The sequence below is a fragment of the Impatiens glandulifera genome, chromosome 9 (assembly GCF_907164915.1).
Source record: "Impatiens glandulifera chromosome 9, dImpGla2.1, whole genome shotgun sequence".
In the NCBI taxonomy this organism is placed as follows: Eukaryota; Viridiplantae; Streptophyta; class Magnoliopsida; order Ericales; family Balsaminaceae; genus Impatiens; species Impatiens glandulifera.
In genome coordinates this window covers 26,254,452-26,326,540 of record NC_061870.1, presented here as the reverse complement: position 1 = coordinate 26,326,540, position 72,089 = coordinate 26,254,452, and the positions used below count along the sequence as shown (strand labels likewise).

The window sequence follows — 72,089 nt, the reverse complement described above, 5'->3', positions numbered from 1 at the left end:
AAAGCTACAACATTTATAAGAGATCCGATCCAATCCAACCCATATAAATTCACTTAAAGGAAATTTTGTTCATAAAAAAGTTCATATATTTTCTTACTAATTATTTAGAGTTTGTTTTATGAGTGGTTTTTAACCTTTCAAAATTTTCATTAAAACACATTTATATCAACATGTTAATGTCTTTTTAAACATTTTAAACGTTAATTCATTTAATTTAATTTATTAATTAAAATATAATATATTTTTTTAATTAAGTAGAACTATTATGACACTCCACTGTGACTATTGTTTTAACTCAAAACATTTTCAGAATTAAAATATAATATTCTTGCTTTAGTTTTAAAATTTTAAACATAAAAAGATATTTAATAATTTATCCTACAAAACGGGAAATTGGACTAAATGACCCTAAAGATAGGGTCATTTGCGTCCGTGATCACTGATAATTAAATTTGATCTGGTGATCACTTTATTTTTTTTGGACGAAATTACCCTTTTCGCGTAACGCGAAGTGAATTAGGTTAATATAAATACTTAAAATTTTCATTTCCTTCATTTTGTTTCTCTCTCTTCTCTTTCTTCTCTCTCTTCTCTCTCTTCTCTCTCTATTCTTGTTCGTCGGCGACAGCGAAAACTTTGGCGACGGCGACTACGATTATGCCCCATGAATCTACAAAGATAAGAAAACTTAACATGAATCGATGTTTATAATACAGATTTATGTTCTTATTTCCATACCTTCATTTCAAACCCTAACTCTAACCCAAATTGATTTATGTTCATGTTTCCAGCATCTCCATCTGAAAACTCTAAATCAATTAAATCTGTTCATATTGGTTCATACTGGTTCATACTGGTTCATATTGATTCATATTGGTTCATTTTTTTTTGTTCATCTTATTGTTCTTATGTCGATGATGATATTTGCAGATCATATGGGTTCTGTTTTGCGAAGGGCTTCTCGTTACGCGAAGGGCTTCTCGTTTCGCGAAGTGCTTCTCGTTACGCGAAGGGCTTCTCGTTTCGCGAAGGGCTTCTCGTTACGCGAAGGACTTCTCGTTTCGCGAAGGGTTTCTCGTTTCGTCATATGGGTCTGGATTCAGTGAAGAAGTACTTACAGCAAGACAGAAACCGGCTAAGTGTCGACGTTATAGATGAAAGATTTTCTCAATAGTCAATACAATTGAGTTGTTTTCATTTAGGTGTTCTATAATTATATGTTAAAGGGTTTATTTATAGAATTGCATTTTGAAAGGGGGGGAGACATAGAGAAATTGAGATTGGACTTGGATAAACTTCCTTTCATATTAAGGGACTTTAATCCAATTTGTATTATTAAACCTAATCCTAATGGACATTAAAATAAGCTTCATTTCCTCAAATTCTCTAATTAAAATGAAGCTTCATTTCCTTTGTCTGTTTTATTTTTTTAATCAGATATATATAAAGTTTTTCTAATTATTAATGTAATATTGTACTCTCATCCTGTCACCTAAAGAAATCAAATGATAAACATATTTTTGTTATTTACAATTTGGGATAGAAATTTAAGACAAAACTTACCAAAATGTAATGTTTTTATCATTCATACTCACCAAGAAGTTTCAAACTAGACTAGAGAGTTATCATATATAAAGTTATAAAAAACAAAAAATGGAGGACCAATCTAGTTATTATTTGAACAAATAAGATATATCTTTTCTTTGGATATTAGTGGTAGTCTATTATGGAAATGAAGAATTGTTCTCATTCACCTAATCATTCACCTAATATTTTCTTTGTCCTCGTCAATTTGTTCTAGTTGTTTATATTGCGCACCACCACGCCCATTATTATGATTGTCTGATTTTCTTTGTCCTCGTCGACGAAATTCATGTTCATACAATCCCTCCACTTCATCCTCCGGTTCATCACGATCCATTGGCTTCTCATAAGATCGCTCACGAGATTTCTCCCTATCACCTTCTCTATCTCTTCCCTTTTCACGGGATTTTTCCCTACACATGATGGGGTGAACATCAGAATCATTCATATCAAAATGCACAAACTGAATTTCAGATTAAAAAAACACTAACTGTGTTTGGGAGAGGTACAATTCCAATTCTTTTGTTTGTTTAACAATTTAAAACTAAAAATTCAAATGAAAGCACCAAGGGTGTATGTAGTATTACCGGTCTGCATGACGATCAGCCATTTAGTATTCGTAGTGCCTATGTAGTATGCCCTTCGCGAAACGAGAAGCCCTTCGCGAAACGAGAAGCCCTTCGCGTAACGAGAAGCACTTCGCGAAACGAGAAGCCCTTCGCGTAACGAGAAGCCCTTCGCGTAACGAGAAACACTTCGCGAAACAGAACCCATATGATCTGCAAATATCATCAACGACATAAGAACAATAAGATTAACAAAAAAAATGAACCAATATGAATCAATATGAACTAGTATGAACCAGTATGAACCAATATGAACCAATATGAAAAAATATGAACAAATATGAACCAATATAAACCAATATGAACAGATTTAATTGATTTAGAGTTAGAGTTTGATTAAGAACAACATAAATCGTTTGAAATGAAGATAATAGACAATAAAAACATAAATTGATTTAGGGTTTTCAGATGGAGATACTGGAAACATGAACATAAATCGATTTAGGTTAGGGTTAGGGTTTGAAATGAAAATATGGAAATAAGAACATAAATCTGTATTATAAACATCGATTCAGGTTAAGGTTTTCTTATCTTTGTAGATTAATGGGGAATAGTCGTAGTCGCCGTCGCCGAAGTTTTCGCCGCCGTCGCCGACGAACAAGAACAGAGAAAGAAGAGAGAAGAGAGAGAAGAAAGAGAAGAGAGAGAAACAAAATGAAGGAAATGAAAAATTTAAGTATTTATATTAACCTAATTCACTTCGCGTTACGCGAAAAGAGTAATTTCGTCTAAAAAAAATAAAGTGGTCACCAGATCAATTTTAATTATATGGTGACCACGGAGGTAAATGCCCCAGGGTCATTTCGTCCAATTTCCCACTACAAAACATCCTAAATAACTTATCTTTTTTATTAAATAAGATTTTTTCAAAAAATTCATAGCCATATCCAACTAGGGTTATTTGATGTTGATTATCTTAGGGTTTTTAATGAGTTTCTACAAACAAACAATTATTAATGAAAAATTAAGTAATTCAAATTTTTAGTTGGCTAAATTATTATTGCCCTTTTACATTTAAAATTTATAAAAATAAAACATAAATATTTTAATATTTTAGTTAATAAATTTAATGATTAAGAAAAAATATAATGTGATGATTAGGTTTTGAATGAAAATGCAACAAATGTAGTCGATGTTGAGGTCTTCAAAAGAATGGAGGAGTACGATGGGAGTGGAGTTGGGAAAAGAAGAGGTAGCTAGAAAATTAGTGTAAGGCATTGTTCTCTTTGGGTTTTTTAAAAAACCCATCTAAAATCAGTTTTCCAATCAATCACTCTTCAACAATCACATCACTCATTTCATTAACTAAAATACTAAAATATTTTATATTTTAAATTATTAATTTTTATTTTATTCATAATATATTAATACCCTTTAAATCTTTTTACCAAAATTAATCATCACTTTCTCAAAATCATCATCAATCATTACTTTTTTTCTTCTCTAGGTTTTTTTAAAAACTCCAATCCGAACAAGACCTAAAACTGTAATAAAAATTAGGCAAAACTACTACATAAATATTTAAAAGCAATTCCTTTTTTGAATTTAATCTTTAACAAAAAAAAAAAAAATTGAAAAAAATTCAATACAAACTTTGATATATGTAACGACATCATTATCAACTGTGGATGAAAGTTAAGTTTTGAATTATAAAATATCGAAAAAAAATATTTTGTAAATATAATATTTTTCAAAATATTTCATCTCCATATTAATTTAAATTAATAAGATAAAATTATAGAACAGTACTTAAATAAATATATATATATATATTTATAAATTTGTTAATATTTTCATATTATACTCTAATTTGGATCATGTGTTTATTGGGTAAATAATAATAATAATTAGGTAGAAGAGAAATTCCATTTGCAAACTTTATACAAGCTAACAATTTTATTACTTATAAAACGTACAGAAGTTGCTTCCAATTCCATAACCTTTATATATCGTATAATGAAAATATATAACTAAAATTTACTTAATAATTTAACTCAAATTTAATTAATCTAAGCTAAACATTAATGATGACTGAAAATTGAAAGGTGTTAGAATGTTTTTTTAATTAGTAAATTTTTTTAATGATCCATAAATTCGATGAAAATTACAAGTATTGTTGTTAGACAAACTTAACACAAAAGAAAAATCAATTAAATCTCAATCTTGACAATAATATAGCATCTAAAAACTTAAAAAAAGAAATTGTGTTCATATATATATATGTTGAATTTTGTTAAAGGGGTTGATAGTAAAAAATAAATAAATAAGATTCAATTAAGAAACACAAATATATTACAAGAAGAAAGATAATATTGAGTTCCATTTCTTTCTTTTCTCATGTGTTTTTCTTTTACAAGTCTTCCAAAATTTTGATTTTTTTTATTTTTCGTCATAAAAGTATTTTCCTTTTCCAATTTTTTATATTAAAAAAATATAGTAATTTAGTTATTTTTTTTCAATAAACTCAAATACTAACGCACCCATGTAAGTCACGGAATTTAGTATATTTAAAGCGAGATTTTAAACAATGTGTTGTTTAAATTGGTTGTTTGTATGTCTTGTTTGTGATGTTCATTTGTTTTGTTATTCTGTTTTTTAAAATTAGAGCAAATATTTTACTGAGAACTCATGTTGAATTTTATTTTTATTTTTTTGTTAATAAAAAGTGACCAACCCTATTACTTAAAATTGGGCCAGCCTCTATTGAGATCTTTTTCAATTGTCATGTCATTAGTTAAATCTATAAATAAAAGAAAAAATATATTAAATCAAAATTTTATTCTCAAAACTAAATTAAAATAATTTTAGAAACCAAAAAGGTTATTTGTCTTATAATCTTATTTAATTAAAAATAAAATAAAATAAAATATGAGATTTTTTATTTATTTAATCTATCTTATTGGGTTAAAAATGTAATAAAAAAATATGACCAAGTAAATTAGATTCAAATACAAAATGGAGTTGTATTTAATTAAGTTGTCTTATTATAGAATATTCATTAAATATGTAATTGTTATTAAAGTTTGAGGTACAAATTGTACACAAAATTAGTTGAGGTATTTAAATTAAACTTGCAAAGTGTAATATGGCTTCATTATTAGCTAGCATATAACTATTATTAATAGACATATTACCATTTATTATTTAAAGAATTATACAATTTACTAAAAATAATACTTCTTTTTCAAAGAATTATTAAACTTAAAATATCAAAAAACAAATAATAAAACTATAATAACCAAAAAAATGTTAATAAGATACTATAGAAATAAAAAAATATTATAATTTACTGTTTAGCTCAAATTATAAAATAAACTAATAATATTTTTAAATAAGATATAAAAAATAACTGAATGTAAAATATGTTAATATATTGTGTATCAACTAGTATAGTTGAAATTTGTCTTAAAATTGTTGAGTATTCAATTAAAATTAGGAAGGGATTGTATTTCATCAATTGCTTGTATTTTTAGTGTGTAATTACTTGATTATTGGATTTACATCTTATACTTATAATCAAATAAGAAGGGTATATTCATTACTTTAAACAACTTTATTTCATCTTATTCCATATTTGGATAAATAAATAAAAACATTATTCCCTAATAAAACATTCTTTATTGAACAATTAAGAACAAAAAAAAGAGAAATCAAATACCGAAATGAAGGAGTTGACAAGCTTGGAATGAGTCCATTTAAATATTTTCAAATGGGCAAAGATAGCTAGGTTGTTCAATCATTGTAGTTTGCTCATGCAATCCTGAATAAATTGATTTAGTGCTTTGTGGGAAGAACCTCCAACTTCTATAGCTTTCATTGCACTTTCTTGAATCTCTTTAGCTCTCTTTCTCATTGGATTGTTTTCCTCCATTACACTTCCCACCATGTTCTTTATCTCATCCCTCGTCTTCAAACCCAACAACTCCTTTGACCGCACAGCCACGCCCGCTTCATCAGTTAGAAATGCCGCGTTCATCCTTTGTTCAGCGTATAATGGCCACGCGATCATCGGCAAGCTTTTGGTTATTCCTTCTAAAATGGAGTTCCAACCGCAATGAGACATAAATCCTCCTATAGATGGATGGCTTAATATTTCTACCTGTTAGAGAATAAGCAATATCCATAATTATTTTTTAATAAATTTTCATTTGTGTTCTATTCAATTTAAGTGTGGTTACATAATGAGGTCTTTTTAATTTTATACAAAAAAAAACACTTAATGAATTAAGAAAAAGATAATTCATAGAATAATAGTAACTTTATAACAAATATTGTAAAAGATTTAACTCATGGAATAGTTTAAAATGGATGTATAGGTAAAACTTCGATTATCTCGTACACTGACTCATTAAGTAAAAGAAAACGGATAAGGGTTATTAACCCGTGAGTCAAAATGGTTGACTAACTTCCAAAATCAATTTAAAAAAAAATAAATACTTATAAGATTTGAACCTATGATTTAAATCTGACTAACGAATCATCTAAACTATATTACTAATTTTTAATAACACTTATATCTAAATCGAATAAGACTATATATTATATCATTTAGCTGTTTGATTTATCATTTTGTAAGTAGTTATGAAAAAATATATATAACTAATGAGACAAAAGTACACTATATCATTATTTAGACAATAATTTTGTATTCAAATGTAGCAATAAAATTGTACAATTACTTTTTATTATGATTCAAAAATAGTATGAATATTTTTTCAAACAATAAACTTAAATCAAATGAAAAATTACTCTTAAATAAGATTTCTAATTGAGATAAAAATTGTGAAAAAAATAAAAATAAATAGATATGGTTAAGCTTAAGTTATTTAAATAACTCAAATAACTTAATTAATATTTTATCACTCTTCTTTCCATTAATCACATTACTTAATTTATTAACTAAAATACTCTATATTTTAAATTATTATTTTATTTATATACATATAAATACTCTAAGTCTTTCTTAAAATAAAAAAAAAAAATAGCAAAATTTTCACCAATAATTATTTTTCTGTTTTATCTCATATTATTCAAATAACTCAAATCCAATAAAGCCTCAAATCAAAAAAAAATTATTTTACCAAAAACAAAACAAAATCCAAAAAAAAACTCAAATATCAAACAAGTCTTAAGAGTTACCTGCGGAACCCAGCGTGTAATCACCATGCCAACGTTGGATGTTCTTGTTAAGAACCCATGAGGGAGGAATTTCCCTAAGATGACATCGGCGGTATCCGCCTCGCCGCTTCCGCCGGTGAAAAACGCTGCATCTGCATGACCACTATCCACCGGAGTTCGCACCTTCCAGAGAAATCTCCGGCCAGACAGCTCCAATCCCCATGCCAGCTCAGTCACCTGGTCGGCCGACATTGTTCCGCCACTCCCAAACGATACATACAAAACCGACTCTCTAGGCTGCTTGTCGAGCCACGTCAGCGTGCTGTCTCTCGCACCCGTCAGCTCGACCGGAACCCTTGTCAACGGACCGACTGCATAAACCGGCGCCTTCATCAAAGAGGTCAACTCTTCGTTCTTTCTTAAAGCCTCCAACGTTTCATGCTCCAGATCCTCCCACGTGTTCAACAAAATCCCATCGGACTGACCAAATTCAATTCCCATCCTCACTAACTCCCTTTATATATAAACAATCCATTTGTTTCCGTTTTATTATAAAAATGTAAAGAAAGTTGTCAGTTTTAATAGTCATATATACCTATATTGTTGATCATGGCGGTCCAGCATGGGTTCGATCGTGTCCTCCGGTTTGAGGGGTTTGCAGCCGGGAATCCTTAACGGTTCAGTCCGGTCCCCAAACTGCCCCTCAACTTCCTTATCCAATACTTGACAATACGAGGCTAGAGAAAGAAACCAAGCTGTGGAGGGAACATAAACGTATTTAGGCATTTTGAACTCATCCGCTAAATCAAATGATTCCGACCCGAATAAGTCGGCAATAAAGAGTGTCCTGGTCCGGTCCATTTTAGATAGGGCTAACCGGATGTTGGACTTGGACTCACGCATTTGGACAGCAATCTGGGTCATGGCGGTTGCGTTTGGGTCTATAACGCCGGAGATGTCGACCGGAGGCAGAGTAACGATGTTGAGATCTTCGGGGGAATGGAGGAGTTGGAAGGCCGGTGGAGTTGTGGCGGTGAGAATAGTGACTTTTAAACCGTGATGAAGAATTAGGGTGTTAGTCAGCTCAAGGATTGGATTGAAATGGCCTATGCCTGGACTGCAAAGAATTACTGCATGAAGCTTTGAAGTTTCCATGGCTCACTCAAGAAAATGATATTTGAGAGAAAACTACTACAAGTATCATTATTTATAAGCACTTTTTTTTTCTTTCAATTTAATCTTTAAGAAAATAAAAGTAAAATTGAAATGGTTAGATTGAATCCATCCACAACCTATCTCGAGATAGATTGTACCAAAAACTACTCTCAACGTACGCCTATGGGAGCTGAGTTGAGACTGTGTGAGTCCAACTCCACATTAGCTGGGATTCAACCGTTTTCAAACAAACCAATATAATTATTACAATGACTGGTAGCTTAGAAAAGAGATTCGGTTGCAGCTTAGAAGAGAGATTCGGTTGCAAACACTTTAAAAATGCTAACAATATATTACTTATTATGAGATACTAATGTTGGCTCCAATTTCATAACATTAATTTACATATTCCCCGGTAAGACAATCTCTCATAATATTCTTCTCATGCAGAGCCTATTAAAAGGCTACGGGAAAAAGAAAATATCCCCGAGAGTGGATTTCAAAATAGATATCAAAAAAGCTTTCGACATTGTTAGATGAGAAGTCATTTCGAGACTTTCTGGTTGTTTATGTTTTTCCTATGATTTTTATTGATTGGATTATGCAATGCGTTTCATCATCCTGCTTTGTTGTTAGCGTCAATGGAGTCCACAGAGGCTATTTCAAGGGTGAAAACGGAGTAAGGCAAGGGGACCCCCTCTCTTCTTACCTTTTCGTAGTTATCATGACGATCTTTGAGAGCATCTTCGCGATGTTCCGAAAGAATCGTCCATACATCTTTCACCCATTCTGTGAGGTAGAGGAGGTAACACATTTATGCTTTGCTGACGATTTGTTCATTCTAGCGCACGCAGACGTTGATTCCATTAAAACTATTAGGACTGCACTAACGTTCTTTTCTGAGGTAACATGTTTAACTATTAATGAAAGCAAAAGTGTGGCATTTTATGGAGGCGTGAAGGACGAAACAAAGCAGGACATCTTCAACATCATGGGCATCAAGGAAGGCAGTTTTCCCATAAGGTACTTAGGAATTCCATTAACTGCGAAGCAGATCGAGATCTCACACTGCAAGTCGCTGATTGAAAAGGTAAAAAATACGATATCTGGCTGGGCAGCGAAAAAACTTTCTTATGTAGGGAGGATCGAACTTATCAAAACTGTGGTTATGGGCATAGTTGGTTATTAGGCACAGCAAATGGTCATTCCGAAGAAGGTAATGAAGGAACTCGACACGCTGATGAGAAACTTTATCTAGGGTAGTAGTGGAAGAGGAGGAAAAAAAGTCAAATGCACCGCTCTCTGCAAACCGAAGGACGAGAGAGGCATCGACTTGAAGACTGTATCGAGTGGAACAAGGCTCTAACCTTCAAGCATTTGTGGGCTTTGGAGCGCAATCATGAGTCACTATGGATCAAATGGGTGCATACGAGGTTTATGAAACACGAAACCAACATTTGGACCTGCAAAATTCACAAAGGTATGAGCTGGTCTCTAAAAAAGATTCTTAAACTAAGAAGCAATATTGCAGATCTTTATGACATCCGAATAGGGGACGGGAAAGACACTTTATTCTGGAACGACCCTTGGTTTGAAAACCAGTCTATCATCGACAAGAGGAGTTTCAAAATACTCGTATCAGAAGGGACTGCACAAAAGCGAAAATCAGAGACATCAAAGAAGGGAATTGGAACTTGCTCTTGAGAAGAATTCCAGAAGGAAAGAGGATACTTGATCATATAAGTAACATACAACTACACGACAGACCGGATATTCATGAATGGAAAGCTAAGGACAATGGGAAGCTGGTATTGAAGAAAATATGGGAGGTAATCCGAGAAAAAGCGCAGAAAGTAGAATGGGCTCCTCTTGTATGGTCAACGAAGATTATCCCTCGACACCAGTTCATCCTATGGCTCGCCTTCTGGGAAAGACTCAGCACTCGTGATCGTATCAGTAAGTATATGAGCATCCCAGACGTGAGCTGTTTTCTATACATAGGAAATGAAGAAACCATAGATCACCTATTCGGGAGCTGTTGTATTGCTTCGGAGCTTTGGGACAGATTCTATAAAAGCCAGGAGCTGATCAGGTTCCCGAGCGAATGGAATGAAATCAAAAAAGCAGCACTACTCAAAGCCAAGGGAAATAGATTTGCAACAAGCGTGTTCAAGTGTGGCTTTGGAGCAGTGATGTATAACATTTGGCAAGAACGGAATGCAAGGGTATATGACAGAACCCACAGGAGCATTGGCGAGTTATGGAAAGATATTGTATCGGATTGCAGTGCCCTCGCGGGAACGTGGAGAAGAATTCCAAGCACGGAGCAGAACTGGAATATCTGCAGGAACTGGAATTTACCATTTTTTAAACTCACTAGAATTGAAAGCATTGTAAACAAATAATTCATTTACATTTTTAGCTTTTTAGCTTTTATTCAGAATGTTACGACTTCAAAATCATTCTAGAATGATCTCTTAAACTCGTGGTTTTTTTCCCGTTTTGGAGAATTTTTAATGAAATGACGCTAAGTCGTTTTTCCAAAAAAAAAAATTACATATTCTATAATGAAAATATATATAACTAATATCTACTTCATAATTTAACTCAAATATCTCTATAATAATGTTTAATTTGAATTTATTTGGTTTGTCGTTCATAAACTTAAAACGGTTAAAAATAACTTATATTTCGAATTTGAAACATAATAAAACAAGTATAACTCTTTGACCAACTAGGCTAATTAGACTTTATATTTTAATTTCAACACAAAATATGATAAATGTGCGATATTTTTAATAATATAAGTTCAACTTTTTAACTAATCTATATATATAATAATTTGAATTTGCTTGGTTTGCTGGGTCAAAAGCCTTGGATCGGATCGTGGGTTGAGCCGCCCATAAAATTGAAACGATTAAAAGTAAAATTTAGAAATGATGTATGTTTTGAACTCGCAACATAATAAAACAAGTACAATTCTTTAACCAAGTGTGACTGAGATGTGTTTTGTCGAGAGATAGTGGTTACAAAATATTAATCAAATATTTGTTAGACCAACACGAGGTTAAATGTCGATTTAAATTGGTGGTTAGTTTGCCTAGGGATAAGAGAGATATGAAAGTGTGATTGAGATGTGTTTTGTCAAGGAATAAGTAACAAATGATAGTGGTTACAAAATATGAATCAAATATTTGTTTGACCAACACGAGGTTAAATGTCGATTTAAATTGGTGGTTGATTTGCCTATAGATAAAAGATATATGAAAGTGTGATTGAGATGTGGTTTGTCAAAGGATAAGAGACTGGTAACAAAAACTTGTGAGGTCACGAGATTAGAGGTCGATTGAGATTTGTTGGTTTATTGAGGGATAAGATGCATGTGAATGTGTGATTGAGATTGATGGTTGATTTACAGAATGATAAAAGGCGTGTGAAAATGTGATTAAGATTGTTCGTTGTTTGTCGAGGAATAAGAGGTGTGTGAAAATATGATTGGATTGGTTGTTAGTTTACCGAGGGATAAGATGCGTGTGAAAGTATGATTGAGATTAATGATTGATTTACTAAGGGATAAGAGGTTGGTAATATCGTTTTTCTGAGGGATAAGAGACTTGTGAAAGTGTGAATGAGATGTGGTTTGTGAAGAAATAAGAGGCCGGTAACAAAGGGTCACGAGGTGATGATATTAGAGGTCGATTGAAATTGGTAGTTGGTTTGCCGAGAGATAAGAGGCGTGTGAAAGTGTGATTTGGTTCGTGGTTAGTTTGTCGAGGAATAAGAGGTTGATAACATTATGAATGATGGTTGGATTACCAAGGGATAAAGAGGTTGGTAAAAAAGGATCGTAATATCACGAGATTAAAGATCAATTGGGATTGGTGATTGTTTTGTCGAGTGATTAAAGACATGTAAGTGTGAAAATGTGAGGTTACGAGATGAGAGGTCAATTGGGATTGGTAATTGGTTTACCGATGAATAAGAGGCTAATAACACTAGAACTGGTGGTTAGTTTACCGAAGGATAAGAGGTCGATTCAGGTTGGTGGTTGGTTTGCCGAGGGATAAGAGACTTGTGAAAGTGTGATATCACGAGATGGAGAGGTTCATTGGGATTGGTGGTTGATTTAGCGTGAGTTAAGAGACGTGTAAAAGTAATGTGATCACAAGATGAAAGGTCAATTAGAATTTTTGATTGGTTTGCCGAGAGATAAGAGACCAGTAACAATGGATCGTAAGGTCACAAGATTATATGTCAATTGTCGAGGGATTAGAAGCATGTGAAAGTAAGAGGTCGCAAGTTAGGAGATCAATGAGATTAGTGGTTAGTTTGACAAGGGATAGAAAGCCGATAAGATTGAGATTAGTGGTTGGTTTACTGAGGAATAAGAGACCGGTAAGAAAGGATCGTAAGATCGCGAAATTAGAGGTCGATTGTGGTTAACGGTTAAAAATATATGTGAATGAGAGATGTTGATGATCGAAGTGTGAGGTCATGATATTAGAGATCGATTGTGATTGATGGGTGATTTATCAAAGAATAAGAGACGTTTGAAAGTGTGAGGTCACGAGATGGAGAGGTCAATTGAGATTTTGGTGGTTCGTTTGACTAAAGATAAGAGACGTGTGAAAGTGTGTGAGGTCACAGTATTAGTAATGAGATTTGTCCATTGGAAAAGAATATTAGTGGTTAAATGTATGTTTGAGATGGTTGGTTGACCGAAGTGTGAAAGTGATGTCATGAGATGAGATGTCGATTGAATTGGTGGTTGGTTTGCTAAAGTGATGGTAAAGATGTCGTAATAATGATATGAGATAGTTGAGGTACAAAATACTAGAAATGAAGTCACTAGATTAGTAATGAGATTTTCAGTGGAGAACAAAAAATATTGGTGGTTAAATATATGAATGAATTTGTTGGTTTATCAAATAAATGAATGTAAAGAGGTTGGTGATATGATGAGATGATTGGCTTGCCAAAATTGATGGTAAAAGATGTTTGTACTATTGAGATGATTGAGTGTAGAACGGAGGTCACGCGATTAGTAATATGAGAGGTCTATTAAGTAAGAAATGATATTGTCGGTTAACTAAGTAATGAGAGTAAGAGGTCGAAGAGGAATAGGTCGGTGTTGATGGAAAAAAATTAAATGAATGTCTTTTTTTATCAAATTTGTTATTCTTTTTTATATGAATAACGAAAACAAAGATGAATGAGAGAAGTAAGACGATCATTATGTTGTACCAACCATTAAGGCGATGAAAAACGATGATAATGATGATAACGAGGACCAACACAAAACAAAGTTAGTATTGTTTAAATTTCAATTTTTTAAATGTGACTTTTTATTTATTCTTGCAACTCAATAGCATCCTACTAATTTATTTAATCTAAGTTAAACATTGATTATTTAATTTAAGTTAAACATTGATGGTTGAAATCATGTGTTAGAAATATTTTTTATTGATCCATGAATCTTGTAAAAATTACTATTGTTAGGAAATCTCAACCATTACATTAATTATTAAGAGTTAAACAAAATAAAACTAATAAAAAAATATAGTATCAAGAACTCAAAATATATATATATATATATATATATATATATATATTGAATTTAGTTGAAAGTGTTGATAGTAAAAAACCAAAGAAATAAGATTCAGTTAACAAAAAAAATTCATATTACAAAAATAAGATAAAAATGAAATTAATATATGTATATATTTATTTCCTTTTATTTCGTTACTATTATTTTTTGCAAAATATTTGTTTGTTTGTACAAAATCCAAAAAAAATGGGTCAAATAACCAAACATCAAACAAGCTCTTGTGTTTTTCTTTAACATGTCTTTTGATTTTATTTTTAAGGAGAGAAAAGGAGACAATGATGTCACTTTATTTGTTTGAGAAATGAATAGAAAAAGAAAAAAAAAAAAAAAAAGAGAAATTATTTAATTTTTTCAACTAATTTTTTTTTTAATTCTTTTTCTAATTATTTTTTTTTCTTATCACAAACATAATATATATAAACATTAGAGCTTAGTCTCTTAGAAAAACTACTGATTTTACCTGGGTTTAGAATAGATCTAGAAAAATATGACATAGTAAATTATATTAAAATGCAAAATGGATATCAATTGTATCTAGGTTGTCTTATTATAGAGTTAATAAATAATAAGATGAAACTGTATTGATTATTAAAGTTTGAGATTCAAATGCAAAATTGAGGAATTTAAATTTAAAGCAATGGCTTCATTATAAGCCAACATATAACTATTATTAATGGACATATTATCATTTATTTATATAATTCCCTTCAAATAAACCTTCTTTTCAAATAATTATTAAATAAACAAATATTATTAAAACACTGTACAAACCAAAACTATGTCATATTTAGTATATTCTAAAATTAATGTCAAACATGTTAATGCTGTATTATATATTATAATTTATAATTAAACTCAAATTATAAAATAAATTAATAATGTCTATAGATAAGATATAAAAAAAATTCACTTAACATAAAATATGTTTATGTATTTTTATCAACTAATTTTTTTTAAACTTAACCTAAAATTATGAGTATTCAATCAAAATGAGAAACATAGCACAAATGTCTCATTCAAGCGTGTTAGTTAAACATAACAAGATAGTCATCTCGTCGGAGACAAAGCTTAATCATTCCCGATAAAATCAATAATAATTTAGAAACAGATGAAATCACTTACAATTAAATTTGATTATTTTTAAGTAAGATTTCTGATTGGGATAGAAATTGTGAAAAAAAAATATATAATTTTTAAAATAGCTTATTAGATGTAACTAAATTATGTACAGATATTATTTTTATAACTAAAAGTCAATTTCAATGCCCTTCTATTATTACATTTGGTTGAATATATTGAATTTCAAAGTAGATAGATATCTATCGTTCCTTTGGTTGAATCTTCCATACTATTTAATTAGTTAGAAACAATAAAGACCAAAAAAAAATACAACATAATAGATCTAATCCAACCAATATAAATTCACTTAAAAAAAAATTAGTTCATAAAAAGTTCATATATTTTCTTACTAATTATTGTTTGATGCAGTGATTTTTAACCATTTTTTTTTCATAAATTTTTTTTTATCATCGTGTTACTGTCATTTTAAATGTCAACTCATTTAATTTAGTTTATCAACTAAAATATCAACATTCTTACTCTAACTTTATTTAATTTTAAACATAAAGAGATATTTAATAATTTATCTAACAAAAAAACACTAAATAACTTATCTTTTTAATCAAATAAGATTTTTTTAAAACAATTTCAATACCATATCCAACTAGGGTTATTTGATGTTGATTATTGTAAGATTTTTAGTAAGTTAAAAAAACTGTTTAATATAAAAAAGTTATTTAAGTTTTTAATGGTCTAATTTTTAATATCTTTTATACTTAAAATTTATAAAAATAAAATATGAATATTTTAATTGATAATTTTAGTGATTAAATGATTAAAATAAATACAATGAGATGATTAAATTTTGAATAAAAATCTAGAAAAAATAGTGATAATGTTAAGACTAAAATCTCGAGTTGAATTTTAAAATCTTATGATTTTACGATTTTACATTAGATTAATGAGTCTGGTTTTAAGTAACTCTTAAATATGTAAACTCTAACGATTTTAAATTTACGGTAATAAAATTTTACGATTTTACGAGTTTATAAATAATTTCGATTTTACGTTTAAAAAAACAAATATATATTTAAAAATTAAAAAATAAAGTTATTTTTTATTCAAATAAATTAATTGATATAATTAATTTTTTAAGTATAATTTTTAGTAATATTATTTACTTATTATTATTTTTTAATTAATTTTATATTTAAATATATAAATTTTTAAAATTGGTTAGGTATAAAATACTTAATTATATATAAATAATAATAATAATAATATATATTATTATTTTTTAAAATTAAAATCTTACTATTTTTACAATTTGATCTAAACTTTAAATTTTATAAATTTACAACTATATAACAATTTTACGTAAACACTCCATTTTAACCACCTCGGTTAATACTTTCAAAAGTAAAGTTAAAGTTAGAGCAACATTTAATCCATTTTGAAATGTAGTATGGGTCGCCCTTTTAATAGTTGGGCCCTTATACAATTTATTATATAACAAGGTTGATGATGGCATAGAGGGAGTACATTCTGAGTGGGCCTTATCTAAGCTAATAATAGAGAAAGATTTTTTTTTAAACGACTTCGGGTTTATAAAGATTAGTCATTATTTTTTTTTATGATAACTTGGTATTAGAGTAAAATAAATATTTACTCTCATTTTTTAACAGACAAGATAATAGGAATCAAACCACAATACAAGCACAAAAACAAACATAGACTTGCGTCTTAAACATTAAAATTTTCAATGACTTCTTCAAAGTTGATAGACCAAACCAAACAAACAAATATAAAAAGTCTAGAGCATCTTAAACAATGAAATTTTCGTGACTTTTTCAAAGTTGATGGATCAATTTTGACATAACTTTTATTTTTTCGGATGTGTGGGTACTTTCCTTCACGTGTGAATAAGGGCATGATCATTCATGAGAATTTCACGTCACATTTGTTCTTCACTTCTTCTTATTCTTAAAAATACCATTGCATTTCTTTTTGTCCACACTTATACTCAATCACACTAAAATAACATTTCATAATATTAACATAAAACGAGTTGTTTTTGGTCTTTCCAAGCACTTCCTTGGATGTGAAGTTCATCCATATAAAAATTATGCATTCTCGTGGCTTTAAGGGCATCTCCAACGGGCACGCAAATTTTATTATGCGTGCCCCTTCTTTCTTTAACCGGACGCCATTCACAAACGCATTTCGCGTTTGGACCATCTCTCTCCCGGCCAACGTAAACGTAAATATGCGTTGGCACCTTAATCTATTTTTTATATATATATAATCTTATATATCTATAATGTAAATTGATCCTTTAACTTATTTTTTTTACTTTTAAAATAAAAAGTTATAATATTTGTAAATGTATAATTAAATCATTAAATTATATTATATTTGAAATTTTATTTAATTTATTTATATTTTATAATTTATTTTATATTTTTACGTTACGAATTAATATAGAAATTTATTATTTTTTATTAATAATGTTTGTTTTAATATATTATGTTTGTTTATTTAAATGTATTATTAAATTATTTTGTTGTGTATAAATTATTGATATATAATTAATTTTATCTTAATTTTATTAAATGAATAAAAAAAGATTAGGTTAAATATATAAAGTTGAAAAATATATAAATAATATTAATAAGGTTAAAAAGTTAGTGTAAAAAATAAATATTCTAAAAATATTATTTTTAGTTCAGAAATGAGTTTTTAGGTGGGAGATAAATTATTGTTTGATGTGACATTTACTGTATTTTGGTTTGAGGATGAGTCTATAGATTAAAAATGGTCTAACAAAATTCACCCAAGTTTTACTAATATAACGACATTCTCAAAAAAATGGGTTATTGTCTCCTCCTCATCCGAACATAAAAAAATAACATGTATTCGGAATGGTCATGTAATTCATATTTGTAACGGGACCATTATCAATTTTGGATAAAAGTTAAGTTTTGGATTAGAAAATATTTATTAAAAAAATTATGTAAATAATATTTCGTCTCTATAATAAGATCAAATTATAAAACAATACTTAATTATATATATATATATATATATATATATATATATATATATTTTGATATTTTCATATCACATGATCAATAAAATAAATCATATAATAATAATAATAATAATAATAATTTTTTACAATGACTGGTCGGTAGAAGAGAAATTCAGTTGTACAATCTAATAATATTATTACTTATCAAACACAGAAGTTACCCCAACTCCATAACCTTTATATATTGCATAATGAAAATATATAACTAATTAATATTTATTCAATATTTTAACTCAAATTTAATTAATCTAAGCTAAACATTGATGGTTGAAAATTGAAATGTGTAAGAATGTTTTTTTTAATTAATAAAAAAATATCTATCCATAATACCATTAGAAACAAAAGGTAGTGTTGTTACACATACTTAACACAAAAGAAAAATCAATTAAATTTTAATCATGACATTAATTATCAAGAGTTCACAAATAAAACTAATAAAAAAATATAGCATCAAGAATTCAAAAATAAGAAAATGAATATTGTGCTCAAGGGTTGATAGTAAAAAAAATAAACAAATAAATAAGATTCAATATTTAAGAAACAAAAATATATTAAAAAAAAAATTAAGGTGGATAATATATATATATATATATATATATATATATATATATATATATATATTATTGAGTTCCTTTTCTTTCTTTCATAAATCTCCAAAAATATCATCTAATTAATGTATTAGTTTATTAAAATTTTAAAGTTTGAAAAATTAAATTATGAAACGTCTAGATTTTATTTTTTATTTATTTTTAAAAATTAATGTTCTCTCTATTGAAACGAGGTCATTTACTTTTTCCTTTATTTGATTTAATAAAAATTAACTTCTTATAAAATAAAAAAATATTTTAAATATTCTTTTATCTAGTTAAAGGATTTTAATTTTTCATTTTATTTTTAGTAATTCAGTTGTTTTGTCCCAATAAACTCAAATGCCTAGCCCATGTAAGTGAGAGACACTATTACTTAAAATTGGGCCGGCCCACCTTGTCAATTGTTGTCATAACACATAAGTAAATCCGTATATAAAAGACGAAATATATTTAAATCATTCTCTAAAATAAATTAACATGATTCTAACTAGCAAATTTATTTGTGTTATAAAAACACTTTTTAGTTGATCTATCTTGTTGAGTTAAAATAAAATAAAAATATGACATAGAAAAAAACTTTTTATTTGATCTATATTATGGGGCTAAAATTCAAATACAAAATGGAGTTGTATCTAATTAAGTTGTATTATTATAGAGTCATTAAATGTGTAATTTTACTGAGTTATTAAAGTTTGAGGTACAAATTGTACACACAAAATTAGTTGAGGAATTTAAATTAAACTTGCAAAGTGTAATGGCTTCATTATAAGCTAACATATAAGACAATCCAATTCTATATTGGATAGGATAATAATATATATATATATATATATATATATATAATATAAATTAAACTTGCAAAGTGTAATGGCTTCATTATAAGCTAACATATAAGACAATCCAATTCTATATTGGATAGGATAATAATATATATATATATATATATATATATATATATATATATATATATATATAATAATATATATATATATATATGGATTTCAAAAGATCAATGCTTATAGATTTTAAGATCGAGCCTTATATAAATTCGTGTCATAATTTTAATTTGTTATAATGTGATTTATGTTCTGATTTTCTCAATAATATTTTTCTTTTAGGTGGAAGTAGCTAAGATTTATCTTGATGAATCACGTTAAATTTGTGTCTTTTTTTATTGATTACGTCATCTCTCTCGCATTTCGTTCTAACAAACTAGTATTAGATCTTCAAGTAATTCGATTGTTTGTTTTCTATTGAGAGATGTCATCGATAAGTTTATAGGGAGAAATAGTTTCAATTTTAAGACAAATCAAGTTGTCAAAATGAGCAGAAATAACCGTTGAGATGACCATTTTGGAGGAGAAGACAAAAATTCAACAACTATGTTGTGCCTTGCAAATTATGTCATCTACGAGATCTTAGTGGAGGAGACTGTCGATTGGTTATGGTTTAAGTTGGAGAGCCTCTACATGACGAAGTCACTTACCAACAAACTACTTTTAAAGCAACGTTTATTCACCCTGGGAATGGATGAAGGTATGTAGTTTAGGGAACACTTAGATCAATTAAATTCTACTATGCTCGAATTAAAAGAATAATGATGTTAAGATTGATGATGAGGATGCTGCCTTGATTCTGTTAGTATCTTTTTCCTAAGATCATATGAAAACTTTGTTTAGTCTTTCATTGATGGGAAAGATACAATAAGTTTGGAAGATGTCGGGTATGCCCTTCATTCGAGAAAACTGTGTAATAAGGCGGCTAGTAATTACAAACATTCAAGCTTTAAGGTTGTTTACCAGCAGAGATAACAAACAAGGAAATGACATTGGGTGCGCAAATTTCCTTTGAAGACAAACCAGTAGGAATCTGGTTCTGATTCTACCGATTTTGCATAAAATAATATATTGTCTAACGATGATATAACTATAATTGTAGATGGACAGACTAATCAGGTTGTTGCATAAATTTTTGATTCAAAAGCTTTGTATCATATTTGTTTTTAGAGAGTGTGGTTTAAATCTTAAAAACAGGCAGATTGTGGTAATATTTCTACGGTCAATAGTTATGTTTGCAAGTTAGTTAGGATTGACTCATTCAAGATCAGGACACACGATGATAAAAGTTGTACACTAAATGAAGTGATATATGTTTCACGTATTACTAAGAATTTGATATATTTTAGTATATATTAGAAAGTAAGGAATTATGGTTCAACGGTGAACGGAGAATTTTGAATGTCTGTAAGGATTTTAATGTTAATGTAAAAGGTGTCAAAAATGGTTAGAATGTCTCAAGATTTAAGTTGGTTGCATCTTTAGTGATTCATAAGTGTTAGTGTATATAATATTATAATATATTATATTTATACATTATTATATTATATAATATATTATATTCTATAATATATTATAGTTTCCTTATATTGCTAATATAACTTAAGTATAAATATTTTTACTTTACTATATTGAATAAAGATGCACACAATTATTTTCTTTCTTTTAAACGTCTTACATGGTATCAGAGCTTAGGCTCTAAGGTTTATGGTCATTTAAGGTTTCGGTATTTATTTTTGAATATTGATGTTCACATTAATTCAATTTTAATGGAGAAATCTTCCAAGTTTGCATTCTTTATCGTTGCTGCTGTCACAGATACTTTATTAGAGAACATTTTTCCCAAATTTTTTCTTACAGACATTCAATCACTCTTACAAAAACTTCAATTAAATCATGGTACTACATCTTCTCCATTGTCATCTTCTTCAGTGTTATCTGCCACACCAGGTACTTCTACCTCATGATTTTTTGATTCAGGATGTTGTAATCATATGACTTCTGAATCATCTTTTCTCACATCCACTAGAAAGCCTATTATTCTGTATGCTGTTCATACTGCTGATAATACTACTTTGAATGTTCAAACTATTGGTACCGCTCAAACTTCTATATTGTCCTTACCTAAAACATCTTTTGTTCCAAAACTTTCGTTAAATCTTATTTCTGTTGGACAACTATGTGATCTCGGTTTTAACATAACTTTTTCGAGTAATGGTTGTGTTGTTTAAGATCCTCAAACAAATAAAATAATTGGAACGGGACGTAAGGTTAAACGATTGTTTGAACTCACTTCTCTATCTCTTCCATCACAATATTTTATTGGAGCTATCACTTCCCAAATTTGGCACTCTCGATTAGGTCACCCTTCTAAAGATCGTTTAAGTTCTTTAATTTCTAGTGGTTCTTTAGGCCCTATTAAGTCTGAAAGTTTTGATTGTGTATCTTGTGAGCTTTCTAAAGGACACGCTTTACCTTTTTTTTCTAATGATTATAATTCCTTAGCACCTTTTTATATGATTCACTCTGATATTTGGGGTCCTACACCACATAATACTATGTGTGGTTTAAAATATTATGTGATATTTATTGATGATTTTTCTCGTTATACATGGATCTATTTGATACGTAATAGGTCTAAATTGTCCTCAATTTATATTCGGTTTGCTAATATGATCTAGACTCAATTTTTCTCCAAAAATAAAATCTTACGCACTGATATTTCCATGGAATACAGAGAAATAAAATTCATAGAGTTTCTAGCACAAGAGGGCACAATTATTCAAAGATCTTATCCTGGAACTTCTCAACAAAATGGTCGGGCAGAGCGAAAACATAGACACATTCTTAATGTTGTTCGAGCCTTTCTCATCTCGTCTTCTTGTCCCGATAACTTTTAGGGAGAAGCAGCTTTCACAGCTGTTTATACTATCAATTGCATTCCTTCTCCTGTCATAGGTAACATCTCTCTTTTTGAACGTCTTTTTAATCGAGCTCTGAATTATCAATCTCTCAAAAAAATTTGGATGTGTTTGTTTTGTTTTATTACAACCTCATGAATACAATAAATTAGAACCTCGAATTCGATTAAGTTATTTCTTAGGTTATGGAATCGAGCACAAAGGATACAGGTGTTGGGATCCATTGTCTCAATGTCTTCGTATCTCTCGTCATGTATCATTTTGGGAACATAAGATATTTTCAACTATATCTAAATTTAGAGTCAATGAATCTCCTACTCATTTTTTTCGTGATCCTACCATACCTCTGTTTCCTAACATTTCTTGTGTAGGACCATTTAACAACTCATGCGACTCAACTCCATCTGCATTTCCTACATCGACATCTTCTCCATCTCAAAATCCGGTACATACCTCATCTAATCATATCATTCAAGAATCTTTTTGTTTTCCACCACCACCACCATCACCACCATCACCATCACCATCACCATCACCACCACCACCACCACCACCACCACCTCCTCGTCGTACCAATCGTGTAAGTTAACTTATGTTTGTCTTCGCAACTTTCATGTGTACTCAACTATTGTCTCTCTCTATGAATCTCGTACTTTTCGCGAGGCCAACTATAACCCTTTATGGAAGCAAGCAATGACAGAAGAATATGGTATTTATTTACCTTCACATAAGTCATTCGTTGGTTGTAAATGGGTTTTTAAAATTAAGACACGAGCAGATGGTTCAGTTGAACGATATAAAGCTCACCTTGTTGTTAAGGGATATACTCAAGAATATGGTATTGATTATGAGGAAACGTTTGCTCCTGTCGCTCGATTGACCTCGGTTCGTAGCCTCATTGCAGTAGCTGCTAGCAAAAGATGACAACTATTTCAAATGGATGTAAAAAATGCATTTCTTAATGGTGAACTAGCAGAAGAAGTGTATATACAACCTCCACTTGGGTATGATCATCCTCCAAATAAAGTTTGTAGACTCCGCAAAGCTCTTTATGGTCTCAAACAAGCTCCTAGGGAGTGGTTCGCCAAATTTAGCTACACCATTGGTAATCTTGGTTTCAAATCCAGCTCTTATGATCATGCATTGTTTTTGCGCAAAACAGATCAAGGTTGTACCTTACTTTTACTTTATGTGGATGACATGATAATTACTGGTGATGACACAAATGAAATCCGTGATCTCAAGAATTTTCTACATCAACAATTTGAAATGAAAGATCTTGGACAACTAAATTATTTCTTGGGACTTGAAATAGCTTCCGAAAAATCCGGTTACTGTTTATCACAAGCTAAGTACCCAACTGATCTCATATCTCGGGCTGGTATTATTGACACAAAAGTTGTTAGCACACCCTTTGACTCCACAGAACATTTGGTTGCTACTGATGGTACTCCACTAAGTGATGAAACACTTTATCGACAACTAGTTGGTAGTCTTATATATCTTACTGTCACTCGGCCAGATATTGCATATGTTGTCCATATTGTGAGTTAATTTATGTCATCTCCTCGTACAACTCATTTCTCTGTCGTTCTTCGTATATTACGATACATTAGAGGAACTTTATTTCATGGACTACGTTTTGCTCACTCTTCTCCTCTAAAGTTACGAGCATACTCTGATGCTAATTGGGCAGGTGATCCAACTAATCGTCGATCCACTACTAGTTATTGTTTCTTTCTTGGCACATCTATCATTTCATGGAGAAGTGAGAAACAAATTGTTGTTTCTCGTTTTAGTACAGAATTTGAATATCGTGCTCTTGTAGATACTACCTCTGAGCTTCTCTGGCTACAATGGTTACTTCAAGATATGGGTGTTCCTTCATCCGCTGCTATTCCACTTTTCTGTGATAATAATAGTGCAATGCAGATTGCTCATAATGATGTATTTCACGAATGTACTAAACATATAGAAATAGATTATCATCTGACACGCCATCATGTCGTTAATGGTACCATACAATTGATTCTCATTTCTTCGCAAGCTTAGATTGCTGACATTTTTACCAAATCTCATCCTCCTCAAGGTTTTCAAGATTCAGTCTCCAATCTCAAGATGTTCAATGCTCTTCCACCTTGAGCTTGAGGGTTAGTGTATATAATATAATAATATATTATATTGATATATTATTATATTATATAATATATTATATTATATTATAATTTCCTTATATTGCTAATGTAACTTAAGTATAAATACATTTACTATATTGAATAAAGATGCACACAATTATTCTCTTTCTCTTAAACGTCTTACAACAAGGATGACATGATTAGATTATGGCATATGAGATTTGGTCATATGAGTGAAGAGATGATAAAGGTGAAGAATGTATAAACTATTAACAATCCTACTAATATGTTCACAAAGTCGGTTCCTCATAGCAAATTTTAACACGGTTTGGATTTGTTTAACGTTATAAATTGTTAACTTACTCTAGGGGCAACTCTAGAAGATTGAAGATAGAAGATATTGGGCATTTAGGAGAATTCAAGTCTCTAAGTAATGTATATGGGCATGGACTAATGCATCAAGGCTATTTGACATTGAGTAATGCATCTGGCCATTTAGGTCATGATATATGTATTGACTAATATATTTGGGTCTTCTCTAACAATAAGTAATACATATGAGTATTGACTAATGCATATAAATCATTTGGCATTGAGTAATGCATTTAACCTTCTAGGTCATTTGAGTATTGACTAATACATTTGAGTCATCTTTAATATTGAGTAATGCATATGAATCATTTGTCATTGACTAATGCATCTGACTATCTGACATTGAGTAATACATCTGGTCATCTAGGTCATTTAGGCATTCACTATAATAAAATTATAATAAAAAATATATTAATAAAATATTATATAAACAAAAATAATGTCAAACTAATTAGACTATTCTAAAATTAATATCAAGAGGTCTCTAATATTAAATAGGTTAATATTGCATCATATATTTTAATGTACAATTAAGCATAAATTATAAAATAAACTAATAATATCTTTAAATAAGATATAAAAAAAACAACTCAGCATAAGATATGTTATTATCTTGTCAATCAACTAATTATATCTTTTAAATTTATCGTGAAATTGTGAGTATTTAACTGAAATTAGGAGCTTGCACACTCCCCTGTAATCAATTAAAATATATTATATTTCATCACTCCAATATTAATATATCATCGTTACTAATCTCCTACACTCTTTTATATATATATATATATAAAACCAATTTTCAATATAAATTTTTTAATTTGAATTTAGTTTATATTTTTTATCACACCAAATTAAGGATTTAATCTTTTATCTCAAACATTTTGCACAAATACACTAACCACTAAATCAATTATGATGGTTTATATATATTAATTGATCATATGAACTTGTAAATTGACAAGTATATTAAACAACGTATCGCTACTAGTGCTCATTTACATTTGATTATAAAATAAATTAATAAAAATACTCATGTAATTATTAAAAATAAAACATTCTAATCCAAATCAATTGCTCACGTTTGTTATTAATGAGATTTTCTTTCCTTCTAAGTAAAATTTTATTTTCAACAAACATAAGAATAAAAGTTATAGGTCGATTCAAACTGTCTATAACCTTGTTATTTTAAGTTTTTTTTTATAATACTGTTTACTTTCAATAGTAATATAACAAAAGTTATTTAAATATAAGATAATAGTTAGATTTTAATGTTATAATATTATTATTAACATAGGATATGTGGCGACTCGATTGCGTGTCTATGACTATGACAGATATAGATAGACTAATTCAAAAAAAGGATTATCATTATTATTAAAAACATTACATATTTTTTACCATTTATTCAAGTAATAATAAAGATTAAAAAAAAAATATGGACGTTGGATATTACGTTATATGTGGCGACACGTTTGCGTGACTCTTAACTTATCTTTAACCATAACTCCTCTTCATTAAAGTTTCTTTATAAATAAAATAATAATAATTTAATTTCAATTGTGTAATATCTCATTAATCACTCAATATTTGAATGAATTCATACAAATTATCATAATCTTATATATATATTTATATATATATATATTTAAATGACTATTTCATATAAAAAGTACTAAAAAAAAAATTAAGATTTTATTAATCATAAGATTTTTGTCTATCTTGGACTTGTTAGAATTTATGAAATTCAAATCATCTTTGTTTGGTAAAAATATTAAAATTTAATAAAAATAAATTAATTGAAAGTATTATATTTGATAAATTAATTAATGATTAATGAAAATACATGTATAAAAATGATAAGTTAATTAAATAGTCATTACCAAACAAGGCCTTGAATAATGTGACGCGGCGAATAGGAAACGGTAACAAAGAACAATCTAATCCTTTTCTAATTGACTCTAGCCATATCTAAGCTACTTTTTAGCTGTAAAAAATGTTTAAGGTCTTGTTTGATTTGATATTATCTTTTTAAATTGTTAGGTTAAATCCACAATATATATATAAGCCATTCATCTTCATCTTCTTCATCTCCTCCTTTGTAAAACTCTGAATCCATATTTTATTCAAAAATGGCGTTCAAAAGAATGCTGGCTTCTCCATTTTTCTCCATTGCCAAATTCTCTAGACCAATCTTAACGTCCTCTCTTTTATCACCTTCTCCATCGGCCTTTCAGATCCTTAGTCCTCCTACTCCACCGGATAAATCAAGGTCTTGCTTGCTCCGACAATGGAAGCCGATGTATAATCAATCGGAAAAGCTGCCGCCGGAGGTAAGTTCTTTTCCAATGGGAGGAAATCTTCGTGAATGTTTAAGGGATTTGGATATCAGGAAACTGGATAGGATCCGGTTCGAAGGACTCACCGATCCCCTTTCTCCGACGTCGGAAAACCAGGATCTAACGGTGGAAACCACGAAGAAACTGATTAATTTGGCCCAGCTTCACATGGCAAAATCACGACTCAGGCTGATCAAAAAACATCAAATTACGTATTCGGAATTGATCAATGTTTGCAGTGAAGATTGTTCGAATTTAGACATGGCTGTTCAATATGCAGAGATTCTTGGAAAGTCGGGTTTCGTTATTGTTATGGGTGATACCGTTTACACAAAACCTGAACAGGTTCGTAACTCCCCATTTCTTTATTTGAAAATGCTCTGTTTCATCTGCATCATACAATTACAGAACAACTAGTTAGTTAATCATGACAATGATTTGGGTTTTGTTCAGATTTTGATTGATCGATCTATCGAAAACTGATAGAGTTTTATTATGGTGATTTTCCATCCACAGGGTTGAAACCATTGTTGGGCAAGATCTATTACCTGTTGGCAATTCAACGTTTGTGATTACAATCCTTAGTGTTGTTTTTTGAATTTAGGAAGCTATAACATGAACCCTAATCAATTTAGGACAAAGCACATGTTAATAACAGAACCTTTTCAATTTGACAAACATTGTTCTTTGATTATTACAGGTGACGAAATTTGTTCAAAGAGCAATACTGCCTCTAGATGAAGACAATCCAAGATGGAAGGAGTTTCAACAAATGGAGTTGCAAAGGAAGATGATTGACATGAAAGCTGCATCTATGGTTAGGAGGGAGCTATGGGGTGGTTTTGGTTACTTAATATCGCAGACAATCGTGTCGATAGCCTTGACTTACTCGTTCTTCAGTTGGAACGAGATGGAGCCAGTTTGTTTCTTCATTACGTCTATCTATTTCATTTTTGGTTATGCATTCTTTCTTGGAACAGCTATAGAACCTTCCTTCAACGGTTTCTATAACAGCCGGTTTCAAGTTAAGAAGAAGAAACTCGTGAAGAAGTTCAATTTTGATAATGAGAGGTATGAACAACTTAGGGTAGCTTTTTATCCTTACTTGGATGACATGCCCGGAAATTGTAATGGCTTTGAATTTGCACCACCATTGTTGGATCATAACAATGGTTGTGCGAATATTAATGGTTTGGTATACAAATGAAATGAGAGGTGTTTCATTTTAGTTCGATGAAAGTTGAGTTGAGTTGAGATCAGATTGGATCGGCTTTTTATTTGTTGAAATTCATTTATCTTATTAATTATATAGCAAGTGTAACATTTTTGACATTATTATTCAAGATTTTGTTTAGTAACAAGTTGTGATGCCTATTTTCAAGACCATCTCAAGATTTGGTCTTATTCATTGAAGAAGGATTACTCACTATCTCAACTATCTAGAAAAACTCAAAACTATTGGCTTTTGAGGGAATAATTAACAAATCTCCAATCCAAGCCTTGTGCTGCTCTTCACTTTACAAAAACAAAAAGGAAATCAAATCAATCAATGATGCACTTAAACACACCTGAAATCTTGGTCTATAATAACAAAAGCTCAATCATCCGTTTTGAAATTGATTCCTTCAAAGGCCTATTTGGGTTTTTCAAAATCTCTACTTAATTTTAAATGAAGGGTATAAAGACTTGTTTTTGAAGATTATTATGCAGTCCTACTTTTGTTTCAAAAGAGGTGCAACAGCAAAATGAACAAAGAAAAGAGTAAGAAACAAATACCAGATAGACTACATTTTCACACTTAAGGAAGAAATATATCTAGCAGGATTCCAAATAAATTCTTCGACATTTTCTGCAATATTCATCGAACTTACTTTCAGAATGTCAAAAGAAGTTAACTTGCATTCAGATTTTGTCGAGAGGTTATTAGCTTATTTATCGACATTTTCAATTGTTGGACTAAATTTACAAGTTTTTATAAATTCGAGACCAAATTGTTTGTATTTATTTTGGTTATGCCTTTATATTTTTGCGTTTGATTTAATGTCTTGAATAATTGCTAAATATTTATTAAGTTGGTTTAAAATTTTATTATAGTGGTTGATTTCGTAACATATTTTTATTGTTTATTAAACAAATATAATTAATATAATTATTAAGTAAAAATAATTAATACTAGGAATACTAAAAGAAATATATTAATTTTATTATGTCAAGAGCATACTGGAATAAGCCCATCAAGCCAATAAGATATGACAGCCCTCAATCCTTAGACAGCCCAATGACCATATTTAAAAATAATTAAAAAAAAAAACTCTTTCTTATAATTAACCCCAATCCATATCATTATTCTAAATTGCATATTCATTATTTAAGACTTTTTCTAAATTGAGGTTAAACAGGGAATTTGATCAAATACCCTCAAAGTCATTTTCAAAAGTATCCCTAATAAAATCATTTTTTATATTTAACCTTTTTTTTAAATTTGGACAGTTTTACTTTTACTTATTCTTTTTTATTCCCGTAACCCCTTTCCCCCAATTTCTCACTTTTCTTTCCCTCGTTCTTATCCCCGCAATCGTTACTCTCCCCCCAAGCCCTCCCCTCGACTCCCCCAACTACACCATCCCCGACGTTCGCCATAGGATGACGTGCAACCCCTCGAGCTCGACTACTACCCGACGATCGCCAAGCGCCGGACGCTGAGTCCGTTTCCCCGATGTTCGCCCAGCATTTCTCAGGTTAATTCGACTACTCCTCCCTCTTTAGCATGTTGAGTATGAAATGTTTTAGGGTTTTAGTTTAAGGTTTAGGGTTTGAAATGCTGAGAATTGTATAGTTTGAAATGCAAAGAAATGTATAATTTTAGGGTTTTAGTTTGAAATGCTGAGAAATGTATATTTTTTGCTTATTCTAAATGGTTTGTAAATTTTTTCAATTGCGTGGCAATTGCGTGGCACGCCAACTCAATTGTGTGGAACGCCAACTCTATTGCGTGACACGCCAACTCAATTGAGCTAACGGACAGCGGCTGCCGACTGAAAGAGTTGAACAGAACTACAGCGGCGTTTTATTAGGGTTACTTTTGAGAATGACCCTCTTTTGAGAGAGGGTCATTTGATCAAATTTCCCCACCACCCTGAGAATTTGATCAAATGACCCTAAAAGTAACCTTTCTCTCAAAACTAATCCGGATAAAATGATTTTCAAATATAACATTTTTTTAAAATTTTTGACCATTTTACCCTTATTATAATTTTTTTATTCCAGTAACCTTCCCTTCTTCCCCAATTTTTTCTTCTTTTCTTTCCCTCTTCTCCCCGGAACCGACCATTGCTCTCCCTGCACTCTCTTCCCCGGTTTCTTCCCGACGATCGCCAAGCAACGACGTACGCCTCCCCGCAACCCTTCACCTCTCTCATATTCAATATTCAGGTGAGTTTTTATTTTTATTTTTGCTCCTTTTGCATGCTGTGTAGGATAGGTTTTAGGGTTTAAGGTTCCCCACCCCCGCAACCATCTGCACGAATAGACTCTTAGATATGGCCATTGAGGCTTCATTTTTTTACAGAGTAATGGTATATCCTCTTCCTAAATCAATTTAGTGAATGTTCTCTTGCTCATTCAGGCAGCTCAGATTGAAACTGAAGGATCCGGGGTTCACGATGGTGCTTACTGATTAATAAAGAATGATATCTCCTCTTTGAGGAATACAAAATATAGCGATATGATTGTTGTATCTCTTTTTCATATTCAGTGTTATGTTTAGTTCATTCAGATCTTCATGATAACAAGACTAGTGCGGTTCTTGAATATTTATCCTCTATGGTGGCTTCTATTGAATCTGTTTTCAACAACAATGGATGGATAGCAATGTAATATTGAAGATTTCTGCAGAGGGAGTCTTTGATACAAATGATATTTGATCGAAGGGCTAGAAAGGTGACACGTGAATATTGAAGATGAAATCATGAGAACTAGTTTTTTCTGTTTTTAAAATTTACTAATTTCGTCCTTGAACTTTGTTTAATTTCTATTTGAACACCTGTATTTCTTTTATGTCTAATATGATCTATGTCAAATAGCTGAAGGAATTTTATGGTATATCCTGAGATTTCCTTCAGTTGGAATGTTTTATGTAATGAATGAGCTAGACTCAATTTTCTAATTTCTCATATCTTTCTTTGGTATAATATTTTCTGGTCTAACAATCTTCTCCCCTCTTCTTACTGTGAATCACACCATTTGGTATCAGAGCTAACGATCTACGATGGTTGAGACGCGCCATCAGTCGGATAACGAGACGTTGCGCGCTACCCTCGAAACTTTGAATCAAACCCTAAGCGAAATGCAGAACAGCTTCAATCAGCGAGTGGACTCACTGGAAGGTAAGTTTGGACACCTTGAAGAATGTCTTGAATCACTCTCCTCTAAACCCAATCGAGATCCTACCTTCGACTCAGAAGGATCGTCGAGAGGACCCCTGCCAAGGGAAGGACAATATATCCCTCCAACTCGTCTAACGAAGGTGGACTTCCCAAAATTTGATGGATCAGACGTGGAAGGCTGGCTGATTTCCGCCGAGCAGTTCTTCCGAGTCGATCGCACCTCAGATGCAACGAAGGTGGACATAGCTCCAATCCACTTTAGTGGTGATGCAAGAACCTGGTATGGTTCTTACTTACAAACTAGGTCATTGACAGTTGCCATTACATGGGACAGCTTCAGAAGTATTCTGTTGCAGCAATTTGGACCATCAGTTCATGAGACGTCGATGAATCAACTTATGAACCTGAAACAAACAGCTTCTGTGCAAGAATATAATGTCAGGTATATGTCTATCTCTCAGAAGTTAATACAGATGCCTAAAGAGTATGTTATTGAATGTTACCTTAGTGGCCTGAGAGAAGAAATTGTTAATGCCATAAGACTAATGATTCCCCAATCCCTGAATGAAGCCATGGAAATAGCTAAAGTGCAGGAATCTACATACAGATCGTTGATGAACAGTGGTCACCTATACAGCCCTAAACCTCCCTTGTTGCCTAAACCACCCTACTCTAAATCAGTCTGGCCGAGCCCTTCTAAATCAACCTATTCCAGCCAAAAAGTAATCACTCCTTATAATCCTATAACCAAAACATTGCCACCAGATCAAATGAAACCATTGGACCACTTGAGTATGGATGAGAAGAGAAAAAGAGGCTTATGCTATACTTGTGACGAAAAATGGGATAGAACGCATCAATGCAAGGCCAAATTGTTTATGGTCTTGACTAGCGATCTAGAAGCTTGGAATTTAGCCATACCTGAAAACCATGAAATTGGTTCTACTGCCTACCCATCTCAACCAACCTCAATTGATGAACCATCCATTTCTTTACATGCTTTGACAGGTTCCAAGCATTATCAAACATTGCAGATTTCAGGCCTAGTGGGTCTTCTTCTTGTGATCATTCTCATAGACACTGGAAGTACGCACAATTTTATAAATAGCCAGATTCTAAAAAACATTAACCACCCCACACAACCTACCCAAGCCCTTTCCGTGAAGGTTGCTGATAGTTCCAACATACTTAGTACATGCTACTGTCATAATCTGCATTGGGCCATGAATGGAGAAGAATATATTGCAGACATGAAAGTGTTGGCCATGATCAGTTATGATATTGTTTTGGGAATAGAGTGGCTGATCACTCTAGGCCCATCTTGCTGGGATTTTGAGAAACTAACACTATCCTTCATTAGGAATGGCACTTCTACTCTTTTGTAGGGTGTTAGTCATGTTCAGATTGAGGTGATGCAGGGAACACAGCTATCTAAATTGCTGAAAAAGGGGAACAATGCTGCACTGGTACAAATGAGGGATTGCAGTGGTGAAGGACAATTCTTTTCATTGATGACAACAACTACGGGGAAATTAAACACTGAACTCCAAAGGATGCTGCAGGATTTTGGAGATTTATTTCTTAAGCCATTGGAACTTCCTCCAGTGAGAGAACAAGATCATCATATTCATCTTAAAGAGGGTACTAAGCTAATCTGTCTTAGACCCTATAGATATCCAGCTCTGCAAAAGACCGAGATTGAACAGATGGTGGACAAAATGTTGGAGAAGGGAATCATCCGCCGCAGTCATAGCGCGTTTGCGGCCCCTGTTGTTTTAGTTAGAAAAAAGGACTTATCGTGGAGGCTGTGTATTGATTACATAAAGCTAAATTCAGTCACAGTCAAGGATAAGTTTCCTATACCCATCATTGAGGAGTTATTGGAAGAGTTACATGGCTCAGAGTTCTTTTCGAAGTTGGATTTAAGGTCTGGCTACCATCAAATTCGAATGCATCCCCCTGATTGTCACAAAACAGCTTTCAGAACTCACGAAGGATTATATGAATTTCTAGTGATGCCTTTTGGACTCACTAACGCCCCATCTACTTTCTAGAGCCTTATGAACTCCATTCTCAAACCATTTTTAAGGAAATTTGTCCTAGTTTTTTTTATGATATCTTTGTGTACAGCTCAACATTGAGATACCATCTGGCTCATATGAAACATGTTTTGGAGACATTAAGGACACACAATTTATTCCTGAACAAGGAAAATTGTGAATTTGGTTGTGAACAAATTTCATATCTGGGTCACATTATAAATAAGCAAGGAGTTGCAGCAGACCCAGATAAGCTGAAAGTTATGGACACTTAGCCGGTTCCACAATCCATTAAGCAACTGAGGGGATTCTTGGGTCTCACGGGATATTATAGTAGGTTCATCAAGAGGTATAAAATTCTGGCTAAGCCTCTAACCAATATGTTGAAAAAAGGTAATTTCAGGTGGAATAATGAATCTGTAGAAGCCTTTCAGCTGTTGAAACGGGTAATGATGTCACCACCAGTCTTAGCATTACCCGATTTTAACACACCCTTTGTGGTGGAGACAGACGCTAGTGGTCAAGGAATTGGAGCTGTACTTATGCAGAAAGGGCAACCAATTGCGTTTATAAGCAGAGCAATTGATATCGAAAAGACTCCATCCTCTACATATGAAAAAGAATTGATGGCTCTCACCTTTGCTGTGGAAAAGTGGAGACCTTACTTACGTTATAAGCCGTTCACTGTAAAAACTGATCATGAAGCACTTAAGTACTTGTTAGAGCAAAGAGTGCAGACTCCTGCACAAGAGAAATGGTTGTACAAGTTGATAGGCTATGACTTCACTGTGCAATACAAACGAGGAAATGAAAACGTTGCTGCTGATGCATTGTCTAGAAGAAATGCTGAGGTACAATGTGCTGGAATTTTTGTATATCATTCTCCAGTTTTGAAACGCATTCAGACAACTTGGGAACATGATATCAATATAAAGAAACTCATCAGTGAGCTCCGAGCTGACCCTGAGGCTCATCCTGATTTCACATTTATTGATGGTGTTCTTCGAAAAAAGGGGAAAATGGTGGTGGGTATGGACCTGAATTGAGAAGCATTCTCATTGCAGCCATGCATTCCAGCGCGACAGGAGGTTATTCGGGTGTCTTGGTGACTCTTAAGAAACTCCAACAGGTTTATGCGTGGTCTGGAATGGCAAGAGAAGTCAGAGAGTTTGTTAGAACGTGTGAAATCTGTCAAAAGAACAAGGGGGACAACTTGGCTTACAAAGGTCTTTTGCAGCCGTTACCCATTCCTAATGGACTTTGGGAATAAATCTCCATAGATTTCATTGAAAGTTTACCCAAATCTAAAGGGAAGACAATGATTTTTGTAGTCGTAGACAGATTATCAAAGATGGCTCATTTTATGGGACTGCAACACCCGTTCACAGCCAAAACAGTGGCTGAGACTTTTATGACCAACGTCTTCAAGCTCCATGGCATGCCCTTATCTATTATCAGTGACAGGGACAAGATCTTCCTAAGTGCTTTTTGGCAAGAGTTTTTGAAGTTTCAAGGGGTGCAACAATCACTTTCAACTGCTTACCATCCACAAACAGATGGTCAAACGGAGGTGGTGAATAGATGTTTGGGCACTTACTTGCGTTGTATGGCAGGTCAACGTCCAGACGAATGGGTCCAATGGCTTCCTTTAGCAGAGTGGTGGTACAACACCAATTTCCATTCAGCTATCTAGATGACTCCATTTGAAGCTGTCTATGGGCTTAAACCACCGATCCATGTTCCATACTTGGCAGGGGATTCAAAGGTAGAAGTTGTGGACCAGGCTTTGTTATCACGAGAGGCCACACTACAGTTGCTTAAGTTCCACTTGCAACGAGCTCAAAATCGAATGACACAATCGCAAGACAAGCACAGGATGGATGCTACATTGGCCATTGGGGATTGGGCCCTAGTGAAACTGCAACCTTATCGCCAATTGTCTGTGCGTAAACGATGTCACAAACTTTCACCAAAGTACTTTGGTCCTTTTCGAGTCACGGAACAAGTGGGTGCAGTGGCTTACCGTTTAGCTTTGGGAGAAGGAGCTAAAATACATAATGTTTTTCATATTTCCCAATTGAAACGCTACCAAGGCACACCCGGAGTTATTGAAACTATTCCTCTCATAAATAAACAGAACCATATACCATCGGCGATACACGATGAGAGAAATGTGGTGGTTGATGGGAGGTGCCGACACCAAATACTGGTTCAGTGGGCTGACAGAGAATTGGAGGACAGTTCGTGGGAAGAAGTTGATGCTCTTCAAATCCATTACCCGGAAGTCCTTTCAGATTGGGGCTTACGAAGGAAACGTTCCATTCGACGAGGACGTCGAACGTTTAAAGGGGGGAATATTGATACAAATGATATTTGATCGAAGGGCTAGAAAGGTGACACGTGGATGTTGAAGATGAAATCATGAGAACTAGTTTTTTCTGTTTTTAAAATTTACTAATTTCGTCCTTGAACTTTGTTTAATTTCTATTTGAACACCTGTATTTCTTTTATGTCTAATATGACTTATGTCAAATAGCTGAAGGAATTTTAGGGTATATTCTGAGATTTCCTTCACTTGGAATGTTTTATGTAATGAATGAGCTAGACTCAATTTTCTAATTTCTCATCTCTCTCTTTGGTATAATATTTTCTGGTCTAACAATCTTCTCCCCTCTTCTTACTGTGAATCACACCAGTCTTCTAGTTCGGATGCAGCTTAGAACTGGAAGAGTTAGAGTATTGGTGATCTCTCTTTCCACTTCTCCAATTATGATTGTATAAATTGCCAATGAATTTCTGCATACAAATTCAGATACCTTATGTATGAAAGGTCTGGTGTAACCTAGATATAATTTACCTAGATTATATGATTTATACATATTTAAATCTGGGCTGAAATAAATAAAAATCCAAAAATGATATGAAAGGGTGTTTTTAAATGAAGCCTATGTGTGCATATACAGCTTATCTCCATGGCTACTGCCTTAGTCTCTATTTTAGTTGCACAACTGAATCCCTTGTTTGGGAAATTGCATTGTGTCGATTTTCATATTTCCTAGTTCCATCGTCTCATCTCATATCATTTCTCTTTGTTATAGAATGAAGATTTATGTATTGAACAATCGACATCAAGTTTATGGATATTGTTGTTGACAATGGTGGGATTACAACTGCTCAAAGTCTAGTTCCCAAGGTTTGTTATGTTTCCTAAGATGTGACATTAACATCCATATGCTATTGCAATTCTTTTAATTTGGAAACACTTCCTGTTTCTTTTGGATTTGAATCCAGAAATCACCCATAAATTTTAAATCTGTGTATGATTATTTTCTTTTTCTAAAGATCTCATATGGGTCTACTGTGGATATATGACATAAAAAGGTGTTTCCATTATTATTTCATTTTCCAATTGTCAAATTGAGATGTTTGACAGGTACAATTTAATTTGCAACTGTCAGAAAAATAGAGGATGGAAAGGGCAAAAGTGTACTTCCATTTGAACACCAAGGTAAGAAAGTGAAATAAATTTCCATAAATCTTCCATGTTTCATTTTAGTTTAACTTGTGATTTATGTTGTCTTTTCATTATTTACTTAGGGAGTTCTCTCAAAGTTAAGGCATGAAATGGAAGAGCAGCTGTTAGAGGGCCGATTGAGTAACAAGGTTGAGATATCGTATATGCATAGAGAATCAAATGCTTTAAAGGAGAAGCTTGATTTTAACTTCTTAGTACATGGGTGATGGATAAATGTGGATTATAAGGTTATATTATGTTTATATAGTTATTGACATTGATCATGTTGATTGTAATAACAGTGACTAGTATTGAAGTTCAAGGTCTCCTACATGGTTCTCATCAGTTCTGAATGTGAATATTTTTTATGCATAAGAGATCAAATAAATAGCGATTTTACATAATAAAGATATATATTTTTATGTATATTTTTGCGTGGGGCGCAAAAAATAAAAAATAAAAAGTAAGTAAAATTTAAGAAGGGTGTGGGGCGCAATAAAGTTAAGTAAAATATATTAAGAGTGTGGGGCGCAAAGAAGTGCGTGGACGCAAAATAAAAATTTGCGTGGGGCGCAAAAAAAAGTTAAGTAAAATTTAAGAAGGGCGTGGGGCGCAAAGAAGTGTGTGGGGCAAAAAAAAAGTAAAATTTAAGAAGGGTGTGGGGCGCAAAGAAGTGCGTGGGGCGAAAAAAAATTAAGTAAAATTGAAGAAGTGCGTGGGGCGTAAAAAAAGTAAGTAAAAATTTAAGAAGGGCTTGGGGCGCAAAGAAAAAGTAAGTAAAATTTAAGAAGGGCGTGGGGCGCAAAAAAAAATTAAAATTTAAGAAGGGTAAAATGATCCAAATTTTTTAAAAAAAAATATTTTTGCAAATATCTTTTATGGGAGTTAGTTTTGAGATGACTTTGATCAAATTTCTTGGTTAAACTTAACCTTGTAAAACTGAGTATGACATCTTTCATTTTAGCATAAAAAATGATAAGAGATAGAAAGAGGATACTAAACTTATATAGGTTTAATAGTCTTGGGTTCGGTTAGGTTTATTCAAATAACCATAATTCTAAATTATCGAATTATTATACTTCTTCCATCCCATCATTCAATTTATTATTCAAATTACTAAAATACTTTTTATTTTAAATTATTAATTTTTTGTTATATTATTATATATTAATACTTTTTAAGATTTTTTTTATCCACCTTAACAAAATAATCACCCATCTTTATTTTCCAAATAACCAGGTTATTCTGAACAACTCCTAAATTTAAACTAGTCATATTCAAACAACCCAAATACAACTCCTAAATTTAAACTAGCCATATTCAAACAACCCAAATACAGTAAAACTTTTATGAAAATAAAATTAATAATTAATAATAATTTTTTTATATCACAATGTATATATATTAGTCCCAACAAAACTATAAATTAATAACTACTAAAATATTCCAAATTTACTATTGTCTAGTAAAACATGAATCTAAGTTATAGGCACTTTTTTTTTTTTTTTTTGAATTTCAAATCTATATTGAGTTCATCTTTAAATTTCTTCAGTGCACTTAAAGTTGGGGCATTGTATTTTTGTATTACAACAAAAATTTGTGAAGAGTTGTTGCCACTTGCAATGCTTCTTTCCGAGTGTCCGGTTCCAAATCTATTGAATCATTCTCAATTTCGTCATCGACCAGATTTTGAATGGTATTCGTCACAATTTCTGATTTTGAATGGTATTCGCCACAATTTCTTTAATCGTAACATTTATTACTTTCACCTGGATAATCTAACAAGTGATTCATATCAATTTTGTGTCGATAATGCATAGCCATAATCAAGTTGATGTGATTTAAAAAAAAAAATTAAGGAATATTTTATAGCGATGGATTTCTAATTATATTTATACGTTCGTATCATGTACACATTTTTTGGTACCATAAAACTTTTTTATTTATTAAAAATTAATATGAACTTGACAAATTTAATTACTTTGTGAACGTATGTTCATAAAATGTGTATTGAAATTTGTTTTTCTAATTTATGTTTTATCTCTAATTATTATACATTATAATTAGTAGATTAGACTTAAACATTTAAAGACCATACAAATCTTTTTAAATTAATAAAATATTTTAGTCTCAACATTATTAAATTATAAAAATTTAATTGTATATATAAAATAAAATAGGTAGAAATCACTTTAAAAATAATATTTAATGGTTTAATTTAAATAATTAATTAATTAATTAATTAATAACGGAGGGATGTTTAAAATATTATATCATTGACCGTCTTATTCAATAAATTAATTGAAATGGGGCCACCATGCTCTACAAATCGCTAACTTGTGTTCCGCGTGTTCTATTATATTTTCCTTTATTTTAATTAACAAATAAATCGTTAAACGTGTTTATATTTAATTGGTTAAATATTATTTGTCTACCTTATTTTAATTAATGCAATTTTTCATAAATAAATAATTATATCAAAATATATTTACAATAGAAATATATGACAAGATGAATATTAGAATATTTATTTATTTTCATTATGCATGACAATTAATCAACCTTATAGACTCGTATTCGTATAATAATGACACCTAGAGGCTAGATAAATTTGTTTTACTTATTGCTATCTCTTGACAATATTATATATTTGTATAATATTATTATAAGAAAATAAATTAAAATGGGTAAGAGTTAGTCTTAAATTTAACAAGATTGTAATATATATGCATATATAAGAAACGAGGACAAAGATGTTCACGCGGATAGATTGAATAGACATGTATCGTACATGGGAAGGAGAATCGAAGGTGTCGCTATCGACCTCTCATTTGAAGAGTTAATAATATTATGTTGTTTTGAATTGATAAAATTTGTTTAAATTTATGAGAGTGATTATCATATATTTGTGTATTGTAAGAAAAATAAAAGCTGAAAACTCAAAAAAAAAAAAATAAGTTTATATATACATATATTATTTTTTAAAATTGCAATTTTGAGACTAGAATAATAATTAGACCTAAAAGTTGGTCTTTAAAGCAGCAAAGTTAGATAAGTAAGAAATGGACTGCCCAACCAACCACCACGGGAATTTCCAATATGATTAAAGAAAAAGAAAAAAAAGAATTTTGAATATGGCATCATTTATCTCTCTTTCTCATCCAATTTTCTACATTATATTTATACATTTAAAGATTGATTTTTAATACAAGAAAAATCCTCTGATTTAAAGTATATTGAATAGAATAATTCAGTATCAAAAATATTTTTATATATAATAAATATAACTCTCAATAAATAAACCTAACTTAAAATGGAAGGTTCTATATTCTAGAGTAATTCAATGATTAATCGTGGCAGATATAACAAATGCATCCTCTACCACATAATAATTTAATATTTTTGTGTGTATATAGTTTTCTAACGTGTAATTTGTGATTGATTTTTTTATGATTTTAATTTATTTTTGAAATAATAAGTATAACTTTTTTTCTTCTTTTTTAAGTGTTTTTAATAAAAAAAAACATTTGTTTTCATAAATGATTTTACTATCTCATAACAAAACAAATAATTCACATATGCTTTAATTTTGTAGAAAATCACTTGATATATATAATTATATATTTAATTAAAATTATATATTATTTTCAAAGAAAGTTAACATATTCTTTTTTTTTTTACAATTTGTTTTTAAGTAAGAATCAGAAATTTGATTTATCAGTGGAGACTTGGTTTTTTTAATTATCTATAAATATCTTTGAGCTCTTTTTTTCAAAATAAATATATAAAAAAAAGTAAATGAGACAAATATCTGATTTAGTAAGAATTTGTTTATTATTGATTTTTTATAGGAGTTTATCTAGTTTTTATTTTTTTTTTATCTATCTTATCAATATCATTCTAACAGTTGATATCGGTACGAGTTTTTTAAATTTATAATATATACTAAAATAATTGTTATGTTTATTCACGTCAATTTCACTTTTTTTTAAAATAAAAATTTATTTTTTAACCTTTTGCTAGATAGTTTATAAAATAGTAATAATATTATTATTAAAAATAAAAAGTATATTTTGTTAAAACGATTTTCTATCATTTTTAATATATATAAATTTTTAAAAAAAATATAAAAAATCCTAGGTTATTATTTTTTGTATAATTAGCAAAATTTTGATACATCGTCAATATTCGGTATTATTTGTACTCATATTTTGATATACTAATATTTTGTACGTATCTTTATAATTTATATACCGAAAATTTGACTACGTATGTGATGAATATGACATGTATATGAAGGTTAATATATATGACGACATTACTAATATTATTTATTAAATTATTTATTTTATTAATTAAAATATTAAAATATTTTAATAATTTAGCAAGGAAATATTTACATGATTTATTTCAATTAAACAAATATTATTTTCTTAAATCCAAAAAAAAATATAGACCATTGAGGAGTGAAAGTCAATATATTGTTTAAAGTCCTTAATCTTTATGTAAGAGTATAATTTGTACACTAATACTTACTAAAACATCTCAATCAGACCCAATAGAAGAAATATGAAACAGAGAAGACCCTCATTGATCTTTCTGGCGCCGGAGCCGGCGCCGGACTCATTCCTTTGCCTCTTCCGACCCATCTATCTCTCTCTGTCTCATACCCAACAAGAAATTCAAAATCAGAATCAAAATCAATCCATTCAGCACCGAATTAATAACCCAAGCTCCAATTCCATTACACCCACCCTTAAACAAATGAAGCATCAAAACTCCAACATGACAAAGAACATTACAACTCAAAACCCAAATCTGACAACTAATTACAAACGGAAAACAAGTCCCAGGAAGTCCAATCTCCGTCCAAAACCTATACCCATAAACTAAAGCATACACAGACGTAGTCAACAAAATGGCAACCACTTGAAACGATTGTGAATATTCAAGCCATAGAAATGACATAGAGATAACGATTGAGTTATTCAATAGCTGGAATATGGAGAGTTTCCTTCGCCGGAGAATCTTGAAATAGGTTCGGAGAGTGTGGAGGAATCTTGATAGGTAGAAAATGTATGACCAGAAGAATACCCTGCCGGAAGGACGAGTACCGAGTGGGAAACAGAGGTACCATTGAAATGGGGTTGTCATTGATCGACGCCAGAACCATCTTGTGTCACGGATCTCGGCGGATGAGGATAATAGAATGCCGGAAAAGATGGTGGTGGAGATTAGAGACATTGATAGACTGTGGATTGCTGGGATTGGACCGAGTGGGATTGGACGGCGGCCGGGGAGGAGGAGAGAAAGGGAGAAGTGGAGGAAGAGAGAAAGAAGAATGTAAAAGGAGATGGATAAGAATAAGAAAGACCAGGTTGAACCCCATGAATGAACATGGCTCCACCGGAAGTTAACGATTTGAGGATGCTCTGAAAGATAATAGGTAAGAACTTGGAGCATCTCCATTGTTGGTATCTTGTTTCAAGAGGGATGAAGAAAGTATGATCAATTATTAAATTGATTAGATGATTAAATTAGATATATAGAATGACATATGAGAAATTGAGTATGAATTTTTTTTTTTTATAATCTAAGTTTAATTTTAAAAGGTTTGGATTACAAATGAAAATTTTTATATATATATATATATATATATATATATAAAAGAGTAAATGGATATTTTGGGTAGAATTTTGGATTGACCGAAGATAAACTTAAAATGGTTAAAAAATGTTATAATTACGTTTCGAACTAGTAACCTAACCAAAATAAGTAAAATCATGTAAAATAAACCACAAGACTTTATATTTTAATTTTATAAATCAAACAAATCTTATAAGAATGAAATATCTGAGACCTAATATAAGTCGGTGGCTCTGAAATTTTGGCCAGTAAATGCATTGTCAGTGTTTTTGCCAACAAAATAGATATTTTACAATCATTTTCAGTAACAATAGTATGATCAATTGGGGTATTTTTCATTTATTTTTTATGAAGAAGAAAAAAAATGTTATTCTCCACTAATTATTGTTTTTATTTATGAATTAAGATATTTTGTGATTATATGGTGTTGTTTAATTTTATAAGGATTGATGTTTAGAGCATAAACATTTGAATGTATATTTAATTGACTTATTAATTTCAATGTTCAAATCTATTGATAAACAAATTAATTAGTAAATATTTTTAATTAAATATAATATAATATAATTAATTATTATTTATTTAATTTAATATATATAATAAAAAAATATATTAATAATTATAAAAAGTTAATTATAATAATAATAAATTAGAAAGAGAAAATTTGTTAAATGTTCTTTTTTTTAATAATAAAAAATCGAAAAAAAGAGATACAATATAAAACAAAAACTTTTTGACTGCTTTATCATTACTCTTTGATTTTGACTTTTATTTTATAATTTTAAGCATCAAATTAATTATTTTATTAATTAAAATATTAAAAAAACATTTTTATTAAATTTAAATTTGAAATATAAAAATAATTTAAACAAATTTTAAATGACTTATTTTGTTTTATCAAAATTCTAAAAAAAACTAAGATGAAACTAGCCCCTTACAAAAGTTTTTAATTTAAGGGAAAAAACAAAATCCCTATAAAATTATATTAAATTAAAATATAATGTGGAAACTGAAATAAGTTACCTACATTCTTTTTAATTAAAATGCAGCATATGAAATAGATCTCAAGTGTGACACTAGTGTATGTAATAATGTTTAGTCTTTTTTTTTCAAATCTGAATGGTTAAAACTGGATAATTTATTGATATATTTTTTTTTAAAACAAATCTTATTTTTTTCAAAGATGGAGTGTCTTATCAATTGGAATACTAACTTATTGTCTTTTATAACATTTGCTTGTTTTTGTCTAGTTATAAATAATTTTGTTTGAGAAGAGTATGTGGAGCCCTTTTACAAAACTATGGCTAACAGTCAAGTAAAAATATTTTATAATAATCTTTTCATGGATAATCCATTAAAATAGCTTAAAACATAATTCTTTCTTAAAATATTAAAATAATCTTTAAGTTAAAGAGAATTGTGTTAAATTATTAAATTATGTATGAATTGATTCATGTTATGAGAGGCTAACAAATTTAAAGTGTGTAAAAAGATTATGAAATTATGAAAAAGCATTATGTAAAGTGGTTAATTACTATTAAATGTCATATCAATTGCTTCCCTAGGTTGTGGTGAATATTTTGACTTGGATAATATAATGTTTCCTTATTTGTTAAAGTGCCACAAAAGAGAACTTAAAGCTACATGTAACATTGAACTCATTTGCCTTTAATTTCTTCCATGCCTAATGTAATTTTTCTATTTAGTGTGGTTTTTGTGAAAATAAAAAAATACAACATGCACTTTAATCACAATACAATATTAATATATATATATATATATATGTCTATTTTTTTTGCTTAGAATAGATTGAATTTAGGGTAGATAAGTAGATTGGTTCACTTTATTATATTTATATACTATTTTGTTTTTTTGTAAAAAACTTATTACCTTTTCATTTTATATAAAAATATTGATTAATAAGAAGATTGCACCTTGTATCATAAAGAGCAAAAACACAAAGTAAGGATACATTCTAAGTTGTATATATAGTCATGAAATTCAAAACAATTCATCAATGGCTAGTGACACCCAATCGAAAGCAAATTAAAAAACGCTCAAATTTTTACTTCTTCGTTAACCTCGAAATCTTAACTGTTTCTCCCACGTTTTTCAAGTTTATTTTACCCTAAATTATGACAAAAATTTTATACTAGAGAAATTCGTATTTTGGAATGGGCCTTTTCGCCTAATTTCCACTTGGATTCAACTTTTGTTTATCTTATAAAGCACATTGTTCTTGAATAACAACTTATTAAATAACAACTTATATTTGATTTGATATATATAAAGATTTTGAGTTCTAAAATACAAATTTATTTATCTTAATAGAATTAGGGCATTTATCGATTCGATTTTCGAGTTATTCGAATCTTAAGTTAGGGTTTTTTTAATTTTTTTTAGTCATTTCAAAACCGAACCAAATTTAAATTTGATTTTCGGTTTGAACCAAATTCGATTTTTTAAATATATTATATAATAAATTATATATACTTATTTAATTATATGCAATTAATTATAAATAAATAATAAAAAATAATTTAGTTTATAAGTTGAAACCAACTCAAAATTTATTTGAATTCGAATTAGTTTAAAATTTAATTAAAAAAAAAATTATTTCTGTTTTATTCGAATTTGGTCGGACGAAAAAGACCATTAACATATGCAGCACAATTTGAATAGTTTACGGGCGAAAACGAACAAATTAGATTAACAGTCTTGAATTGAACAAGAACAAAGTCTAAGGGTAAATTTATCATCTAATACAAATTAAAGTCAAAAAGTGAAATAAATAAATGTTAAAATATTGACCGTCGATTTCATTATCGTAAGAAGTTGCAATCATTCCTGATCGTTGATTACGAATAATGAAATAACGTGCGAATCACCTACCAAAACAAGGACGCTTCGTTGGGGGTTGGAATCTTGGAGAAGAAGAAGAGCCAAGTGCAAGAAACTTCTTTCATGTTCTTATTCATTTCTAGTCGTCTTCTTCATCTGCAATTCTTCTGGTTAGTTAATTCTTCCTTCACCGTCTGTTTTCCATTCTCTGCAAGTTAATTTGCGTTTGATTTCATTCATTTAATCATCTGTTTTGTGCATTCCAAACGGATTTAAGAACTGATCACGGTTGATTCCGTGTTTATCCTTCGAAATGTGTTGATAATTTGAACTTCTTTTAGCTGATTTACGTTGTAATGTCTAATACCCTTGTGTTCTTTTTAGCTGATTTGAAGTTCTTAAATCATTCTCAAATTCGAAGAATCCTTGTTGTAAACGTATATATCTTCTCTTTTTTGTCCATTATTTGAGTTTTCTTAATGACATGATTTTCAGCATGTGCATGTGTAATTGTTTTAGAAAAGAAATGATATTACCAAACCCTAGGGTTTCTTCTTATAAATCATTGATTATATGTTTATTTTCAGTTCGAAATGGCAATTGGGGCTGAACCTGAACCTGAACCGTTAAGTTCTCAGCCCCTACAACCGCCTTCCACCTCAGGAGGCAATGATGCTGGTGATTTTGAATGTAACATTTGTTTTGAACTAGCACAAGAACCAATTGTTACTCTTTGTGGCCATTTGTTTTGTTGGCCGTGTCTTTACAGATGGCTACGCCTTCATTCTCAATCGCAAGATTGCCCTGTTTGTAAGGCTATCATAGATGAGGAGAAGTTGGTTCCTCTTTATGGAAGAGGAAAGACACCTGCAACTGATCCAAGGTTGAAGTCGGTTCCTGGAATTGAAATCCCTAACCGGCCTGCTGGACAAAGGCCTCAAACTGCATCACCACCCGAATCAAATAGCTTACCTAATTTTGGATATGGACTTGCTGGATTTCGTAATTTTGCAATGTCAGCTGGTTTTGGGGGTTTAATACCGCCATTGCTCAACATTCAGTTTCATGGATTTCCTTATGCTTTGTATGGTGCTCAATCTGGGTTTAACCCGAATTCATTCTCTGGCCCGTTTCAGACATATCCAAATGCTGGGATCATTCCTGGCCGCCAGCAGCAGCAGCAACAACAAGCTGATTATTATCTAAAGATGCTTTTCTTCATGATTGGGTTATTTGTGGTAATTGCACTTATCTGATCTTGAAAACAGGTTTCTGTTTGATTCAACGCGTTTGAGGTTTGCTGATCTTCTTCGAGGTAGTTGTGAACATACAACATTATGTGTAGGGAAGTTAACTGCATTTGAAATGTAAATGGTTTAGTTCGAGTCGTGGTCATCTGTTTGTTTGTTAGGATTTAACAGCTTTAAGAAAGACAGAATTGTAGAACCTAGGAATGATATGTAAAAGTAGGAATGGAATGATGTTCTTTGTTCTAATTGTTCTTTAATTGCAAGTTCTTGTTTGTTGCCTTTATTTCAGATTTCATTATTGGAATTCTAACAAGGATGATATAAATCGTATTAATTGGTTGTTGACAATAATAAACATGAAGAAGTCGGCATGTAGGTCTATTTTTATTGTCTCATCATAAATTAATTAATAAAAAGTGATTCGTAGTTGGTTTCCTTGAATAAATGTGTTGGAAATGTGGCCACATGCTTTTCTTCTTCTTCATCTCGAATAATTAATTAACGAAGACTTTTGGACATGCCAAAATTAAGAATTGACTGCGACTCTTTTGAATGATCTACTTCACCACATGATCCTGTTTTTGTTTTTTCTTCCAATTTTTAAGTAACATGTATACTCTTTATTTTATATATTATACCAATTTGATTTAACTCATAAATTCTTATTTGTCTCACTAACAATTAACAATTGTTTAGAGAAGATGAAAAGTCATTTTATTCGCTGCCCATTTGATATTTTTTTTAGCGTTTGATAGTGTCTAGGGGTGTCTCATTTTCTTTTCTATCACCACGATTTGAGTTCGTGTTATATTTTGTTCAGTTTGGCATATTATTTAGTCTGACCAATTTTTTCGTCCGGAATTTTTATATTTTAAATAATATTCTCAGTTTTCGTGGTCGTTTGTTGTTCATATACGTCAATTGTATTAGTGATACATTATTGTGTTTATGTGCATTACTTTCTTAGAAGTAAAAGATATGAAGTCAATTGTCTTGGTAATACATTATCGAGTTTATGTGCGTGACTTTCTTAACAGCAAAAAAAGATGAAGTTGTTAAATTTAGAGTTGTTTATCTTTTGTTCAATAAAAAGTTATGAAATTGATCTTTTATTGTGAGGTCCTGTTATCTTTTATTAATTTGTAGAATTTTTTTTTATTATTTTGACCATATATGTAGATGGTCATGGATAACTTAACATTAATTTTATGATATTACTTACCAACCCATGGGTCATGACAAATTTAACGGGTCCTTCAAAATATTTGGTATAAATTATTCTGACACCGCAGTATAGTTTATTCTGACTTGCTTTACTTTTTCACTCATCGTTATGAAATATAAAAGAGTTCGTACACGAAGTTTTAAGATTGTTGGATTATATAGATTCTTAAATTTTAATTGTTTAGATATTATTTTATATTATTTATAAATTAAAATTTCATATGTAAATGTAACTCTTTATTTTAATTAATATAAGTAGTTTATAATATCATATAATTGTATAAATAAAAATAATTGAATCATGATAAATAATTAATGACATGTCACATGTGCATATGCATATGATGGTGAATGAGGTGTAAGTTATTAACATGGCACATGTAGAAGAGTTCAATCATAATGATGACCTGTTTGAATGCACATCTCAGCAATAACAAATAATGTTACTTCAAACCCTACTTATTCACTTATAATTATAAGCACTTTACTAAACAAATTTATTTTTTTCAATTGTTTCAAAACCAAATAATATTTCCTTTTTATGATTCTCTCTTATGTAAATTTGTTCAAGACAATTTTTTTTATACAACTATTTTTTGCATTTTTTATTTATATAGAAATTTAATTATATAAAATGGATTTTGTTATATTTTATTATAAGATATATTTAAAACATTTTTTTTTTGGTTGAAACTTGACAAGTAACAACTATATTGAGATGGATATTAAAGATGCAATAAACACAATGATTAAGTAAAATGTAAAAATGTACAGAAAAAATTACTAACAGATAAAATGTATAATGGTAAATAAGTTGATTTGTATGTAGATCTATTTATTTATTTATTTTGCTAGAATATGTTAGATCTATTTGATTTGAAAGTGACAAGACATTTCACTTGTTTTTACCTATAAGGGTAGTTTTTTTTTTGTATTTAATACTAACTACCAAATGTTACATATTTTCTTAAACTACTATTCATTGGCCTGTTACTATGTTATTTCATGAATTTTGTTTTGTTGAAAAATCAAATTGAGATAAGGTTTAATTACCATACCAACTATTCAATTGTCACTAGTTTAAAATTTGTGTCATTTCAAAAGTTTTCAAAACTCTTATAGCATAAGAAAATTATGAGAAACTTAGAATAAATTTACAAATATTTAACTCACTATGCTAGTTAAATGAAAAAAATAATTTTTTAAGATATCAAATTTATCAAATTCGATCCTATTTCCATTGCAAAGTTTACATTTTTCAAAAGAAAAAAAAGTTGTTACTTGACAAATATGTCACAATCAGTTATCCTTATAAGAAATACTTCATTTTAGTATTATCCATTGCTGGTTTTATAAATATTTTAACAGGATAACCACAATAAGAATCTTACTAGGAGGTTTGATTTTATAAGAGTGAAAATCATTATTATCATAAAAACTAGGTGCATTCATCTATAAAGTATTTCTATTCACATTTATTTTAATTAATTCTCTTATAATAAGAAATTGGACGTTGATAAATACGTTTTATTTGTATTAAACTCTTTGTTCCGAACATGACAATTTTTTTTAATTTTTTTTTAGTATTAATTTTTTTTTCTCTCCTACACAAACAACGACGGTTTCAATAATTTTGTTTTCATTTCCAACTTCGTTGCTATATTAGTTATAAAGGATGAAAGATGTTACTAATTGATAGCTTATAACATAATAATACAATATAAGAATGTGGAATATTATAAATTATTGTATTGTCCCATTTTAAAGTCACAAATGGTCAAGGGGTCCTACCAACCTCAAAATCACCCCCTCTCAAATTAGTCCATTTCCATAACTCCATTTTCACCTGTCTTGTCTTCTTCATCATCATCATCTACAAAGCAGCATCAGCATTCCTTCAAGTTTTAAACCTAAATCTCATATTATAGACAGAGAAATGATCCCATCATCATTTTATCTCCTCTCAATTCTCTTTCTCACTATTTCAATTTCAACCAATGCAACAGAAGATCATCATTCTTCTCGATTCTTCAGAGAAGCCCCTCTTTTCTATAACTCCTTCACCTGCCCTTCCCTTGATCATGACACTCACACCTCCTCCTCCTCCGCCGGCGCCGCCTCCATCGCCGGCGCCGCCGTCATGTGTTCATCAAAAGCAGTTCATGTCGCCATGACCCTTGACGAAACCTATCTCCGGGGATCCATTGCAGCCATCTTCTCCATACTCCAACACTCATCATGTCCAGACAACATTGTCTTCCATTTCATAACCTCCTCCCTTGCCTCCACCGCTGCATCCACAGTCGCAAATTCATTCCCATACTTGAAGTTTCAAATCTATCCCTTCGATGATGCCGCCGTTTCCCGTTTAATATCTACCTCAATCCGATCCGCACTCGATACCCCACTTAACTACGCTAGAAACTACCTCGCCGAACTCCTCCCGACATGCGTATCCACAGTCGTGTACCTAGATTCCGACCTCGTATTAGTCGACGACATAGCCAAGCTGGCATCTACTCCCCTAACTAACGGCGCAGTCCTCGCCGCCCCGGAATACTGCAACGCAGATTTCACATCCTACTTCACTCCCACATTCTGGTCTAACCCTTCAATTTCATTAACGTTCGCCGGCAGGAACCCTTGTTATTTCAACACCGGCGTGATGGTAATGAATCTTGATAGATGGAGAGCAGGGGATTACACTATGAGAATAACAGAATGGATGGAGCTTCAGAAAAGAATGAGAATTTACGAACTGGGTTCTCTTCCCCCCTTCTTGCTTGTATTCGCCGGAAACATAGCTCCGGTTGATCACCGGTGGAACCAGCACGGCCTCGGCGGAGATAATTTCCGGGGTCTTTGTAGAGATCTGCATCCGGGTCCGGTCAGCCTGTTACATTGGAGTGGAAAAGGTAAACCTTGGGCTCGTATAGACTCGAGCCAGCCATGTCCACTTGATACTTTATGGGCGCCATATGATCTCTTACAAACTCATAATCATAATATATATGCTTGAATCCTAAGCCATATTCTAGGTTTGTATTAAAAAAACCAAACCTATTATTAGGGTTATTAATATTTTGTCTACTATGTTTATGATTGTTCGATCTTCTCCATTTCGTCCACGAGGCGTATAGTCTACCAACAATATCGATAATAGTTGCTAATGCCCGGGACAAGGAATTGTACATTATCCGGCTATAATTGAAGTATTGTTATCTATAATATTTTCTCTTATAACATTAATTTTGTATGAAAATTAAATTAAGCTTGATTTTTGTGCATTTTTCGGTGTTGATATTGTTTGAATGTGACACGGTTTTAGGGTATGATTTTAAAGCTGTGTTGTGTTGGTATATAGTAACTATCGATCTCCTTTTGGGTTGCTGGTAAAAAGCCTAACATTTCTTTTATTTATTTATTTTGTTTCAAAATAAAATTATATTACTTTTAAAAAGAAAATAATAATAATAATAATTGCATATTTGATGACGACAACCATTACGGCGCGGATTTGGCAATTAATCCAGTTCACTTTACTTATGTTAATGTCCACAAATTACTCCTGTTTCTTGTGGAGTATATTTTTTTTAAGTTTAAATTAATATTTTGTTTTTTTGGTTGCCCTAACTAGCCAGCTAGTTTGATGTTGATGTGCTAAAAAAAAATATTACTTTATTATAAAATTTATATATAAAATAATATTATAATAATTTAACTAATTAAAAACTCAAAATAATTATTTTTTCACTTAATAATAGTTTCTTCAAATACTAAAAGAATATAGAAAAATTTGAGTGGGGGATGTACTTAAAAAAAATAAGGGATGTTTAAATAAATAACATAGAAATTATGAATAAAATAAGTGAATAAGTAAATTTTATCATATTTTCTATGAATTAGATACAATTGTGAATTAAACTGAAACAAAAAAAAATTACAAAGTCACTCACATTTCTAAAAAAAAATTGTTTCCCACACCATCTTTTGCCTTATTAAAATAATAATAATTTAAAGTGTGCTAAATCCAAAATAATCAATTTAAACTCAAATTAAAATGAAATATAAGAATATTAATTGATTAACTTAAGTATCACTGAAAATAAAATAGAAATTATATATGAAAGCTCAATCTATCCACCAGTTTGGCAAGAAAATAAATCATATATGTCTTCATCCATCTCTTTTTATTTATATATTTTGATTTTAGCATTTTGTGATGACAATATAATTAAGGTATACCCTACCACGTGATATGCGCCCTTATATTATAAAATTCAAATGTTCAAAATAAACTTCCTGCCAAAACTATAACCTGAACCAACCTCTTTATAGTAGCTTACTTTGATTCTTTTGGCGAAAAGTTTGTTATATAGTGTCGGTAACTAACTTAAAGATTGTAGTGTTTAACTAATAATGTGTTCGAGTCTTCACGACTTAAAAAATTGTAAAAAAATTATTTACAGTAACTGTTTTTTTTTCGAGATTTAAGCATAATACAACTCATAGGGCGATTATTTATTAGCTATTTTATTTAAGAACAAAGTTGCACAATGAGTTGGTTGTATATCTTTTTTATGTTAATAAAGCACATTAAATTAAAGTAGGAATTAGAATAGTGTTAAAGTTTTTTTTAATGATTGATAATTTAATTCTTGTTTTATTTTATTTTTTAAAAATGACAGATCTATTTTTGACAATCAATTCAAATTTAATTTGATCATTTTAAAATAAATAAAAAATTCCACTTAGATAAATTTTTTTGTTTAATTATTAACTTTAACTATTGAACATGCATGTCATTATCAGAAAAATATTTTGTGTCTCATGTATATCTTGTTACTCTATCAAATAAATATAATGTTGCTATCGGTAAATAATGATTCAATTCCCTGTTATTTTTATAATAATAAAAAAATAGTGAATATAGAATAAATTTAAAATGAACAAATGAATTCTATGATGCTTGGGTCAAATTAGTCAATCTGAAAGGTGAAAGGGAATGATTTTTAATTATATCTCTGTTTTTACTTTGACTTTGATGCATCAAAATTACTTATAAAATATAAACTTTTAATAAAAAAAACAACACAGATAGAAATTGTTGGATGAATAATTATTTAGATTTAGTGTTGAAAAAGTTGATTTTACAACTTATTTATTTAATATTGTTGAGTATAACTAGTACCTGATTTATTTTTATGAAATATTATTGAGATTAATTAGTTGATAATATATTCTTTAAGTAATTGTTGGAAAATTTGGATTGATATAACTAATATAGTAGACTTTAGGGGTGATCATAATTTGGGAACTCAATCTTAATCCAAACCCAAAATATTAATTTGGGTTGGTAAATTTGGGCTGAGTTGAGTATGAGTTGAGTTAAGTATGGGTTGAGTTTAATTTGGGCTGGGTTAGGGTTACCTAAATTACCCAAATTATATTAATTTAATTTAACACGGTTTCACGTTTTTGGCATGTTTAACACGTTTTCACACTAATAACATGTTTTTCATGTTTTTGTCACGTTTAACACGTTTTGACATATTTAATACGTTTAACACGTTTTTGACAAGTTTAACACGTTTTCACGTTTTTAGCACGTTTAACATGTTTTTGATATGTTTAACACGTTTAACACGTTTTTCACACGTTTAACATGTTTTTCACGTTTTTCGAATGTTTAACACGTTTTTGACATAATTTAACACGTTTTTCACACGTTAACCCGTTTTTTTACATTTTTGGCACGTTTAGCACATTTTTGACATGTTGTACATGTTTAACACATTTTTGGCTCATTTAACATATTTTTAGCACATTTAACACGTTTTGGCACGTTTAACACATTCTTCACGTTTTTAGCACGTTCTTGGCACGTTTAACACGTTTTTGATATTTTAACATGTTTAACACGTTTTACACATTTAACATATTTTTGACATGTTTTTTGCACGTTAACACGTTTTGACAAGTTTTAACACGTTTTTGGCACGTTTAGCACGTTTTTGACATGTTGAACACGTTTATGACTTATTTAACACATTTTTAGCACATTTAACACGTTTTGGTACGTTTAACACATTTTTCATGTTTTTGACACGTTCTTGGCAAGTTTAACATATTTTTGACGTTTTAACACGTTTTTGCACATTTAACATATTTTTGACATGTTTAACATGTTTTTTTGCACGTTAACACGTTTTGACAAGTTTTAACACGTTTTTGGCACGTTTATCACGTTTTTGATATGTTGAACATGTTTAACACGTTTTGACTCATTTAACACATTTTTAGCACATTTAACACGTTTTGGTACGTCTAACACATTTTTCATGTTTTTGACATTTTAACACGTTTAACACGTTTTTGCACATTTAACATATTTTTGACATGTTTAACATGTTTTTTTGCATGTTAACACGTTTTGACAAGTTTTAACACGTTTTTGGTACGGTTAACACGTTTTTGGTATGTTTAACACGTTTCTATGTTTTTGGCACGTTTAACACGCTTTCACGTTTTGGCACGTTAAACGTGTGAAAAACGTATTAAATGTGTCAAAATGTGAGAAACATGTTAAACGTGTCAAAATGTGCCAAAAATGTGGAAAACATGGAAAACATGATAAATGTGTTAAACGTGCCAAAAACTTGTAAAACGTGTGAAAACGTGCTAAACATGTTAAAAATATGTTAAAAATGTCAAGAATGTGAAACACGTAAAAAAAACTATTATAAACGTGTCAAAACGTGTTAAACGTGCAAAAAACATGAAAACCATGTCAAAATGTGTCTTAATCGAGAAAAACGTGTCAAATGTGTTAAACGTGCTAAACATGTCAGATATATGAAAAACGTGTTCAACGTGTTAAAAACATGTTAAATGTGCTAAAAACGTGTTAAACGTGGCAAACACGCGGAGAACGTAGAAAACATGTGAAACGTGTCAAAACGTGCCAAAAACGTGAAAAACGTGTTAAACGTGTCAAAACGTGTTAAACGTGAAAATGTGTAAAAACATATTAAATATGTTAAAAACGTGTTAAACGTGTCAAAATGTGTCATAATCGTAAAAAAATGTGTCAAAAACGTGTTAAATATCCCAAAACATAAAAAACTGTATTCAACGTGTTAAAAATGTGTTAAACGTGTTAAACTTGTCCAAAACGTGTTAAACGTGTCAAAACGTGACAAAAACGTGTTAAACATGTTAAAAACGTGTTAAACGGATAAAAATTTGTTAAATTAATCAAATACATGTTAAATGAAAAAATAATTTGGGTTACCCAACCCATACCCAACCCATATTAGTAAATAATATGGGTTGGGTAAATTTAATTTGGGTTGAATATGGGTTGGGTAATATGGGTTGGGTTTACCCGTTTGCTCACCCCTAGTAGACTTACATATTTTAGTTATCATCCAATTTTTTTTTACTACCTAGTTGAAGATAAATCATTAACCTTTTAATAATCGTAGTTGTTTGATGTGTCATTCATAAACTATTGTTACAACGTTATTTGAGATTCATTCTGAAAACTAGTAAAGTCCGTCGAGAGTTAATCGTTTTTCTCGGAGACTTATGAACATTATATATAATCTATTGAGTAACTTTTTTTTAAATATCATATTTTTTTGTTTAAATCATTTTTATCATTTTTAGATACATGAACCTTTTAAAAAAAATTATTTAGATTTAATTTAAATCATCTTATTTTTATCCTCAATTATTTCACTAATCAAATAATTAAAATCATCAACTAATTAAAGTATTAAAGGCATTAATCTCCAAATTATTTGGATTACTTTGATAACCATGATGGTTTTCAAATAGCTTTATTTAGTGAAGGTTATTAAAATTTTGTTATTTGGGTACAAAAGATTTTAGATATATTTTTAAAAAAATCATGAAAATTTTCATAATTAGATCATGAATATTAAGACTTTCATGAATAAAATATAAAAAAATAGAAAAGTAGTCCATTATAATACAAGAAACAACTGGAGGAGTTGGAGATCCAATGACTATGGTGGACTCAAGTCCACCCAAAAAAATGTATTCCATAATTTCCTTAATTTTTCAATCTAGTTCAATATATTTATTTATTTTTTTATTTTTATTTTTCAACTCCACACAATTTTTTTAAACTTATTTCAAATATTTTTAAATATCTTGAATCCTCCCCTAATTAGAATGAAAACCGGAATAAAGAAATTATACAAGACATCAAATATCATAAAAACCAAAATATATGGAAAAAACGACTTAACAAAGTGATCGATTGCATAACTAGTTAATGCGATCACAAATATTTAATTTTTAATTATATTTTATCAAATAAAGTAATTAGTAGTTGGATCTTGTTTCATCTGAATTAATTGGACGTCCTATTTTTCTATACTTTATTAAATTAACTATCATTTACTCAATCAAATAATTCAATGATAAAAAAGAAAAAAGAAAAAAAGGTCAAGCAAACCCTAATTAAATTAGTTCCCAAATATCCTACATCGTTCAAACAAGCTGAGAGGATAGGGTTTCCAATTTGGTCAACATGCATTAATGATAAGAGTAGAAAAAAAATGAATTTATTTTCGGGATAGAGCTATATATATATTAACTTTATTGACTATTATTCATTACGAGTGGGAAGTGATTAGAATTGTAGAGTGTCGGTAGGAATGAAAATATAACAATTTTAACAAATTCCATTTAATATTCCACATGCAAATTACTCAATATATGCAGGTGTAGAATTAAGACTTTTTATATATATGGTTTTAAAACTACTTTATGTTTTATATTTTATTTCCATTAACCCACATTAAACTAAAATACATTTTCTTCAAAGAATTAAAAAAAAAAAACCTTTTTCTGTGGTTTGTTGGCCTTGCTGCAAAATGTGCACTAAACTTTACATATTTTTACATATTGCTTTAATTGGTTTGGTTTTCTTAGGAATGAAGATTTCAAAAAATATTATTAGCGGTGGATGGATCATTCGTTGCTTATATCCTCCGAATATTGTCTTGGTGATTATTGATCGACTTTGTGTCCGTCTCATTCTCAGAAGTAAAGAAAATAAAATTACCGGATCTAGAGTTTTTTTTTTATCAATAAATTAAGAGTCATTAATCTTTTAGTTGAGGCACTCTTGTATGTATCATCTCATTATTTCTATGAGTTTTTCATTTTTTAACTAGTTATAATTTGGCAGAACCTTTTACAGCGTTGTTTACCAACCTTGGGTCAAGGAAAATTGTTGGTGTCGTTCAGAATTTTTGATAGAATTTTTTCTAACGTTTAATTGCTTTGTTCAGTTTGTTCTATTTCATAACTAATCGTTACAGATTTTTGGAGTCACACTTAGGGTGTTCAACTAATCGGTCAATCAGTTAAACAGTTTCGGTTTTACCTCTTATTTTATAAATCGGTTAACCGACCAGTATTGGTTTTGATTTTACCGGTTTTGGTTTCTATTGGTTCGGTCGGTTAACCGGTTTAACTGTGAACAAATAATTCAATTATTTTAATTAAGTTTTAACTTATTAAATGATGTTTTTCAAAATCCTTGTTTGCTCCGTAATGTTGTTTTTCATTTTTTTTTATGAATATTTTAATATTTCATAGATATATTTAAAAATATGATATAATATTTTATATTAGTGTAACAATATAATATATTTTAGAAGTCTTCAATTTTAAACTATTAGCCATATAAATTAGATTTTTTTAAAAATAATTTTATACAAATTATAATTTGAAATTTTAAAATAACTAATAAATATTATTTATAATATATCTAATATTTATAAAATAACTAATAAAAATATATAGGATTAAATTATTATCGGTTTACCAGTTAAATCGTTAGAAAAATAGTTTATCCGCAAACCGGACCGTTTAACCGGTAAAAAACTAGTTAACATTAATCGGTTAGCTAATAAACCAGTAAAATGAAACCGATAAACTATCGGTTTGGTCCGATTATCAATTTTTCGTTTTTTTTACATAGCTCTTGTCACACGCACACTAAAACTTACAATCTTCAATATTTTTTTTTTAGAATTTTAATTATTATAAATATGTAATATCATTTAACACCTTAATTTTTACTTAGTTATATAGTTTAATTTTTGACATTATTTTGAAATAAAAAGTTATTTTATGAGTTATGTACGTGAAGTTATTACACTTTCATCTTAACCATACATTGAATTATAACTTTCTTTGTTAGTTTTTTTCTATAGAATAAATTTTGAATTAAAAATAGAAAATTAATTTAAAAAAGAATTTGAAATAGAGAATGTGAAAAGAAATGAGCAACCTCTCCCATTTTCTCCTTCTATTTCCCTCCTCTCCTAAAAATATCACTTTAAAGTCATTGAAGAGTTTTTTTTATTTGGGAATTGTCTCAAATTTTGGTTTATTTGAAAATTTTACCTCAAAACTTAACTATCAAATCTCCTATTTTTTTCATTCATCAAATTATTTAATTAATTAAACAAAATATCAAATTACCCCTTATTTAAATCTATTATTATTTATTAAAGAATGAGATATTTAGGTAATACATACATACATAAAAACTAATTTTTTTTTTCAAATTATATCAAACTATTTTTTTTTTAAACCAGTATTTACTCTCAAATAACCCAGATCAAAGGAGCTCTTGAATATACAAAAACAACTCAATGATATATCATACTGCATTCATTATAAATCGTTAGACTAACATGTCAAGTACAATAAATTTGTGATTGTTTAGTTTCAAAAATGGCGAGTACAATTAAGAAAGTAATATCACAATCTCGAATAGATGTATGATGTATCATTACTAGCTATCCATAGGACCATAGAAATAAATATTGTTAATTTTCGTACAGTGTAACACATGCAAATTAATGTGCATGAACTCTCAGAAAAAACAACTAATACAAAATGATACAGCAAATAATTAATTAATATATATAGAGACTCATGAAACAGTGTTAAAACACAAAAACTCATTTAATCATAATCATGAATACATTCCAACTCGAGATTAAAAATGGGTTATGTCGGGTCAAGATCTATTGCGATGAGTTAGTTGTTCGCCACCCGTGCCAAATCAAGTCATGTTAGAACGTAGTCCTACGGTTTGGGGTACCCTAAGGGCCTAAGATGTTAGTGACCCATGTGTATAGGCATGTGGGTGACATCTTATTCATGTCGGCTCATGCCAAAGTTTAAAATTGGAGGACAAACAAGAGTACAACTTGTAGCTAGTTAGGCAGGCCCTGTCTAAGGATTGGAGACCCCATTCAAACAAAAAAATGAGACCATAAAAATTCAAAGATTATACTAACTAAATTGATTTAATATAAATAAAGTATATTATATAAAAAATTTCCTAATATATATTAGTATAATTAATAAGAAAAAAATTAATTAATTCAAATATATTAATTAATTAATTAAAATTGGGGACTTAAGGGTGGGCCTATGCAAAAGAATAGTTGCCTCACCCTTGGACGGGCCTGTAACTAAGTATCATTGACGGGCCACAAATGAACGTGTGGGCTGGTTACCTTCAGTATGGGATGGCTCATTTTGTTCAAAGAGAATGCATTCGGGCTTGAATCTGAAAGTTAACTGTCCACTATGGGCCCTATAGCTTGAAAGGCCTAATGGATCCAAGCCCAACTCTAGATTGTGATACCAATTTGCTACAAAATATAAGTTCAAAGCCTGGACTTCATACAAATTCTAAAATCACCCTAAACCCTAATTAATATATAATTTTCTTTTATAAAATCTTGAAAAATGAATTTCTCAACAATAAACTCGGGTTAAAAGAAAAAATTATAGTTTTAATTTTTAGTTCATCTTAAAAAAATCATTTTTATGTACCCAAAATAAAGAAAGCAATTGCACTAGAAAGCATATAAATAAGATATTATAAATAAATACAAGCATGAAGAATATTTATAACTAATTTACTAAAAGAAAAGAAAAATACCCAAATGAAATTTACTACTACAACAACATACATATACTCACTCCAATGAAGATAAATCAAATTCTTTATTTTTGTAACTAACAAATTAAGATGAATGACACTTTAATTGATCCCTAATTAAGACAAAAGAGGCTTATTGTTATCCACCAATCTTTCTTCTTCCAAAGCCCTTCTCCTCTTGAAGTTCTTGTAGTATACAAACTGCAATATTATCTAAATTTCAATCCAAGTTAAGAATTTCTTCGTTTGTTTGTTTTATTCTTCGAGGAAGATATGTCACATTTCAACCAAAATTTATGAAATAAAAAGGATACAAATAAGTCGAGCACCACACAAACAGCTGCATCTAGTAACCAAGGCAAGTTGGCCTTGATTTTGTCCCATTCTATTGTTCTTACCACAATGCTGATCACATCCAAACAAACCGATAAATGTTTTCTCAATCAAACAAAAAATTGATGTTTTTTAGTTCATAGTCTATCGGTTGAAGAGAAAAGGCTTACCTGGCGACATAAGCCGAATTGGCTATGAGAGCAAATACAAACATGAGTGGATTCAATCCCTGGATTCAATTAAATTAATTAATTAAACAACCCATTAATTTAAATTAAATAAGGTGGAAGATGGGGTCAGTACCTCAACACTCCCTCTTCTAATCTGTTTGGCATCCATCAAATAACAAAACAAAACATCACATCAAATTATTATATTATTAGGCAACAAAGAGAATGTATATTAATAATGGGACTTTTCTATATCATTTTGAAAATGATATTTTTATATGAATTGAATAAATTCTCACTTTTCAAATGATTTACACAAAATTATGAATTAAAAGCTCGTTTTGATAGTGAGTTTTTTTTATCCCATCTTCCGAACTTCAAATCCACACTTTTAAGGTTTTGGATTCGAGCTCTTTAAGGTTTTGAATTCGAGCTTGTTAAATGCAATTTGTAGAGTATGTTTGTGAAATATGTCGTTAACCTCGTATTGTTTAAGAAAAAAAGAAAAAAACTTACATTGAGCCATATTTGTGGAATCCGACCGCCCATGTAAATAGCAGCCATCATCCAGCCTAACCATTGTCCAGCGGCGGCGCCGGCGCCGCCGCCATTCATCATCATCATCGTCCCATGTTCATGTAAGAGCTTTCTTCCATACGCTTGGACGAAGGCGTTGCTTCCCGGAAGCAAACCCAGAGAGGAGGCAAGAATCGTGGCATTACCCGCCTGAAAAAAAAACAATTATTAATCAATGATGTTCAAATTCTAAATAAGGGGATTTTGATGATGTAATTACAGATCGAGGAATTGGTTGGGGTTTAGTTCGAGATTTCTGAGGCGGCGGCGGCGGCGGAGAGGATTCAAAAGAAGGTCGGCGGCGGCGGCGGTGGTTGTTGTTGTTTTCGTCATCTGAGGATGAGTAGTCACGGTCAAGACCCATAACCGAAGGACCACTTCTAGCAGCCCTTAGATAGGACCATGTTGGTGGTGTACTACCACTCGCCATTGATCTTGCCGATCTGATTCGATTTTTTGTATGTTTATTATTATTAGAATTATTACAATAGCATAAAAAAGGAAAAAATTAGAAAAATATCTGAAACAGCTTACGCATAATAATAGCTATTGGTTACTGCTGATGTTGTTTGTTTGTAAAGAGGGATTGGTATCCCTGAATCAACTGACTTCTGTAGTTTTGGTGGGTTCTTATCATGATCTTGAATCTGATAAAAAGAAAAAATCAGATTTTTTTGATATATGTGATGAAAATGCATATGTTTATGTTTAAAGATGATACCTTTGGACGATTCTCCATCTTTCTTGACTTCCACCATGAATAGAAGTAATCATAGTAGATACTCTGTAACACTAGTATTATAGTGCTTGCTGTGTAAAGCTATTATAAATTTATAACCCACATTTCATTAATCAATCTTAATCATTATTCATTGCAAGAAATAAAGATTGGATTTTTTTTGTCTTACCACGGCTGTATAGTACTGGGTTGGTAACTGCATCAAGAGAATGATGATGATGATTAGAACAGAGGATCTTGAAAAAGCATGTATAGAGAGAGAAATACTTACTGTTGCAGGTTCTAGAAGACAACCGACCAAATTGAAGATGTCACTGGAGGAAGAACAAGAAGGGAGAAAATAAGATGAAATGAAGAATGGGGTTTAAAGTAAAGGAAAGGAAAGGAAAGACAGACCCGGCAATCCAAGTGAGGAGAAAGATGAGAGAGATTCCATGGCTGGATTTGGATTTGAAATTGGTGACGATTTGAGGGATTTCAGCTATTCCCCAGCAAATGAGACTTACAATACCAAAGGAGAAGGAGAAATAGTCATTGAGATTACAAAGACAATCTTCGAAATACTTATCAACCCATCTTACACATGGAGTTTTCTCTCTCACACAGTAACCTACATGCAACTTCATCTCTCTTTCTCTCTCTAAAAGTGTGGTGAAAGGTGAGGAATTTCTTAAGGAATCTTCATATTTGATGCTTATTTAAGAAGAAGAAGAGAAAGATCTGGACCGGACATGTCCGGTTCATATTTGGTGAGCATATCACTACAAGAAGAAGAGATGTGTCTGGTTTTGACAATAGCCAGTAAATGCATTTGTCTGATTCCAAGAAAGTAACTGATTAGTCATGCCTTTTAATTCTTTTTTATTCTTCATTTATATATACTAATAAATATTTTCATTCATTTTATTACTTTATATTTACTTAAAGTTGATTTTCTGGATTAGGTAAATAACTTGATATATTTCAATAATATTTTGCTCTTTTCCTTTCTATGGATTATTTAAATATATTAAATAAAAGTTTTGTTTAATGAAATGGGTTGATGAAATGATATTTGAATATGATTGATTTTTAAAAAAATATACATATAGTTTAATTTTTTTTTTGTTTATTTAATTCATTTATTGCATTGATTAACTTTAATTTTGAGATTTAGTTCACAAAACGATTAAGAAAGTATCAAAATTGAAATTAATAATTATATTGTTTTTTCTCATTTTTTCTAATAAATATGTAATCTTCTATACTTGTAAAATAATAAAAAAAAATTAGAAAAATATTATGTGGATATTTGAGTAGACATGAAACATAAATGCAACAACCAATATCTTACACACAAAAAGAATATATATATATATATATATATATATATATATATATATATATATATATATATATTTGGGTTTGATAAAAGAAAATGAGTGATTCAAATATAAGTCAGTGCATACAATCATGAATAATAGACTGGTTGGATTGAACTTCAATGTTAAGTTAAAAATGAAATAGAATTAAAAAGATAATATTGTAAATTGATTTGTGAATAATAATTTATAAGTTATTTTGAATTAATAAAATTTAATATAAATAACCGTTTATCAAATAAGCTTGTTTGAGCAATTAAACGTATAAACACATTATCTAATTTTGATTAATGTTTTTGTTGAATTATTTTATTTTTGAGCTGAATTCTTTTATTTATTTGAGGATTCCTTCTTGCACAGATGTATATTTTTTAATGGATGGAAATCCAAGGAATCTGATGCTAATCTGATTCAAATTTGTGATTTTAATATGTTAATTCTTAATTAAATACATTTTTATAGCTAACTAATTAATATCTTCAATAAAAAATAAGACAGTGTCTGGCTGTCTGCTACCTCCAACAAAACTAAATTAAAATATTATTACAAAGACCAGTTTCTTATACACTTTTCCCTTCCTCATTTATTTATTTTGAAAATTTTAATATTTATATTCATGTATAAGATAATTTAATTTACTATTTAGTAAAATAAAATTTAAATTAAATTCATCCATTTATATTTTTGAATTAAAATACATCATTAGTCTGGCCTACACTAGACGAGTTTTCTTTTATTATATATGTTAGATAATCGAACATACATGAGAAATAATTAAATTAAACTTTAACATTGTTACCTTAATCTTTTTAACATTAAAATATTTATTTTAACTTATATATGGTGTGGATTAAAATTATTCGTGTCATAACAAATTTAACAATTATTTTTGTAAGATAAAACTATTATTTATAAATTTTAAGGTATAAATGGTGTCCTAATGGGGATATTCCTATGGATGACTGAAAATGAGAGGAATACAACTAGTCAAATACAATACAATTATTGACACCCCTATTTATAATCTTCAATATCAATTAATCAATATTATTGTATATTGTAAATTAATATATAACACTTATTTTGGTACCAATATTATAGTTAGTTATTAACATTTTAATATAAATTATTGAATACAATATTTTTCTTTAAAAACATTCAAAACCTTCTTAAATTATTTGGATCATTGTGGCACAACAACATGCCAACAAATAGAGTTGTCAATCAAAGTGTATATTTCCAGCAGTAAACTTCTCTTATACTCAAGGTTTAGATGCACATTATTTTTTTTTTACTTTTTTTTTAAAGTGACTATTTTTTTATTTAATCAAGATACATTGAATAGCATGGGTATTGCTAAATCGAATTGTAACCTACCTATATAGTCAAAAATTGAATATCATGGTGATGCAATTTAATGGAAACAATGATAAAAAAAAATGAGATACTATTATGAATGAAAAGTCCGTGGCATGAAAAACATGTGAAATCATTAGAATAAATGAGGTGGTGGTCGATTGATATAAAATAGTATGGTCTTCAAAAGTTATATATACATTGACACCAATTTTTCATTTGACTGACATTTAGGAAAAGATTTTCGTTTGTCGAAATTTACACCGTTTGATTGACTTCAAACATTGACAGTTTATTTATTTACGTGGCTACGTTTTGAACGGTGAATATCTGTTTTTTGAAAGTTTTAAGTTAATTCAAGAGAAACCAGAGTTGCAGAATTGATAAGCTTGGTTGATCTTGCTTTTTCAGTTCTTTGTTGTTATTTGTCAAGATTATTGTGTGATTTTGATGCAATTGATCTCTGTTTGGTTATATCTAAAATTAACTTTTACTTGTAACATTATCGATGATTGTGGATTGTTAGGTGCCTTGTTCAAGTTCCATGGTATTTTACATTTTAATTTCAGAAAAAGTTTTTCACGCTAAAAATAGTGTTGTATTGTCGTTTTAATTTCATTCTGTTTTGCTCACCTTAAGCATGAAAACAAATTCTCCTGCCGAAGATCCAACATGCATATTCATGATAGTAGATCCTCTATTAATTTGTTAGGTTTAATTACTACAGAAAATAATACATTTGTTTTAATTTGATCTTCAAATAATTTTCCCATAGTGAATAAAATTTAAGTATATCTAAAGGTCATGGTTTTACTCTTCTTGATCTCTTTCTTATCTTAATGAAAACAGTAACGACCTAAAGGGATGGTTTGTTAGGAGAGAGAGATGAATGAAGACGAATAGAGGGTCAAGTTCGACTTATGATTGCATATTTATGATTGCATTGTAAGTATTGTATGTTAATTGACCGAAAGGCGTCCAAGTTCATCTCTATACATATATATGATCTGTTACAAGTACGGGGGAATTTTGTCTTGACTTATTTTGGTAATTTTAAGTGCACTTTTCTTTGTATATATATCTTGTGAAATTAAACTAGATAGATATATTTATCCTAGAATAAAGTTTAAGGATCAATTTACACAACTGAAAAGTATAAGGACTTGAACAATATTTTATCATTTTGAATAACTTTGTTATTTCTTCCCTTTCTTACCTTACCGCTATTGATTTCTTGATATTGATATTGATGTTGAGTTTTAATATCTTTTATTCACTTAAAATACGACAATGGTTGCATATATTCCACATTATACAAAGTTGATAAATTAAATAACAATTTCTATAATTCTAACATTTGTAAGTGATAAACACATCATCGCGGTGTCATGAACAAGAGTGAATCCACCCTATGTGTTATCTGAGTTGTAACTCTGGTGATCCAAAATATTATATATATATATATATAAATAAGTGATCTATTAGACTTTGGTTATTTACTTGATAATTCGAGTAAATTTTGTTAAAAAAAGAATTCACCCGGATAAATTTCAGTATAGCTCTGCCCTTGGTCATGAAAAATATATTGTCACAAAATGATAAAAATGAAAACATTAGAAATGAAACATCACAAAGAAGCAACATGAGCCAAAACGACAATAAGCATAATGTGGCTTTAACTTGAAACCCTAGCTATCATACGAGTTCAAGTCACAAACAAGAGAAACCCTAGAAAAATTTGTTAAACTGATTAATGGCTCCTCATATTTTTAATGAAGAGTTAATGCTCATAAATTAAATTTATTATTGGAACTTAATCACTAGTTAAAAAAGGTGACCTAATATTGGTGATACCAATAGTAAGACGTGAAATTATACGGTCAAACTGTCCATAGCAATAATATTAATTATTTCTAGTAATATAGCTAGTAGATGTCCACATGTTTATGTCTAACTATAAATGTAATGTTTTTTCTTATAATTTGTTGTGAAGCTACCATTCATTTTTATAATCGCTATATTAATTAATTAATTAATTAATTTCATAATTAATTAATTAAAGAATAATTTAAAATAATTTTAGATCAAACAATCTCTTGATTTTGTTGTGTTTTTAGTGCATTAGTATATATTTTATTTTCGTTATGTTGTTTATTTAGATATACATTTAAATCTCGATATTGATATAAATTTACATCTAGATAGATATTGATATAAATTTACATATCATATATTTAAATAAATTTTTTAATATTTTCTATTCAAAGTCAGATAATAAATTAAAATACGTAGCTGTTAAAAAGTCTTGATATTTTTTTATTTTTCTAATAAATTTTCTTGCGATTTGAGGGATGGGTCGTAGATAAGGATGGAGGAAAGAACCAAAAACAATTGACAGATGTTCTTCGACCTCCAATATAAATGTCACATCCAAATTACTCCATAATCATAAATAAATACCCTTATCCTTAATTACACCTTGTTTGATATGGTTTTTATATCTCATGTTTCATTTTCATCTATTTAAATAATAGAATGATTATTATACTTTAAAAAATTAATGATTTCAATGATTATATTTGTTTTAAACCCCATCAAGTTATCTAATGTCACGGGTGAATTCGATTCCATTTAAAAGAATTTTGAATTTAAGCGGGTATTATAGGTGTGGGGTGTTATTTTAGTTCTCCTTTACTTCAAAAAAAAATTCTATTTTCTTAAAAAAAAAAAAAAATCAAATCAAACAATTATTTTTAATCCAAAATCCAAATATTTGTAGCTTTTATTGTTATTAGAAAATGTATAAAAAGAAAAAGAAAAATTGAAACGGCAACGGTGCGCTGCATATAGATAGATACTCTGTCTCTGTCACAAGGAAAAAATGACCACATGGTGTGCATCTCTATCTGCTTTTAATCCAATCTTTAGTTTGTTTATTTATTTATTTTTAAAAAACATTACCATTTTACTTTTTATAAGTTCAAAAAGTACAAACAAAACATTGAAAATATTTTTCAGAAAAAATAAACAAAATCAACAATAGTCTATAGTTGATGATGATCAATACAAGCCATAGATGATAATAGATTTTCAAGTTCAACCATCTCCAAGGCCATTATGAGTTATTTGAAAATAGTTTCAAATAATTCATCGAAATATACTATATTTATAACCTTTTATATTCCTAATCTCAAATAAATCAAATTTTGAACCTGGCCCAATATAACCCATATATCCCTCTCTCTTCTTCCTCTATTCTGTCTATGGTTAAGAAAATTTAGATTATTTGGTGAAAATATTTAAGTGTATTTATATTTAATAGTTTTTATAAAGAAAATAAAATATTTTGGTAGTTTAATCTATGATAAATTTATTGATGATATATTAACATATAGATATAGTGAAGTACTTGTTTAGTACTGTATTGTTTTCATGAGATTAAGAACTTGTTTATTTAAAATTTAATCCTCGTTTAATCTATTTAATCATTTTTTTAAAATTAAAATATTAAAATGACATTTTATTAACCCAAATAAAGAAGAAAGAGAAAAAAAATAAACAGTTTGGTAATATATTAACCCTAAAAATCATTTTTTTTAACTAATAATACTTGTTTTTTTTTTAAGAAATGACCTCATAAAACAAAAAAAAAAAAACACTTTCTGAAACGAGCTGTGAAAGACAGTACAAGACTACCCTACCATTTCTCTTGTGTGCACGGGATGTAATGTACTAAAATTATTAACCCATAAGAAAATTTATTTTAGTATTTCTTTTATTTATATAAAAAATAATATTTTTTTTTTGAGAAATTAAAATGGAACAACGAATTAAGTATGTAATCCGTAAACACTTAATCATTTAATCAGGCGCATAACTTATCGCCTGACGGGCTCGAAACCAAAAACTTAAAGTTAGTATTCACTTGAAAAATTATATTTTATTTGAGTAATTAGTATGGATGTTATGGGTAATCTTTAAATCATTTTATTTATTTTATTTTAGTATCCATCAAAAAAAAAGTTTTACAGCAAGTAAATAAAAAATATTTAATTAATTTTGGTTAAAAAATATTTTATTGGACTAAGAAAACCAATTTGAATTTGGGCCCAGCAGGTCTATATGGGGTTGGGTTGGATTTTGGATACACTTTTATGGAGTTAGATTTAAATGAGAAATAATTGAGATAATCTATAAAAATCTATATATTAATTTAGTTTAATTGAGACAATGTTTTTTTTGAAATAAATTAATTATATTTATTTTTATAATTTTTAAAAAAATATATATATATATATATATATTTAAATTGTTTTCAATTGGGTTCATGACTTATAAATTATGATTTGGATTTTTATAACAAAATGGCCCATTATTGATTAAGTGGAGTCCATAAAATTTAATAATAAATGGCTCTATATATATATGAATAAGTTTGGAGTTTAAGATGTTAGACAATTTGACTCATTTGGTGTGAGTTATAATTTGCAACACATTTTAGAAATCGAAATAAACTAATTTATAATACACCCTTCTAATATTATAACTGATAATAAAGAGAATTTAACACCATCAAGAATTAACGTGGTGGTAGATGCCTGACTATGTTAGACTTTGAATCCCAAATCTAATATGTTTGAAACGATATGGAAAAACGCAAAATACAAAAGAAAACACATATTTATAATAGTTCATTCAAAATGGATACGTACACTTCAATCACCATTAAATTTCACTATAAAAGAGAAATAATACATAGTTTTGTCTCATACTGTTTATTTCTTTAAAATCATTTCACCAACGCAAATTAAAAAATGTTTAGATATTCTGCTTGAACAATTGTGTTTTCAACGTGGATGTGAAACCTTCAATCACATATTTCATATTTTTGCGATGAATTCTAAATTTATTAAAACTTTCTTAGAGCCTAAAAATAATGAACGACGATGAATAAGTACAAACTTAAAGTTGCGAATATTTTTTATTCTATTTCAGCACAAAATTGTTCAAATATAGGACTGATGACCTAAATTTTTCATCAACCCAACATTGAGTTATAATTCTATTTATTTTAGTTTTTAAAACTGAATTTATGATTTATTTTTGTGATATATTTAGTTATATTTCTGTATTTATAAATTAAAATTTTGCTTTTATTTTTATTTGTGTGATGAACTTTATTAGAGTAATGATAAAATGTATGATTATTTTATTAAATGAAAATGAGCTTATTGATTTATAACAAACCAATGATAATAGTCCATATATATTATTTTGAAGGAGGGATAGAGTTAAAAAAAAATCTCACATTCACAAACTAATCATTCTTCAAATATATGCCTATAATGACATATTTTTGTGATTAGATCTATTTTTTGAGTTGGGATAAGTTGTCGCAAGAAATTGTTCGCTGTCTCATTTATCAAAACGACATAATTTTGATAAATGAGATAAATAAATAAATTTTATTATTAAAAATTTTCAAATCAGTTCTCTCTCCCGACTTCAGTTCCAAAGTTGCCCATTGTTGTTTCATCACCGCCGTTCACCATTCACCGAACACTCAATCATCTGGCGACTGCATACAACTCATCCAACTCATCCATGGTTACCTTCCTTCGACGAGTTGCTACTTATTTCATTCGACTAGTCTTTTCAAATAAAGATTCGTTATAAGTTTTCTTCCCTTGTTACATTTATTTGACGACAGTTGATAATAATAGTAATCTAGGTTTGAAATCATTTTGTTTAGCTTGACTTGACATTAAATTCGGGTTTATACTGTTAGTGATATTAGGGAAAGTTGAGGGTGAATATTATAAGTTTGATATGAATCATTTGTTACTGTTATTTGATATACTGTTAGTGATATTAGGGAAAGTTGAGGGTGAATATTATAAGTTTGATATGAATCATTTGTTACTGTTATTTGATATGAAGCTTGATATGAATATTTTGTTACTGTAATTTGATATGAAAGTGAAATTTGGAATTAAATGTTTAATTTGACATAGTCAAATGTATCTTTGGTTACTGTTATATGTGTAAAAAAACATGTCTATATGTGCATTGTTATCATCTTCTAATGTAGATTGCATTGTTCTCAACTGTGATATCTTCAGTATGAAGAACATTAGGGGAAAATTAAGAGTTTTTGATTGCATTGATAGTGATATTTTGGGAGTTGGTTTTTGTTTGCATTGATAGTGATACTAGAGGAATTAGTTTTTGTTTGATTGTATTGATAGTGATATTAGGGGAATTAGTCTTTTGTCTCTCTCTCTATATATATATTTCACACCATTTTGTACAATTTAGTTGATGTTGTTTTATTTTCAGGATCAATATAATGTACAATTTGAAACAGCTTTATATTTTTATATATGTAGATTTCATGGTTGCTACCTCTTCATCAACATTGTGTTTTAATCGAAGACGTATGAATGATGAACAAGGTGAAACTTCACATATAAAATGTTATTGTGGGTTAAAAGCATCTCTCTAGACAACATGGAAGGAAACTAGTCCAGGTTGACGTTTTTTTTCATGTCCAAAATTTTAAGTAAGATTTTTTATAAGAGAATAGTTCAAAATTTTAATTCTTGAGTATTCATTAATTTTATTGGATATTCAGGAAAATGGATGTGCCTTTTTCTTATGGCATGATCCGGAATTTTCGGATAGAACTAAAATAATTATCAATGATCTTAGAGGGTTAATAAAAAACTGCAGATGGAGATAAATGAATTGAAGAAATCTATTAGTTGTGATGATGCAGTTGATTACAATGATGTCAAAGAGGATTTGAGCAACATTGTTGTTATGAAGTTGACTAATGAGATATGTTATCTAAATATGAAATTTAGAGTTGCTATTATAGTAGTTGTGTTTACTTGGATTGTGATGATTTGTAAGTGGTTGATGTACTTTTATTATATTTGTCTATTTGTAGGTTTTGTTGGGTTAATTTATTACCTCTATTTAGTCATTAAATTTATGTAATGTTATGTAATCTTATATTGTTTCAAACGACATATTACGTTCAATGAAAACATCTTATTTGATATGTAATTAAAAAAGTATTAGGTATGGATTATATTTCATTTTTTTGGTTATTTTATATCAATTTATGTGGAACTGTTTTTTAGAAATGCTTTCAAATAAATTATAAGCTGCTATTAAGTATTTATTGTATTTATAAATTTACTGAATTT

At 29.7% G+C, this 72,089-nt stretch overlaps 6 protein-coding genes and 1 pseudogene across 7 annotated transcripts; 4 read left to right on the top strand and 3 right to left on the bottom strand.

The window, feature by feature from the left end:
• Nucleotides 1-5,748: 5,748 nt before the first annotated feature.
• On the bottom strand, nucleotides 5,749-8,558 carry LOC124915500 (anthocyanidin 3-O-glucosyltransferase 5-like). 2 transcript variants are annotated; one of them, XM_047456225.1, is made up of 4 exons: nucleotides 8,228-8,558; nucleotides 7,924-8,083; nucleotides 7,350-7,842; nucleotides 5,749-6,309 (listed from the first exon to the last, which is right to left on the bottom strand). In XM_047456225.1, exons 1-4 carry the CDS (start codon nucleotides 8,481-8,483, stop codon nucleotides 5,947-5,949), a joined length of 1,272 nt encoding a protein of 423 aa, XP_047312181.1. In that variant the 5' UTR covers nucleotides 8,484-8,558; the 3' UTR covers nucleotides 5,749-5,946. The 2 variants fall into 2 exon arrangements, with proteins under 2 accessions (XP_047312181.1, XP_047312180.1); XM_047456224.1 differs by having other exon boundaries at nucleotides 7,924-8,555.
• A 14,966-nt stretch (nucleotides 8,559-23,524) lies between these two features.
• LOC124916098 lies at nucleotides 23,525-24,640 on the top strand (annotated as a pseudogene).
• Nucleotides 24,641-27,219: 2,579 nt separating this feature from the next.
• On the top strand, nucleotides 27,220-31,307 carry LOC124916097 (calcium uniporter protein 2, mitochondrial-like). Its single transcript, XM_047456831.1, has 4 exons — nucleotides 27,220-27,776; nucleotides 28,132-28,626; nucleotides 31,057-31,096; nucleotides 31,186-31,307. The coding sequence occupies exons 1-4, from the start codon at nucleotides 27,225-27,227 to the stop codon at nucleotides 31,305-31,307; spliced, it is 1,209 nt and encodes a 402-aa protein (XP_047312787.1). The 5' UTR covers nucleotides 27,220-27,224.
• Nucleotides 31,308-41,834: 10,527 nt separating this feature from the next.
• On the bottom strand, nucleotides 41,835-42,867 carry LOC124915470 (elongation of fatty acids protein 3-like). The gene has a single exon (XM_047456191.1). It carries the CDS (start codon nucleotides 42,836-42,838, stop codon nucleotides 41,993-41,995), a length of 846 nt encoding a protein of 281 aa, XP_047312147.1. The 5' UTR covers nucleotides 42,839-42,867; the 3' UTR covers nucleotides 41,835-41,992.
• A 3,038-nt stretch (nucleotides 42,868-45,905) lies between these two features.
• On the top strand, nucleotides 45,906-47,376 carry LOC124915162 (E3 ubiquitin-protein ligase RNF185-like). Its single transcript, XM_047455827.1, has 2 exons — nucleotides 45,906-46,026; nucleotides 46,444-47,376. The coding sequence occupies exon 2, from the start codon at nucleotides 46,450-46,452 to the stop codon at nucleotides 47,110-47,112; it is 663 nt and encodes a 220-aa protein (XP_047311783.1). The 5' UTR covers nucleotides 45,906-46,026; nucleotides 46,444-46,449; the 3' UTR covers nucleotides 47,113-47,376.
• A 2,822-nt stretch (nucleotides 47,377-50,198) lies between these two features.
• Nucleotides 50,199-51,607, top strand: LOC124914232 (probable galacturonosyltransferase-like 2). The gene has a single exon (XM_047454740.1). The coding sequence runs from the start codon at nucleotides 50,267-50,269 to the stop codon at nucleotides 51,347-51,349; it is 1,083 nt and encodes a 360-aa protein (XP_047310696.1). The 5' UTR covers nucleotides 50,199-50,266; the 3' UTR covers nucleotides 51,350-51,607.
• Nucleotides 51,608-60,255: 8,648 nt separating this feature from the next.
• Nucleotides 60,256-62,833, bottom strand: LOC124915108. The gene is made up of 11 exons (XM_047455765.1): nucleotides 62,555-62,833; nucleotides 62,430-62,472; nucleotides 62,328-62,354; nucleotides 62,141-62,239; nucleotides 61,954-62,066; nucleotides 61,640-61,862; nucleotides 61,360-61,569; nucleotides 60,977-60,997; nucleotides 60,844-60,902; nucleotides 60,655-60,745; nucleotides 60,256-60,553 (listed from the first exon to the last, which is right to left on the bottom strand). The coding sequence occupies exons 1-11, from the start codon at nucleotides 62,782-62,784 to the stop codon at nucleotides 60,458-60,460; spliced, it is 1,212 nt and encodes a 403-aa protein (XP_047311721.1). The 5' UTR covers nucleotides 62,785-62,833; the 3' UTR covers nucleotides 60,256-60,457.
• Nucleotides 62,834-72,089: the final 9,256 nt, after the last annotated feature.

Excerpts from the sequence above, each read along its gene's own strand:
- LOC124915162 (XM_047455827.1), top strand. The coding sequence starts at position 46,450 with ATGGCAATTGGGGCTGAACCTGAACCTGAACCGTTAAGTTCTCAGCCC.
- LOC124915108 (XM_047455765.1), bottom strand. The coding sequence starts at position 62,784 with ATGAAGTTGCATGTAGGTTACTGTGTGAGAGAGAAAACTCCATGTGTA. Across the intron at positions 62,473-62,554 it reads CTCCTCACTTGGATTGCCGG|TGACATCTTCAATTTGGTCG; the intron begins GTCTGTCTTTCC and ends TTCTTCCTCCAG. Across the intron at positions 60,998-61,359 it reads TTCCACAAATATGGCTCAAT|ATTAGAAGAGGGAGTGTTGA; the intron begins GTAAGTTTTTTT and ends GATGCCAAACAG.
- LOC124914232 (XM_047454740.1), top strand. The coding sequence starts at position 50,267 with ATGATCCCATCATCATTTTATCTCCTCTCAATTCTCTTTCTCACTATT.
- LOC124915470 (XM_047456191.1), bottom strand. The coding sequence starts at position 42,838 with ATGGAGATGCTCCAAGTTCTTACCTATTATCTTTCAGAGCATCCTCAA.
- LOC124915500 (XM_047456224.1), bottom strand. The coding sequence starts at position 8,483 with ATGGAAACTTCAAAGCTTCATGCAGTAATTCTTTGCAGTCCAGGCATA. Across the intron at positions 7,843-7,923 it reads CGCCATGATCAACAATATAG|GGAGTTAGTGAGGATGGGAA; the intron begins GTATATATGACT and ends TTATATATAAAG. Across the intron at positions 6,310-7,349 it reads TTACACGCTGGGTTCCGCAG|GTAGAAATATTAAGCCATCC; the intron begins GTAACTCTTAAG and ends ATTCTCTAACAG.
- LOC124916097 (XM_047456831.1), top strand. The coding sequence starts at position 27,225 with ATGGCGTTCAAAAGAATGCTGGCTTCTCCATTTTTCTCCATTGCCAAA. Across the intron at positions 28,627-31,056 it reads GTGCGAATATTAATGGTTTG|GCAGCTCAGATTGAAACTGA; the intron begins GTATACAAATGA and ends TTGCTCATTCAG. Across the intron at positions 31,097-31,185 it reads AGGATCCGGGGTTCACGATG|TGTTATGTTTAGTTCATTCA; the intron begins GTGCTTACTGAT and ends TTTCATATTCAG.